Below are 72089 nucleotides of genomic sequence, written 5' to 3' on the forward strand. Positions count from 1 at the left end.
CACTAACGTGCCTAAGATGAATATGCGGTTCTGGTCGTGCAACCAGTATTTCGATGCTAAAAATTTTACCACAGAATTTTGCACTAAAAGTTTAGGAAGAAGCTTGGGTTTAAGAAGGGGGAAATGTTTTCATTTCATAAAAAAAAATAATTTTGAACAATTTCTACTTAGTGCATGCATTAACAGTGGCCAAGAATTCTAGACGAAACTTCTGCAGTAGTTCCTTAAGTGTAATTCCTTTACTCTTATTTTATTAAATTAAATTGGAATGCGACTGTATTACTTGTTGCCAAATTTTTGCCATTCACTAACGTTAACCCGAATAACAGCCTCTGGCGTGCCACAGGTCCACCATTCCTGAATTACACGATATTACGTTAAATAATTTAATATTGATGCTTTAACATCGCCTCCGATAGAGGGAGGGCCGGTTTTAGACTTGCTGAGACCCTAAGCTATACAAAACCCAGAGGTCCCCCACTGTTTTAAATTACATCAGCTGGTCTCAGAAAAATTTTAAATATATACGCCTTTTTAATATATGAAAATATATTGTCTTTTAATTTTTATTAAAAAAAATAAATAAAAGTATGCGTTTACAAAATCACAGAAATAATTATATAATTAAGGGTTTTAAAAACGACAAATAAGGCTCGTAAAACAAAAAGTTTTAAATTAAAATAGGAAAATAAAAAGTAAAAATTAAATTAATATAACAACATAATTGGTAGTATATAACAAATTAATCTTTTATTCTGGTGAAAATTTGACAGCAGACATCACATAAAATTGGGTACCCCACATAAAATAATACAGGTACATATAAATTAATATTGAAAATATGGAGTGGATAAATTATAATACAATATTAATAGAAATAATTATATTATATAATCCTCTAAAAGGCTCTAAGATGTAACTTAAAACAATTTCTTTTTTGATTTCCCAAAAGCAAATTCATTATGTCATCAAAAGATGTGCTACGTAACTTATCGCTTTCTATACACATGATGCTAAGTGCAGACATAGTTGCTCTCAGTTCATTTTTGTATTCTCTTTAGCTCTGAAAATGATCTTTCTCCTGAACAATTTGTTACCATTAAACACAGGAATAATAGTAATATTGCTTCCACATTAGGGAAAACTAACTCAATCTTGAAAGATGATTTGATACAAATCTTTGTGTTGAAAATGTTCTTTTTCAGGATAATTCTGCTTGACATACTCATGGAAGTGCCTCAGTTCACTCGTGAGATTAATATCAACATCGTGTGGATACTCTTTTATTAACGTATCTACTGCTTTTCGTAATACCTCTGAAACTTCTAAATGAACTAAAAATGAAAATTTATTTGCAACATAATTGTAGACTGTTGCTTTTCTCGTTAAATTTGCCTCAAGGATGTCTATGATATGAATGAAGGATTTCACTCGAAATTTGTCTCTTGGAGCAAACTGTTCATTAGCATCAGGTGCAGCTCCATCATTGGCTTGTTTGTTTCTCATCCGCTTTCTTTTTACTGTAGACTTATATTCTACACCAGGCAATCTAGATTTAACTTCTTCAAAATCTTCTCGAATGTTTTTAACATAGAAAGTGATTTGCACATGTGGTAAGTGCATTCTTTGGATCCTGGAGAGCCATACTGGTTTAGTGAAACTCTGGCAGCAAATTATTCCATAAATATATATATATATATATATATATATATAGCATAAAAACAAACTCTAGTTCCTCCATTTTTTCCAGAAGAGTACCAGCTTCTAGTCTTGTAGCTCCCTTTTCATTCTTATCATAAATGTGAGTTATAAGCCCATCATAGATGCTCTAACTCACATTTATGGCAGACACTGCTTTGACATTTGCTTCCCACCTAGTATCAGACAGTCTTTTTAGTACTCTGTTATCCGAGTCTGTTTTCAAGAAAGATAACATCACAGATCACCTCTTTGTAGAAGATGAAAAGAAAGTGTATATTTCTTGAACAACAGCAAAAAAGTTTACTGCATCTAAACAGCAAGCTACATTTATATCTCCTCCTGAGATTTTTATTTAATAAGGTTAAAACACCTTATGGTAACTTGTTCTGGTAAAATACTTATAAGCTCTGTATTACTAAAATCTTGGTATTTCTAGCCTGGCTCCCACTGCTGAGACCTCAATAAAGGTCGAAACCGGTCTGGGTTATTAAACCCCCTGCCTTTAATACGAAGAATCATACATCTCCTCCAGGAGATGCTTTGCATTATGGGTAAATATTAAGATTAGCGATCAGAGCTTATTCTACTTTTACCAGTAGTTGCCTTGGTCTTGCACTACGTGCAGGGTCAGCTAGACTTCCAACACTTGCAGGCGCAAACTTGACTTTTTTGTCTGTTTGCTTACTTGGGAAATGGAGTAAAACCAACTTTAAAATAGCTTGGTATCTTAACATTTATTATATTATACGCAAGGTAAAATACTTTCTACGCACACACATATATATATATATAGCATGCTTGTTTAACTCATGCTTGTTTAACTTAAAGTTTAAACAAGCATGCTATTTAACAAGGATTTTTTGTTGCATTCCCTTCTATTTGCCAGCCATATTTGCTGCATTATCATATGACCTCGGCATTTGCTGAAATCAACGTTGCAGTCCTTACTTAGATAATCCACCACCATATCTTCACCACTGTGATTTTCCAACTCTAGGAAAGTCAGAAAACGTTCAACAGGTAAACCATCACCAGGTGATATATACCTTACTATATAACAGTTAGTTGATCCACATGGGAAAGATCTGGCATAGCGTCCACAGACAAACTGAAGTAACCTGCCTTTCTCAGATCAACCAACATTGATTTTCTTACTTGATTAGACATAAGCTGGATCAATTCATCACATACTGTCTTTGACAAGTATGAAGGAGATCCAGATCCTCTGTTTCCATGTTGTTTTATGTGATTGCTAAGTTTGATCCATTTCTTTCCAATCAATTCTAACAAACCAAAGTAGTTGCCATTATTTCGGGCTTCAAAAGTTTCATTGTCTCCCCTAAAAGCCAGACCACGTTCTGCTAATGTGCATATCACTGCAACAACACGTTCAAGCACATTCCCCCAATAAAGCTGTTCTTTTATTTGTTTTGCTAGTCCCGACTCTAAGGTTTGACAACGCTTTCTTGTCAAGTATGTAAGCAAAGCTCTTCTATGATCTTCAGAGTGTTCATGACTTTGAATTGCAATGGGATTTTGCCAGTCAGAAAATCCATCAGAAGCTAGTGCTGCAGTTGATGTTGAAAACAGTTTGCAGACAAAGCAATAAATACAACCTGTTGTTGGTGAGTACACAAGCCATTCCCGATCGTGTACTTCACCATTAACCTTCCTATTCTGAAAAAGATCTTATGAACAATATCTAATCTAACCTGATTTTTGAATGAACGCTTAGAGTTTTCAAATGGACCGTTCCAGTGCTGACACTTTGATGGACCTTTTAAGATCCAGTATGAGAGTTCATCCTGTGTGAGGACACCCCATTGAAATTCACCGAGTTTCGTGAATTTTTTTGTTTCAACTGTAGATGTCGGTTCTCCAACAGCAGCAATGCTCACACTGGAATCAGTTACAATATTTCCATCAGCTGAGATTCCAGACTCTATGATCTCAGAGACAATAGGCTGTTGTTTTAGAATTGGCTGCTTTCCATGAGTCTGTGGATGATCTTTCGTTGCTACGGTGAAATATATCAAGTTTATTGCTTTTTTGAATTCGTTTTCAAGCTGCTGCTTTCTTTTCTGGTATCTGCTTACAAATGTTCGCTTCATTGTATGGTTGGAAATGGAATAGCCGAAGTAAATGCTAGAAAATAAAATATTACAAACATTTTCTAAATAATGATTTTAAAAATTAATTAGGTATTAAAGATAAAAATTTTAATGTTTTTGAGGGATAAAACTTATTTTCTATATTTAAAATTATCGTGATATGTCTGACTTCATTTGAGTGATTTTTCTACGAATATTTTATTTTTATCAATTTATATTATATATATTTTTTATTTGAGGTCCCGGCAGATTGCGGGCCCTAAGCTGTAGCTTTTTTTAGCTTATACGTAAATCCGGTACTGGATAGAGGGCTTGCATTTTAAGTTATGTGCGCTTTAGATAATAACCTTTATGGTGAGATGCTGATTGTCGGCAGAAATTATGCAAAATTGTGATAACGGTTAGAGTAACGACTGTCCCGCAGTATTTTTTTTTGTTTCCAAGCTTGTAATAAGTCCAAGTAAGTGGCATTAGGATTGAATATTCCTAATAGGGTCAAGCTTCATTGTTAGAACTTAACTAATCCTGAGTAGCAGGAAAGAGTAGGCAATAAGCTAGTGGCTACTGATAAAAGTACATAATGACTCAGTTATCGAGTGGTTTCCTGCGTGAAAAACGAACAATCAAATGTGCAAACTGTCTCACACAGTACTTGGCTATATATGGTTACGACTACGCTGCCATATACTGGCTGAAGTGTTTGGCCTAGATTTATCGATGATCAAAAGAATTACTGATAATGATCAGGTCACGACTTAACCAAAGAAAAAAATTTTATAAAGTTACAGCGCTAAAGATTAGGATCTTTATCTATATAGATATTATCCCACTTTTAGTGATCAACAAAATTTTCAAAACATGTCTCAGGATCCCGTCTCTCTCGTGGATTATTGAGCTTAGAAAGCGCCTGATTATGATCGGATTCTTTAAATTATTTGATCTTGGCCATGTTAAGCCTCGTAATTCACCTTTCACATGGGAATTAAATCCGCGATGCGGGAAGAGAAATAAAAATCGTGTTAATGATCACTAGTTATGGTTGCTGCACAAATTTACACCAGTGCTCGATTTGGAGCGGAACGACTGGTACCTGCGAATAATTAGCTATTCTTATATATACTATACTAAAATACTGTTGGTTTTAGCGGTGTATTAGCAGTTGATACGTTCAAGCTGTGTGGGAGCAGCTTCGTGCAACTCAGCGTTGGCACCCCTTCCTCTTAAATTATCAACGTCTCAATTTTTACATCGAGTGATTTTTTGAACACCACCTGAATATTAACGTGCCCCATACATTATATGCATCCATCTGAGGTGCTATAATTCTGCGATTCCTTGTAGATAAAAGTGCAACCCTAAAAAGATAAATAAAAGTGGAAAATAAATATGTTAAGCTTATTTTCCCATTCAGGATACTATAATACTTAAGTATTCATAACGTCCTGGTTGAATATCTCCGTATTATGTGTAAAAAAAAAATGATAAAGCTGTTTACAATATGCGGCAATTGCTTTGTCACTGCCTGTCTTATGCAACATAGCAAATATTTGAAGATTGAATATTCAAGTGTTACTGCATTCTTTACTTCAAAGCCGTTATAAAAATATACCGGTTTTATGACAGTAATACCGTTACCTAACACCTAGCTACGTGTGTTGGAATGGAGAAAATTCAACGCCAAGAAATTTGATAATCCTTTAATAATAAAATGCATTTTGTTTTCCCCAATCTGCACATTAAATATTTCAAAAGAAGAAACTGAAAATCCTACATGCTGGGAATTTCATGCATTTTAGAATTAGCTGATTAAAGGTGGAAACAGCAAGATTCCCCCCATAGAAATGAGAAATCTTTCCTGGAAAAGAAAAAACAAGACATTGATAGCCTCAACTAGCAAAGAAAGTGATCTTGAACAATAAGTGTAACGAAATTCATTATTATTAGTGAAGTGCTTTGTTGAAAGGATTGAATTTTACCTGCACTAATCTCAGTACCCAAAAACATTCTGAAGGAATGTTTTTGGGTCCCAAGGTTATTAGTTTCATTTGTAGAATGAATTAGAGGGATAATCATTTTACAGAAGCAACTCCAGATTTTAGAGTCATCTTCAACAGGATGTATAAATGGGATATTGTGGGTATAAAAAAGTTAACATTTGCTGGTTAGTAAGTGATCATGAGGTACTGGTGTGGGAGGTGGCCAAACAGGAAATGGTTGTCAAAAGTCATGCAGAATTAAGGTCAGCAACAATGAGAGGCTCCATAGTTGGAGCTTCTCAAAAATTAAATTGAATGTGAGAATTGATTAGGAAGCATCTGACTGTTCATATATACAGTTATGCTTTGCCTAATTAAATTAAGAGGACTGAAATGGATGAACAGCAAGATGAACATGCAGTGTTGAAGATGTTATGGAGGTACAAGACAGATCAGATGCACGAGTAATATAAAGTGTAGGCTAGAACACAGGCATATAATAAAGAAAGCAGTATGAGAAGAGATTTTGCTAGTCAGACTAAAGATAGAGGAATTTGTCTGCTATGTGACAAACAAGAGGAATTGGTAGATAATTTTAGGGTAGCAGAGTGACTCTGCAAGGGATGTTATTTAATGACATTTTATTTTTATGTCAGTGATGTATATGTTGAAGGGAGGCAAATATTATATTAGGGGAATCAGGTGGATTGAGTGTCTGAGCCAAAAGGAATATGCATCTCCTTCAGTTGGTTATTTGATGTCGTATAGGAAAGTTTCCAGTTATATAACTGTAGTTGTACTGAAGGTTGGTTAAGAATAGAATACAAGAGTAGGTCAAATCATGGGATTCCTTATTAACATAGATTTGTTAGGATAGATTGCTAAAATGTGACCAAACATTGAATAAAAGATCGCACACAAAATCTAAGAATACCACTGTATATACAGTGGTATTCTTAGACTTTGCAAAGGCATTTAATAAGATTATCTCATAATAGTTTGGTGTATAAGCTATAGAAGATGGGGTTAGAATTGGTTGTTCAGAGCAGACCTGGTTACCAGAAGGTAACCAAAGGCATGCCCTTTCTGTCAGTCATTTTTCATATCAATTTAATAACTGGGAATTTTCAGTTGTTTGCTAATGTAAAGTTATTGAGAATAAGCACTGATATTAATTCCCTTCAGGAAGATTTGCAGACTGAGACAAAAGAGTAAGGCTATGGTTTTACTATGTGGAAGGTGTTGTGCCACTGCTTAGTGTTGTCATCCATTAACTTGGGCTCAGATGTGGTCACTTAGTTTATTATGTTCAAACAGTATAGGTCTATAGATCAAGACTAAGTAATGGAATGTTTATTATGGAGAGGTTAAAAGGAATGTAAATTGCCAAGTTGAGTGGCATTTTTTTAAAAATCTGATTACTACACAAGAGGCCATCCCTGGAAGTTGAGTTACAATGTGTGGTAAAGGGTGCAAATAGATTTGTTACATAGAGAACTAGATGAATAGAACAAAATACATTGTGAATGCTAGTGAAATAAAAATGGAATTGGCACTGACAAAGGGAGATAGTAAAAGATACTTTAGATCAGCCAGACTATTAAACTGAGAGCCTCTGTAGCTCAAGTTAGTATATATACAGGGTGTTCGGGATAAATTTGACATATTTATAATTAATTATATTTTTCCGTAAGTTACATGTATTAACACACACTTCTCTTCATTTAAAAGTTTGGACCCTTCTTCATTCATATACAAGATGTCAGCAAGGATGGATAGCTGGAACCCACCTGAATCATGGAAGAGAATAACTTGTATCATGATGATTCGTGCCCGCCATCAAAATAAGGATATTACGACTGCTGCCCAATGCTCCCTGAATACAGTAAAAACAATCAGGCATGAACTAGAGACTTGCAATGGTGACTACGAGGATGTAGCAAGAAGAAAGATCCCTAGCAGACGATCTGATTGCGTTCGTACAGCAGAATTCCTCGCAAATCTGCAGGAACAGGTGTTGAAGAACCCTGGCATTGGAATTCGGGCTTTGTTCGTGGAGTTGCTAACTGTAGTCAAGCCCTGGATAACAAGGGTAGCCAATGGTAGGCCGTATGTATGGCAGCAGGATTCGGCCCCTTGCCACACCTCTGGGAAAAGTCAAAAATGGTTGTCTGAAAATTTCTACGACTTCACCAGTCCAAATGTTTGGCCTCCAAACTCCCCAGACCTTAACCCCATGGATTATTTTGTATGGGGCGCAGTTGAAAAAGACACCAATCGCACTTCCAGTAATACAAAAGCCCAGTTAATGGATAAAATTAAAACAGTTTTTGCGGCCCTTCCCAGGGAGACTGTAGCATCAGCTTGTTCGAGGTTCCGAAGCAGAATTGAAGCTGTGATCGATGCTAACGGTGGTTATTTTGAGTAAATCTTGTTGATAGTATTGTAATTAACTCTGCCTGTAATGTTTTTTTGTCAATTCATTAAATTTAATAGATACAAAGATTTTCTTTTTCCTTACGAAACTGTCAAATTTATCCCGAACACCCTGTGTGTGTGTATATATATATATATAGACTAGGCCCTTTGGTTGGAAAGACCTGGGTTCAATTCCCATCAGTGACATGAGGAACCTTTATCTGGTCTCTTTTGACTAAAAGGTGAGTTAGCCAGTCTCATAAGGAGGTTGAGGGTTTTTCTCCCAGAAACTTAGTCAAAAATACAGTCCCCTTCCAAGCAGCAGACAAGTTGAGGGGGGGGACAGGAAAGTACTAATAAAAAGTCACATCAAGTGTAACACGTGGACCTTGCATTGGAAGTCGGATAAACACAGAGGAAGACTATTAAATAGTTGATGACAAAAGATTTATCCAGACTGCCAAGACCTGGAACTGCTTAGTACCCAAGCAATAACAGAAAAGCTTAAGTACTGGAAAATGTAGATATTATTCCTGATACCGCCAAGGAGTCCAAAGACTCATCGCGGGAGGGCACCTACAACTGTCTCAACCACTACACCAAACCATCTAGCGCCCACCACCACATCTAGTATTTTTTGTCTGTAAATTGCTTATGTTCTGAAGGTAAATATGTAAATCTATTTCTCTGATTCAAGATCTGAGTTTAGCTAAGTGCAACCATTTTTATTGTTAATGTCATTAGAGGTCATGACAAATCTTGGTTCAGTGTGATAGCCTACACAAGCCCTGCCTAAGAATGGAAGCCTAGGGCATACTTCCTTAATTTAGAAAGGAATGCTGTTTAAAAACTTGAGCTATTTTGTTAATATAGCTATTCTATATATTCAGAATTCTGCAAAATAATTTTTTTTTTTTTGATAAAAAAGTACTTACAGATGTTATAACTAAGATATTCAGGCTTTACAAAAGGAAATTGACACCGAGTAGTTAAAATATTGCCAACGAAGCATCTACTTTCAAATTGCAACCACCCTCCCGTCATTTTTAGGTGTGTGTTATGTTTTTGAAGTGTTACCTTTACAGTTGCCCTCCATTTTGATCAGTGTATGAAATTGTCTAATTAGGTTGAATTTAGCAAAGAAATTTTTCCATTGCTCAAGCTACAAGTGCAACTTTTATGAAGAAAAAGTTGTTCCTGTCTACAGTAGACAAATTTTGTACATTCAGTTTTTTCTTTAATTGGATTTAATGCTTCAAAATTTGGCAGGTTATTAAACTAGTTTCAATAGGTTGAATTTTGTGCTTATGATTCTTGTAATAAGCAATTCAAGAATGCATAGCTTTAAGTCATTACTCTTGTTAAAGGCTTAATTATGGACTTGCCTTTTTAAAGCTGAAATTTGAACTGTTAACAAAAACATTCCACGCATATAAGAGCTTGAAAGAAAACAGAAGTTTTGGATTTAGTTGTTTTATTTATGCAATGCTGATTTTGTTCCATGTCAGTTTTTTTTGTGACCTGTCAACATAATATATATATATATCACAGCAATAATTAGTGCATTTCTTACTTAATGATAAATCATACAGAATTTAGCTGTAAATAGTAGATGTTAAAACTTGGAAAGCTGATCAAGTATTTTCCCAAAATAAATTAGCATCGGCCATGTTAATGTGTCAGCCAATCAAAATTCAGAAATGCACTAATCTAGTTGTGTAGCAGTTTTATTTTTGTTGAGTTTATGATTCTGAATGTTTCCAATTATGTAAGCAGTAAAAAAACTTTTTTTTTTCCCCATAAGTGATATGGGGTTGTTGGATGCAAGGTGTTGGATGCAAAAATATTAATAAAAATAGTCTTTCACTTATGAATTTCCTTTACTGACTAAAAACACATCTGACAAGCAAGATATTTGCTTGACTGGTGAGCCTGCAATTTTTAAGCCTTGTATAACTTTCAATACGAGCTAAAAGGTATTTGTGGTTTCTACATCTTAGATGCTAAGTGTTCAAAATCACTTCCAAATGCAGATTGAGCTGTGAGGACAAGCCAATGTTTCACAGTGAAACACTGAGGCTAGATATATTAATAAGAAACATGATCTGTGAATCACCATTCCCAAACAAGTTCTAATTTCTGGGTTAGGCCAGTGAAATTTAAAAGGAAAAGGTTTTTAGATGGTCTTTATAATGCAATAAATGCAGTCCAGTCTCGTGCTTTTTTTTATATTGCACTAAAAAAAGGATTTCTTTGGTCAAGATATTTTACATAGCTGTATGTTGCATGGTCACTGTTTAAAAACAGTTGCATCTTCCTTTCTCTTAAAGAGAATTTGAGAAAGACCATCTTTGCATTACAAATTTAGCCCACTCATGTTTTCAAATACCTGAAGACTGACATTTACATCTGCTAGTACTGCAGTATCTACATCTAAACTAAATGAAATCATGTTACACAATTCAACCCAAGTTTTTCTGATTTTAGATCATCTTTTGAAGAGGAAAAGATGTGAAACTAGAAAGTTAAGATGTTCATAATCATGCGAACAAAAGTCTGAAGGCAAGTAATTATGCCTACAGCAAACGATGTTTTTAAAGTTTAAAAAAAATGAGGTTTTTCTACTTTTCATAGGTGTTTATATGAACTTACAAAAGCATATCTAATGTAAGACAGTTTTATCTTAAGTGTTTATAGATGTTATGTAATTATTAATGGACATTCATACAAATGCAAAAGGAAGAAGGATACAGAAAACATGCTTAGCATTCATGAGATAATTCAGAATACAAATTGCAAATTCTTCTCATCTAGAAATTGATATCTGCCATATTATTTCAAGGTATAATTTCCTCCCTATTTATTTATATTTTCTTATTAGAATGCTTATTGGTATAAGCTATTATACATTACTTTTTTTCAAAATTATTTAAATCAAGCTGACTTTTAGTTTAAAAAATTCACTTTTATTAAATAAGATCTATTGCACACGCAAGTACATTTTGCAATAAAAACCCATTATAGTTTTGCCAGTTTTTGAAACTGCCAAGTTCTTTCTATTTAATTTAAATCAACCTCGACTTCCTTGCATGGCAAAATATTAATTAGAATAAATACCACCTATAGACCATATAGGTGGTATTTATTCTAATTAATGCATTCGTTATCCCAACATTTCATCTGTTGGGATAATGAATGCAAGTCGTTGGTTTTGGATTTTTGATATACAGAATTCCCCGAAATTGACGGATCTTTTAGAGGTTCTGAAGATTCAGATAAACAATGAAATTGGACAAAGTGGATAGGGAGCATGCTTGCTCCCTAATAGGCTATAGGATTAAATCCCATAATGGTATGAATGCTTGTGAAAGTCTTCAGATGGCAAACTATTCTTGTCACTTGATGCAAGACCATTTATCCAAGACATGAAGTGATTGAATACATGCTTAGAAACCAAGCCCAGACCACACTATGACAGCCTTTAATGGACAGGATTTTCAAACTAATTAGGAACTGAATATACCAGTGATAAACTAATGTTCATACACATTTTTTTTTTAATCATTATGAAGGGTTACCACATAAGATATGTTAATGTTCAGTTTCAAAAAATAGATAATTTATTGGACTTCTGTATGAGCATCTAATTAATGCAATTCAAAAGAAAATGCAAGACTCCACATAGTAATTTTTAGTAGCAAAATGCCTCTCATTTAACTTAATAAACCAGGTTATAAAGTGTTTATTAACAGAAGTTTCAAAATCCATAAAAAAGACCATGTAAGCAATACTGAAAACAAAAATGGAACACAGCACATATCCTCAAAGAATGTCTCATGGTAAAATTGGCAAGCATTCTTCGCCTTACTTAGAAGAGAATTATTTCAGATTATTCAAGGGATCTTCCAAGGTTATTCGCTCAAAAAGACACTTAAATAGAAACCAAGGACTGATCCACATTTGGAAATTAACATAACATTCAGTGATACCTCTATACCAGCAATCAGTTTACAACAATGTAGACTGCACATAACATGCCTAATGATACATGATTGAACTATCATTCTAGTTGTTTTTAATTTATAGAAGGGCTGTTAGAAAAAAAAAAAAAATTTGTCATTTTCTACTTGTTAAAAGTTCCTGAAAATGTTAGTTTAAAGATGACATAAATCTACTCAGTGTTACCTAAAATTGCCTCTCATTTATCTTTGATTAATTTTAGAATTCTATAGATAAAATACTTCTAATAATGAAATTAGCTAGTCTGACTTTCTTAGAAGCATTTATAAGAAAAGAATGCTTCTATGTTAGTCAAAACATCTGGTTTTTATGAAGACCCAATTTCCCTACAAACAGAAAACCAATTGGTTTTCATAACTGAAGTTTTAAAGACCAAGAACCCCATTCACATACCAATTTCATTACACATGTAAAGCTAGCAGTGCTAATAATGTTGAAAGTAGTACTAACCTCAAAAGAAAGAATTATAAAATGGTGGTCAGTATAGCATAATACTCCTAAGCAGTTTTCTAAATGTAAAAACTCAAGGAAAGTGTTGGAGATTTACATGGGGATGTCATTGTTATAGGAAGTGCATAATGGTAATATATATTCAGTCTGCAAAGGCCAGCATATGTTGCATGCAGTGAGAAGGTTCCACCCTAAAATGGATGGTAGACATGCTATGGCACTGCCTTTGTCAAAACTGAGCTCTACCCCTCTGACAGCTAAGTAATCCTGAAAGGATTGCTCCAAAATAGGTTCTGACTTGAAAACAATTCTGACTGCCTTATGAATTATATATATACCGGGAAAAGTAGAAAAATTGCTTTCACTGGCCTTGCCACTGATGTGGCAACAAAAATCAAGTGTGATTAGTGATTAAAATTTAAATGAGAAATTTCTAAAATGGATGATTTTTTAAATGTATGCACAAGCACATATATTTAGAAAATACTTAAACATTTAAGTGCTGCATGCAAAAGGTAACAGCATTCAAAAAATCTAAAACTCGTTAAATTATTTAAAAAATGAAAATTTAGTTGAAGTTCAAGTGTTTTATCAATTAAAATGAAGCATTTTTATACAGAAAAGTTAATTTATAAATTGACTTCAGATTTTAAATTTAAGGAAATAGTTGCAGCATAGCTACAAAGAATAAATAGGAGCTTTTATTTAACATTTTTTGCAGTTTTTTTTTAAAAAAGCATTCAGTTCATGTGCAAAATGAAATAAGATAAAAAGAAGTCACTCCAACTTTATTGGGACATTTTTGCCCAATCTTGCCCATCTTAAAGTTCACAATTATATTATCCAATAATTTACCTACATTCCACAGACCAGATAAGAGAAATTTGGCCTCCTCAAACTCCAGTCACATGGGTAAAAGGTAATAACTTAAAAGCCTGTACAGACTTTAGTATCAAAGTAAAAACTGTACAAAAGAGGTACAAAAATCTTTCAGCAACATTTAAAATGTCCAATTGGCCACATAGTGGCCTGTCACTGTCCAGACTAACTTCCCGGTAGAACGCTGAACCCTTCCAATGAGAAAAGGGAGATGCTCTCTCTTCATTTATCACTAAGTTCAATATAATTCCATCTGGGAACCTATTGGTGGCACCATATATCCATAAGAATATGGTGAGAATGCATTCTGTCCTATATAATGTAGTGAAGGCATTAATGTCACTGGACTGCCCACTAGAGGTCTCTGATCAGCAGATAAAGATGACAGTACTTTTTTCTTAGGAGAGGGGATAGATACAGGAACAGATATGGGTGCTATAGAATTCTCCCTAGATTGCAGCAATTTCTGATCAGCTTGCAATTTCCAAAGCATCAGTTCTACACAGGCTCTGGCATCTTCAGCACTATCATGACCACAAGGGCCATCTTGAATTGTCTTGTGAAGAAATGCACTAATTAGCGATTTGAGTGAACGTCGGAAAGGTAGCCCATAATGATGAGGAAAGACCACAGATGTGTCTATAATGGTCTCGTGAATTAGGCGCAAAGATTTGAGATCATTGTTGAGAGAATGGCCTATTAAGATTGTCTTCGAGTTAAAAAGACGCATCAAATTTGCTCGTACATCCTCCAATGTTGTTGTAACATTTTTAAGATCACCTGGGCTTATGCCACTATATTGGGTATTATAATCAACAATGGGACTTTCTGGAAGGACGTACGTGTCATAGATGGCTAGTCCATTAGGCCCAACAACAGTTACTTTGGTAACCTCTAATCCTTTCACAGTATAACACATTTCACAGTCTAGGCCATATATGCCATATGACCCTGAACGTGTGTTATTCTTTTTTGCTCTGGTTTTGATGAAGTCTCCACCATTAGACACAAACCTTGAACTCACATGAACTCTGTGCCAACAGCATCCATTTTCCTTAGACTCTTGGCCACAACATGCATATACAGCTGTTCCCATCACTCCACCTTGCTTTTTACCCCAATGATAAGAGCACCCTTCATTGCCAATGTATTGACCATCTTCTGTTACAACAAACTTTGCTCCACAACGACAGCAGGACCGATGAACTGGATCTTCAGGTTCATTGCTGTCATCAGTGAAAAATGGATGAAAATACACACCTCCAGGAACATTGGGACACTGTAGAGGGAAACCGTACGTTTTAAGTTCTTCTTTAGAAAGAATATACTGAAGGAGGCGACGATATAACTCTACATCTTCTAATCCAATGCTGTCATAAATTGATAAAGGTGAATATATCTTGATTCGTTGATGCACAGTTGATTCTACAATGGCACTGTTGAGATCAATACTGTTCCTTGAAAGACGACCCTTCCTCCCACGTGTACGTTCTCCTTTGGACTGCTTCTCTGCAAAAAGGAAAAGCAATTTGTAAATAATCTATTTCCTAAATCACTACAAGTCAGTACTAGAGCAGAGTTGTAATTAATCAAATACAGATTTAAATGACCTGCATTAATTTGGTTCAAGAGAAAATTTCACAAAAATAGCAAATTCTGAAAATGGCTACAATTTTTTTTTTTTTTTTTTGCTTGGTGACTTTCCAGTCACCAAGCAAAACTGTCCTTTACAAAGGACAGTAAAAAAAAAAAAAAAAAAATTTTAGAGGTCATGACATTGGCCAGTTTTGTAAACTGATAGGGTATTAAAATTTTCCCACTTTGAATTTTAAGACTTGCTATACTCTAACTTAACGCATGATTTTTCTGTCATATGAATAGTAAATCTCATGTAATTTGTTAGTAACCACCACCTTTAAATACTCTTGGTGAGATTGGCTTTAAGTGAATTAGCTGACTACAGAGGCAAATTCTCTAACAAACTATTAGATTTAATGATACTAAGTGTTCTTTGACTAAAACTGGTCAAAAGAACATAACTGACAGGTGATTGACAAATTCTAGTGAAATCAGGTTCACAAAAAAAAAAGTCCACCTTCATTTGAAGTCTATCTTGCATGGGATTCAAAACCCAAGTGGAAAAATCTCTCTTTGCATTTATCAGTTTTAAAATGAACACTGACAATTTAAAGTAGATTCAAGTTAAAAAATTTTAGCATGACTTTCAGCATTTAATTTTCAAAGCTGAATATCTTAATTTTTATATTAAAAATTAAGATACTCAGATGTGAAAGATGTTTGTCAAAGTATCAATTTATGATCTTGACAAGTATTCAGTATTTAAAAAATTCAAACTCAAAATTATGTCAAAGATTATTCTGCATAATTTCACATGAAAATTAAGTTTCAGATTTAATGTCCAAAAGTAAGATGACCCCCATAATAGACTCATTAACACAGATACAAGATATGAAGTACTTAGGATAATAGTCACTACAAAATGTATGATTAAGTTTATTGCAGACTTCCCCTGATATTAACACCACTTGAGAATAAATTACATTGGAAATTTGCATCCAAAGATTCCTCTCAGTAATTTCTGCTTGCACTACTTATCACTGATTGCTCCTGAATTAAAAACTTAACAGGTGTGCACTATAATGAATCCTTACTGTATGGCTTCCTATAGTAATTTACCCCCTGGTGATAGTGATATTAATATCAAGGAATACTGACACTGCACTTATGGAAGCAGCAAGTGTGCTGTCAAAGAATCATGAATATGAACAGTTAAAAGCTATAAATTAAACAAAATTTATAAATTGGTCCAATTAGCACAAACTGGCTGCTTTATTTATAAACACTAGCCTCAAGCTTTTACATATCTCCAAAGAATGTCTAAAGAGGTTGATATAACAACTATCAGATTCATAAGCTTTTTTAAAAGCTTACGAATCTGACAACTTATATCACCCTATCAAAAACTTAAATCTGGCCTGTCAGTTAAATGGAAAGGCCAAGGATTAAACTGCTTCATGTCATGTTAAAACATCCCTTGGCCAAATTTGTTTTGCTTAGTTTTTAAGAGAAAAACTGCTTCTATAAAAATGGTTAATTCACCCTTCATTAAGTTTTTAGCCTATACAGGATTCAATTTTTTATTTATTTATTTATTTTTTTTTTCCAATCATTGATACCAGCTAAGCTTAAGAGACTCAAAGATTGTCTACCTCAGATCATCTTTCACATGTGTGAAAACTAAGATATTAGAAAATACTGAGAAACAGTACTTAGGTTAAGTTAGAAGCAATGAGAAAAGGTTCTGTTATAGAGAATTTGGGAAGATATTCATTTAACACTTTAGATTTACTGATATATGCAAAAATAGGAATAAATTGATATACTAAATATAAAATAAGTTAATACCAGTTTATTTGTACAACAGATAGTTCAGAAAGGTTTGCCATACCTGGATTTGGAAAATGCTTAAGAATCTCTGAAGATTTATTTTCATAAATAAATCAATTCCAGCAATGGTTTTTGACACTATTTGAACAAGCAAAAGAGGTAACTATTTGCACATTTCATGCTGTAGTGATGGATAAAATTTAAACATGATTACAAAATCCTGGGTTAATGATTAAAAGATTTGAAATCTGAATGCTATATTTAAACCAGTAATTTTACTTATGACTTGAGAATAATTGATAACTATGATTTGTTATGTACATTGATTTTTATTCAATACTACATGCATCCTAACATGTAGAAAATTCAAGAATGAAACAGTGTAGATGAAAAGTAAAACCAAACGTTTATATAAAAAAAAAAAAAAAAAATCAATGATTGAATCTTGTTTTTTGCTCAAAATAGGCAGTACTGCACTAGTCAAAAAATACAGATGATGTTTACTATCTTAATTGTGCATTTTCCAGGTAAGGTCCAAAAACTATATTGCTAACTCATTTCTAGTTTCTTTAAATGGAAATTTCACTCTTGAAAGATCAAAAGAATAGAATATCTTAGTACAGTAGATGGACTTGTCATTCAGCAATCCTGTCTTAGAAACCAAAAATGGTACTTGACAACTTTTCAGACGGATATTACAAAATTACAAGTACCACACACTACCATTTTCTGACAAAAATAAAGTCCATCCAATAGATGAATTTTCCTCTTTCTATTATTGAAGAATGTCTCCATGTTTTTCTAACAGTGTAACACCTTTGTACTCCAATGAGATGAATCCCTTATGTGATGTCCAAGTACCATCTTGGACATCACATAAGGGATAAATAATTAATGGGAAAATCCAAGTGCTTCATATTGCCCAACTAGCATCAGTGAAGTTTGTAGTTAGTTACCTCAGAACACAACCCAATTATACCCTTTGCAGACAAATAAAAAAATGATCCAAAATTGGTATCAAATTCAAACTGTAAATTTCAATTTTCTTGGAAACTTACTCTAGGTTGAACCACCTAAATGGTTGGAATTACCACAAAAAAGTATCAAAGTAAGAGTAAGCTAAGGAACTGCATGTGCATTTTTAAAGTGCTCATGGTGCTTTCTAGTTAAAAGTAAAAATCAATTCAGCATTAAGCACATGTGAAGACTCCCTATATCACACAGTAAGTGTACTAACTTTTCTTTTGGTACTGCACTCCTCACTTCTTGGCTTAATATAAATTTAAAATTGTACATGCCATATACTGAACATAATTTGAGGTGGGGATCCCTGGTAAAACCAATTTTACCGTAGTTGAAAGACCAAGCAAAAGCGCATTTAAATCACTCGACAGAGGAGAAAGAAACATTCAACAGATTGAATGTTAAATAATGAAAGATAATTACTTTTGTCATCTTTATTTGAAAAATTCATTTGGGAATGACAGATGTCAATTCAGATTCAGGACAAGTTACCATTTTCAATGAAATAGTGGCACTCAATATTTGGAAATTGCAATCGCAGCCACATTTAAAGACTTCAGGCAAGAAATACTGCCCAAATTTGCTCAGTTAAATTAGATGTAAAAATAAGATTAGTAGAAAATGCCAGAAATTCGAGAAGGTTGTGTAAGAGTGGCTGAACAAAGTCACAGAAAGAAGAGTTCAGTAAATTTATAGTAGATAAATATCCGAAATATCAAATGTACTTCCCTTGGCTTTGAAAAAAGCCTAGAACTGAAAAGGAATATTGTAAAATCTGATAGTTGACAAAAAAGTTTAGAGTAGCTGCTTTGAAAGATCATTAAATTTTTTGAATAGTGGAATAGAAAACACTCAAATATAGAGTATGTTTTCTATGAATTTTGTCACCCCCATCAATAGCATATTCTGCCATCCCTTCTCCCCAAAAGAACTCTTAATGAAGTTGTGTAAAAATTTAACTAACGACATCAGAAAGTCTGGTTTCAACAGAGGAATAAATGACCGATTTATTTTTCGTATAGTGTAGGCCAATTTTGCCACCCCCGTGCTGCACCATCGGTAGAGTGCAACACGGGGGTGGCAATACTGTAAAACTTTTCATTCATACACCCTGTGTATGAATGGAAAGTTTTAAAGCATAATTCAGCAGGTCTGATCTGAAGGTTGAGCTCCAGATAAATGGAACAAAGTTTAATGCTCAGCTAAAAAAGAAATAAAATTGAACATGATTAGAGTAATTTTCCTACTGTTCTAGGTGAAGAACCAGATAAGTTATAAATTAATAACTAAACTCAGCAAATTCAATTTACCTTCACGTGGGGAAGTGCTATGTACTTCACTACGTGTCATATCCAAATCGTCTTTTCCGTTGACCAAAGCGTTCTGCAACCAAGTGTGACTACGGTGGTTTTTGTTTCGTTTCTTTTTCCCACTTCCAGCTGCCTGTTTCTTCTGGGGTTGAATGGTAGTTGCGATTTCTGCTGGTTCCGGCGTTCGGTTTTCTAAACGGAAAAAAAAAAAAATAGTAATAAATGCTCACTTGAAAGAGATGTCCATGTTATTTTTCTTAAAAAGTTCCCAACACTAACAACGCAATAATCGCAGGCTGTCATTGCGGCATAAACAAACCACACGTAATCTCGGCAAGCAGTTGCATCATTGCATTCCGAACGACCCGGCAATTTTAGTTGCACAATGATAACCAGAGACTTTCGTGGCTGAAATCATTACAGTAGGTACAATAACAAGTCGTGGAATTCGGAATATTTTTACATTCTTTATAGATACGTTTCTAATACATTAGGATTTTTAGTGCTTCCACAGTTTCATTCCAAAATTTCTCTAAATTAACAAATAAAAGTGCAATTTTAGCTCGAGAACATTCCTTTTGATTTTTTCCATAAGATTTTTAGTATTAAAATATAAAATAGCTGATTCGTATGTTCATACAGGACAGCCAGTTATTCTCGTATAGTGAGAATTGATAAATGTATTTTGCTCATGAGCTGTCATGCAACTGTTGACTAACGAGGCGGAAAAAGCAAACAGCAAGGAAATTTCATAGATTAGAAACAAGCAGATGATTAAACTGCATTTCCAATTATGCAGACGATACTGCACTACCGTAATGTTAAAAATGCACACTTCCCTAAACAAGAATGTGTTTTTAAAGAAAGCGTTCGTTTATTTCTGCAAAATAAATGAATAAAGACTGGTATATAGCAAACTCCAGAAACAAAGCCATATACGGCTATTACGACAAGACAGTCACTCAAGACGAAACGCGTCCATAATGGAAGAAACGAGATGTAGGACTCGACAGCGCCTATTACTTAACCTAAGACAGAAGAAGCATTCCCCCAAGGAAAACAAGACACTGATAGAAGCCGCAATAACAGTAAATTTCGACGCATCCTAGCTGAAGACAAAAATATTTGGTTGACGCGTGGAGCTACTATTCCCCCTCCCTCATTCTCCCCCACACACCTCCCATCACAGACTGGCTGCAACTGATAACATGTGGGTTTGTGGGTCACTAACGATTACGGTTAATCCTTAAACAGCACGGGAAGGTCAGGCTTCCAGTAGACAGCCTATGAAGACCTATTTTCTTCGGAAATCTGTTACGAGCTGAATTATGGACGGGTTTACAGATAAAACACCTAACTTACGCCGTTCAGCATAAATACTATGGTCATAAATACAAAGAGTTGTTTCACTAAGTGAAACAAGTTTTTTTTTTTTTTTTTTTTTAACAAAAGTTTCACTTAAAAGTATTAGTCCGTATCTAAATTTGTCTACTGGTATGAACAGGGGAACTATTCAATTAATTTTTTTTTAAAGGAAAAGATGCAGTGTTATTTTGCTGTCATCAAGCTCGAGTTTATCACAGTACATGTAATATCATGCAGATATTTCAAACAATGTCGGTTGGTTAGAAATAATGCATATAATTAAAAAGTATCAAGCATTGACCTTTCGAAACTATTTCGAATGTATAGAAGCATTTGCTGTTCAAAACGAGATCGTTGAAGGACTAGACGCGGGCATCACTTGTTTTAGGTCAATGCAGAACCATGATGTGATGCATGAATGTTACCGAGTCTAGGACGTCCGGTAGCTTCGTTACCAAGGTAACGAGTCTATTCGGTTTATAATCAGTGAAAATGTTCAAGTCTGATATTCCTACGTTAACCGGGAATGGCAAGTAGCATTAGCAAACTGATTTGAATAAGTTCTAAATGACAGCTCTACGATAAAATCATGAGTTTCACATAGCAGGTGATATTATGTAACGCTTTCCAGAGCAAAAGTTATGTTTGGGACAAATTGATTCACTCGTATGATTAGCTCCATTCAAGGAAACAGCTTGCATTAAAAAAAAAAAAAAACTTATGTACGCGCCATTTTCATGTGTTTACATTTGAGGGAATCAAATTGTTCCAGATGTTATCGTAAACAAAAACAAGGAATGGGGAGAAACTGCGTATTAAGTAAACTAGCCCCTGATGATCAAACATTGCCTATTCTGTCCTTCAATGATTTAAGAAGTAGTTGAATCAACCCCCGTCCCCTTTTGCCACTAGAAGTGGAGGGATGTCATTGAAAATCTGCAGTACATTTTAGTAGCATGGATGGGCTAATAAGATTATTCGACAACCCTAAAGACTAAAATGATACTTTAACATTTCGTGCCTCTACAAACAGGTGGTATCACACCGGACAATGAAAATCGTAATATCTTATTTCAGGATTTAAATGTGTATATTTAGATAGCAACATACGCACACATTAAATTTTCAGATAAATCAGTGTTTGAGGTCTGTATAAGATTTGTATACTGTTGGTATTTCGCTGAAATGCTTTGTCATATCCGCCAATTCACAAACAGGTAGAAAATTTCCGGAAGTTTTACTGAAGGACATTCGTACAATGAACAATACAACGCCACTTACTGCAGTGGTTGCAAGTATTAAAAACATTGAATACAACAGAAGATGCCCACCTACTTCTGAAGAGAAAAAGCGGGGGGCTGTGGCTAAAGCAATCAAAGAAAAAAAAAAGTCAGAACTATACCATATGCGTGCTAGTAAAGTAAGCTTGGCGGTACACGACTGCACCCGAGCGTGTACCGCACGAAAACTGCATTGGAGCAAACAATGTCGATCTTTTTGACAAGTAAACGTTCCTAGTAGCAGAATACACAAGCGAACCGAACGTTCGTATTCCGTGTATACAACTACCTACACTAACAATTATTTTTTCACTTTACAAGGCAGTGATGCATTCATTTAGACTACAGTGCACCTCGATAGGTCGTGTTTTGAATAATAATCATGCGGAAGTATATGCAAAAGGAAAAAAAAAGCTGGATACCGAACAGAACAGGGTACGATAATTTAAGACGGAAGTAAACTCAATACATTCATCATTCCTGGAGTAAATACTAGAGACGAAATTAAGAGAATTTTATGCGTGACAAACAGTGCCATTTTGAACAAAACGAAGGCTAAATACAGCCGATTTCGTAGCGCCATTCTTTCAGTTATGCCCGTCTATTTCTGCCACAATATTGATTATTCGCTGTTCGCCTCTCACCGAGGTTACATACGAGTACAGTTGTTTAACGAAGGCGGAATGGCAAGATTTAGCGTATATTTAGAACTTAACAAATGTTGTAATTGCGTTTTATATTTAATACGAAAATTCTTTCGTTTGCCAAACGACTGTTTACATAGTTCATTTAAGACACTGCACAACTTGTTTGTTCACATTGCTCAGTAAATCTCAAATTATTACATTTTGTAGAAAGGGGGTAGAATAGAGAATATGAAATTTGACTTATAAATATAAAGGCAGGTTTTTACCCATAAGTTGATCATAACTTGAAATTTTTTTTTTTTGTACATAGGCGAGCCTATTCTGAATAACTAGTCAGAATGAGGCTCGATATACAACTAGTAAAACGAGGTTGCTCCTCAAAGCACTGTTCCGGTGGTTTTGCAGAACATGCAAGTTAATATAAGAATGCTAAATCATTGACAGCACACCTTTAAGAAGGTGTTTGACAAGCATGCGTTCCCTTCACCTTCCAAAATTTTAAAGAATTGCTCATGTCTGACTTGGATCAGGAAGATAAGTGCACGGTGAAACCATTCCTCATTTTAAACCTAAGTTTTAACATTCCGATTCCATAAAAATCACTTCAAAAACATGTGCCAATCTTAAATCTATGAAATGATTTCAACAAAAGGAAGGCCACTGAGAAAAAAATACCCATTGGAAGGCAACCAATGTAATTGACGCGTAGTTGAGCATGATGAACCTTGGCCTAATATTGCGTTGAAAGCACTAAACCTTCGATATTAATAGCGAAAGGGAGGTCATCGTTCTTTTAAATAATTTACTTTTCACATAGAAAGACGTAGTGGAAAAAATAAATCATTCTTTCTGTAGACGAACTGCAAGGCTAGGCGTGTATTCGTTGAGCCGAAGTTTTCCCTTTCAATTCCAAGTACACGATACTTCCTGCAGTGGCTGTGCGAGTGAGATTTTAGTTGTTTGAATCTGTAAACGGTATATTTTAACAAAATTTCTTGAATGCATACTTCAATCGCTTTTTATTATCGAAAAAATGAATTCAAGTTAAAGAATTTAACGTTTTACGTATTCCAAGGCTGCACACAATTGCGGTATAGGTTTATTCTTTAAAATATTAGTAAGTAAACATGACATGTTAGTGTAAACTTGAGAACATGCTGATAATAAATACAGCCTTGAACCTTCAAAGCAAGTTAGTTCTGATAAGTATGGCATTTATCTAGTCACCATGACAGAAACTAACGCTAAACTACCGCTACATATTTATGCAGAGTCAAATAATTCCAGGTCTTAAGGCCAAGAATGAAAACTTAATTTTTTTTTTAATACTGAAAATATTAAATCTATGCATTGCATATTCAAGTATGCAATAACTTAACTTATTTCCTTTTGTGGGTTTCCTTAATATGTTAAATGTCCAGAAAGGAAAAATGATTTCCTTTCAATATTATGACGGAACTACAATAAGGAAACTAAAGTAGTTGCAAAAGACCTACGTCTGCTACTATGAGAATATAAGTACCACCCAAGGCGAAGTAACACCAATAATCCATACAGAAAATGGCTACCAGCTAGTATCATGCACAGAGTATAATTTAGTCCGAACTTCCTAGTTATAAACAAAACGATGGATATAAATTAGTGGCTCTCGCCACTCATTGTTTCATTTTTAAGGAAAAAATCGTACGTAGGTCTAGTTTCTTAAAGACTATTTTCATTTTTAACTAGGCGCGATGATTGCCAGTGTGTGTAATGATTTCTGCACACAAAATACTAATGAGATATCTAAATGTACGATAAGATAGTGCTATCACATACTGGTGTGTTAGGGTGCTGACAAAATGGCAGTCTTCTGTGTAACTGGTAGAAAGAATTTAAAACTGAATGCGATGTAAAATGGGCTGAGAAATAAGCTCATACTTCAAACGTACGATCGACGCCCAAAGCAACATACACCTTTCAGCCATATCGATTCCGTGCAGAGAATGCAGACAAACAGTCAAGTAAAGACATTGAGTGGATCACACAATAGCTATACCTCTACCAGTTCGATTTCTGCACCATTGTTCCGCTTTCTGGGGAGAGAAAATGTCTGATATGAAAGCATGTAAACCACTCGATACTGTAGTGTAAAAGCCGAGTTTAAATCTTACTGCTAATCACACCTGGTATTTAAATAATTTGATGCCATCCCTTCGTTCCAATTTACCGCTCGAGGCAAGTAGTGAATGAGTTTTGGCAGTTCCACAGGTTTTGAGGTTTTACTCAAACAGCCTTAAACCGAAGAATTGATCTGTTTAACTGCCAATGATCATTCATAGCATTAAATATGAGTGGAAGGCTGATTGCAAAATAAATTGTGGTTCAAAAAAAATTTTCTAGGGATTTGATAGGATACCACAGGATAGGTTGTTGCATAAACTGGAGAATATGGGATCGGAATATAATCTATTGACTTGGATCAGGGAATGGTTGACAGACATATCAAAAAGTGGTATACAGTGGGTGTGAATCTGCCAGATTCAAAGTAACCAGTGGTGTACCTCAGGGTTGTCTTTGGGCCATTATTGTTCAATCTATACATTAATGACTTCAAACAGGGTCTATCATCTGATTTGTAATTGTTTGCTGATGATGCAAAGATAGGCAGGGCAATCAATCAGGGATGCTACTGATATTCAGCAATTACAAAATTATTTCAATAGATTGGAAATCTGGACAAAAGAAAATGGCTATCAATTTAATGTTAGTGTAAAGTTGTGCACTTTGGCATGATTCGAGTTCCAGTGGCATATATTAGCAGGGTTATGTTACAAGAAACTGAAGAGCAAGGGATCTTTGTGTATTGGTGGATAAGAATTTAAAGTTCAAAAGGTCACATAGCAAAAGTTGCAAATACAACTGAGGATAATTGCTAAGTTGAAGCAAACCTTGACATGCAAGGATAAGGAAGCAATTTTTCCTCTTTATAAGACCACACCTGAATTATTGTGTCTGGATTTGGTCTCCTGGGTTCCAAGGAGATAAAGAAGCTATGGAAAGGGTGCAAAAAGTTTATAGAAAAAAAATCATATTACCCCTTAATTCTGGTTAACAGGATTAAGAGGTGATGTGATATAGATCTATTAAACTTTTGAATGGTGTTATCATCTGATGAAATTTTTGCTTATATGGAAAATGGAGAGCACTCCATGAAGTTAAGTTTGTTCAATCAAGAAAGGGGTAAGAGCAGTGAGTGCATCTAATGGGAATGAATTTAAGAGAAGGTATGACAGCTGGTTTGGATGATTTATAGCCTCCCTCACTGAGCCCTTGACTACCTGAAGGTCTCAAGTTGCTTTTTCTAAAATTTTCACTCTTGATTTACTGAATAAATGGTCATTAAGCCTAAATTTCAAAGGAATAATTTTAAAAATAACTCTTGTCTGTTAAAGTTTGAATATTCTTTCCACCATTAGTGCTTTACTGAGAGTTTGTACTTGCACTTTCAACACCTGATTCTCTACATGCTTAAATAAAAATTGGTTCATTTAAATTTCCTTATGACAAGTTATCTTGTTTCCCTTTTGAACATGTACAATTAAATATCAGTTCAGTAACCAGCATTTTATAAGCTACATTTTAAAAAAACAGCTTAAAAATATACTCTAGGAAGCAGTGCCTTTCGCTTGAGCAGAAACTAATTACAGACCTAATCTTGTTTACTCAAAGTAGAAGTTGTGAAATTACTGTATGTAGTAATACAAAGCATTATTTGATAATCATGGTCAAGGACTCAAATCAGACCAAGGGCATGCGACTAGCTATGTTAGTCAGTTTGACAATGAAGTCTCCCTAAAATAATGAATAAATAATAATGAACTGTGGAAAGTTAAGTTAGAAGTAAACAGTAATCATGGGAAATACTTGCAAAAATATTTCAATAAGTGTGCATTTAATTCATAAGACTTCCACACATTAAATTAACATTTTAAAATTTCACAGCAAGAAAAATAAGTTCTAGAAAGTGGTAGTGGTGCAAGTCACTTATCTCCACAAGGGTTAATTTCACTGCTTTGTAACAAGAATCAGCTATCACACTAGAAGGATCATGCTACATCACATTATAGTAGTGCCTAATAAATGCTATTGTTTGTAAAACAATGTTTGTTACATATCAAACCAACCTTGTAATTTGGGAAACCTACATAAGACCTTCAGCCCAATCGCCCAAGAATACCAACATTGCCCACTAGGGGGCACCATTAGGACTTTAGGAGAAATAACAGCTTCCTGCTTCTTCCTCACTTACCGTTTGTTGTGCCTGCATGCACGTGTCTTGTTCTTAAGTTTCTTGAAAATGGCAACGTCATGTTGCCGAAATATTGAAGTATATTAAAATTTATTTTAATGTATATCCTAGTTGACATTGTAATTTCCTTAAATCATTTAGTAAAAACACTTCAATGTTAATAAATGTTATGCGCTTTGGCATATGAGATTTCCAGAAACATATCTGCAGGGTTATACTACAAGAAACTGATGAGGCTACAGTTCTTTGCATAATGATGGATAGGAATTTGAAGTTCAAAGATCATGAAGCAAAAGTTTCAAATACAACTCAAGGGGATAACTGCAATGTTCAAGTGAACTTTGACATGTAAAGATTGTCTCTCATTGTCCCTTTATGAGACCACCTGATTATTGTGGGCAGATTTGGTCTCCCACAGTCCAAGGAGATAAAGAAGCTGCAGAAAGAGAGCAAAGAAGAGTCACAAAGATCATATCCAGATTATGAGGACAGATTGCAAGTATGTGGAATACAGACTGGTTAACAGGAGTGATGATAGTGGTCTATAAACTTGAATGGATGTTATTATAGCTTCTCTCAATGAATCCTTGACTCTAGGTCTCAAAATCTAGAGGCTATCACATGCTCAGATTGGGAAACATGGAAGAAATGAGATTTCAATCTCATTTCTTCCATTATTAAATAAATCATTAATACAGGTACACAACCGATTTTCTGGCACTGCCTTTAATCTGGAAAAAATTAGGAAAATGTACTTAATCTCTAACCAACAAACAATGCATTTGCAGATAAGTAGTTAATTATTTACACCTGCGCTTGACAGATTCTTTGTCCACATGGTTAGCCTAGTGGTTACACGCTTTGCAACCATATGCCTGGGAAAGGAGTGTCCTGGGTTCGATTCTCATCAGCAATGTGAGAAACTTAAGGATCTTTCTTCCCAGTTTATCTGGGGTTTTTCCTCCCGGGAAAAAGCAGACAAACCGGCGCCATGAACACACGAATTACAGCCAGGAATACTTAAGCCCCTGGATAAAGAAAAAATTTGAGGGGAAGGGGGGGGAAGGAACTGAGATGGTGCCATACTTCCCCATTAAAGGGGCCTCAGTAATTATATCATCATACAAATAAAGTAGCGATTCTTCACTTATTTTGCTTATGTTTAACCCTGCCGAAGGCTTCGATGCAGTGGTGGTAGTGCCAAAACAAAACATACATTCGCTTGCACTTATTTAAACTAATGCAATTCACATTTAATATTTATGCTTTTAGTAGGTCTATGGAGCTTTAATTTGTGGGTCAGAAGTGTACTGATAAATTGTCACCTTGAGGCTAATCCAGCAAAGCTCTGGAACCTAGGGTTCAGAAAATTTGGTGGTGTACCTGTAGTATAGAATTCACTATTTTGGTAGTATTTCCATCATGAGGAAACTGTCCACCTGCTATTATAATACCCCTCACATTGACCTACTGCTACTGGTAATGCAATTTCAGTACGTTATACCTGAATCTAAATCATATTCATTCTAATAGGAGGTTATTTACCTAATTAAAAAATGAGTTCATGTAAGTAAAAGAAAGATTAAGAAAAAGTAATCATTTGGATGGTAACAAGTCAAATTTAGGTTGCATAACTTCTTAAAGTTTGAAGGTCAAATAACAGAACAAAATCTGAATAGCTTACACATTTCAACATAAAAAGCATGAAAGACAGCAAGCCTCTAAATTCAGTCCCCACTTGAAGCTCACCAGATCTAATCCCCTTCATTTTCTTCCTTATTTTGGAACACTATACCTCATTTTTTAAAAAACTGCAACTTCTCACATGTCTGTGTTTGGAATTAAAAGAGGCTCACCAGCTTGATCCAACAAAAGCACTGAACTAAGGCCAGATTTAGTTCACATGGTGTAAAACATGAAATTAATTGTTTATCCAGAATTAAGTGAAAGTATTGCTACCCAAAAATGAGATCTATATACAAAGGCTCAAATCATAAATACTTATCCAAGTTGCATAATAGACAAAACTTTGTAATTTAACTGGTAGTTCATTTGTCATAGCAAATGGCTTAGAATGAGTAGAGTTCAAGAACAATGCTTTATGCACATAGCATACAGAATGATAAATTCTTCATTACTAATGAAAATGTGACACATACAGGCATATTTACTACAATAAATATTTGGTTAATGGATGCTTTGCTCTAAATGGCTTGCTGAGCAATCTCTGTACAATTCCATCTTTTTACATAAAGACAAAAAAAATTTACAATCTCATTATCAATACAATATAAGAACAGCATTTTCAACCACCTGTTTTGTGCACACACCCAGAACAAATTTAGGCACTTGAGAAAAGGTTCCATAAAACCACGACTGTTCTACTATTGGAGTAGGTACAATGTTTTGTGCCATGATGTGCCACTAATAGTTGTTTAACAGCTGTTGAAGATTACTGTTCAAATATGCCAGTTATGTATTGCATGCCATACTGACCTGAAAATAAGTTGACTAACATTATCAACTATGCCAACTTGTTATGCAAGATTCATGTAAACATGAATCTTATATAGCAATTTTTAGTCCAAAATATATAAATGTTGCCTATTAACCCTATACTAGATTACAGATGCTTAATGACTTGGCATGATTTTAGTGATTTCTTCTGAAATTAATAGGTCATTTCTAATTTAATTATTTGACATTATATTTGATTGTATAAAATTTAAACCTTAAGGTAATCACAGTGGTGTAGCTAGAGCTTTTGCCACCGCTCTCAATACACACCAAAAATACTACATTTTTGTTGTGTAGCGAGTCAAATACAGTCAAAATTGTATAGGGAAATAAATTAAAACACTGTTTATGGCTATTTTGTCTGCTTTTGTTTAGGAGTACCCTTATTTTAATGTCATTGACATTTTACTCAAGAATTCTTAGGGCATTGCAGATGTATTTTAGAGACAAATATACGTAGCATAATAGAATATATTTTTTCTTCTATTATGCTACATATATGGCTCTAAAATAGATCTACAATGACCTAAGAATTCTTGAGTAAAAAGCCAATGACATTAAAATAGGGGCACTCCTAAACAAAAGCAGGCAAAATAGCCATAAAAATATTATTTTTAAGAGTAACATGGGAGTTTTCCCAGAAATAATACCTAAATTAAAACACTATTTTTTGAAGTAAAACTTTAATTTCGACATTCTAAAATGTTATTTTTCTTGCTTTTCTGTTAGCAAAACAATGACATTGGCAAAGTCTATTTCATAGTAATGTAGGTAATTCTTAATCAATTTTAATTTAGAAAAAATTCCTCTCACAACTAGCCACTCTTACAGCAATTGAGGAAAATTCTCAGTAGTGTTAGAATATTTGGAAATTATTTCGTGACTGTATTTTAGAATTACCTACAAAAGTTCAAAAAGGTTCAAAGTACCACTCAGGGCAGACCACCCCCACTAGCTACATCTTTGCAATCACATGCTTAATTGGAAAGATCTGGATTCAAAAATCTTGTTTATACCATCTATTACCTACAGTAACAAAGTTTATGTAGTTTGTCAAAAATCAAAATCATTTCAGTGCACTGGGAAACAGCAAATAAAGGATTTAGGGAGCAATTTTTATTATGATTAGTAGTAATGCATGCTGCCAAAGTGGCAACATACATTAATACTTTGCATCAACGTGAGTCAAACTGACTGTAAAGTGTAGATCCATATTTCAAATTCTATTTCTTAATAATTGTTTTAAATAACATCACCTTTATCTTCTAATATGGTATCATCTATCTTCAGGTCAAGTGCATATCTGCTTCAAAGCAGGCAAGTTAACCAGTCTCATATAGAAGTGGCTGAAATTGGCTTCTCATCCTACAAAACAGGCAATTGACAGCCATAACACAACTATGCCAATAGGGTGGTTAATCCTATCAGAGTAATTAAGTTTTAAACAAGGCCAAGTTTCTTAGCTGTGACAGGCTACTGGGCTTAATGTGCAAAGTAAAGCAAAATTTCACTGAATATAAATATTAGTATTGAATTTTGAAAGTAATGCAAAAATACTACTGGTTTAGGTCATGCACAATAAACATACAGAACTAGGCCACTCGTTTAAGTTACCTGCTATTAATACAAAATTCTCAGTACACTAAGCATTGCTGTACTAATGATGCCAGTATATAAAACCAAGATTTGCAACTAACTTTCCATTCTCAAGTATTAATTTGCAATGCAGTTAAGAAAACTTGTCATGCAGCTTAAAGCTTGACAACACTAGAATGAAATAACATTTCACTTTTTCAAGAATAAAATTTGAATTTTGCAAACATCTTTTGAAATCAGAAGGAACAGTTTGTCTACTACTAGTTAAAAAAAAAACGGATGTTTTCTTCCATTTAATTTCAAGATATCCAAATGAAATCAAAGCAATTTCATTTGGATATCTTGTCAATGACTGCCACATGCAGATCTTTCAACACTATGCAAGATTCAATTTTCTTAAAATCAAGTTCAGTTTTTAATTTGTTAAGCAAAATTTAAAACAACTTGCCAAATGAGACCATTATACATCTGAATTCATTTTTAAGACAGATGGAAGGAGAGTGCGAATGGAATGGTAGAAAGTGTTATGTACTGACTATGGTGAAAGATGTAAAAATGGAGGTGTCAAGTGTCTGAGAGGAGCAACAATAGGTTGACAGTCTGGAAAGAGGAAATGCAGAGCAGACTGCGCCGATAGAAAATGATTTCCGAGATACGAACGCTAGAGACAAGCAGAACAACAAGTACAGGGTATGATAGTAAGTCGAGGAAGAAAATCACGAATGGCATGATAACTAGAACGTGCAGGAAGAGGACTTGAGTATGTGGATGTATGGAATAAATATGAAGGTACAAGAGCAGTTTGCTACAGATGGTCTGCATTTGAGTGAGATCAGTAGTGTGAAACTGGGTAGATTGTTGATGAAAGGAGTATGTAGCCAGTCAACAGAATGAAAACTAAACAGCAAGACAATGTAAGATACCAGAAGTGATGTGTGGTAGGGAATTATGGGAAAAAAGCGAGATAAAGGGAAAGCTATACCAATGCAAGAAATATTAGGAATAAGGGTGCAGTTTATGGCATTGATACAATTAGTCCAAACCAGTGAAGACATGGTTAATGGAGTACTCAGAGGAATAGAATGCAATGGTTACAGCATTTTTTTGAAAATCCAGAAAAGATAAGGTGGGATATTTATTACTGATGATTTCAGAAGACTTGTCCTCTTAATGCAGAACTTGAAGCAGTAATGATAATGGCTTTCCAGCCATTTGACAAGATTGAGAAGCACAAATTTTAAAAATTTAGTGGAACATTGCTATAGGCAAGACAATGATTCAGAACGTTGAGATAGTTAATCACTCTCCAGATTCATCTATGGCAGCTATCTTATGCAGAATGTAGTTTAAAACTAAACTACATTCTCATACAGTGACAATGCTGATACTGCCAATTAGGGAGTGTGATTTTTGACATGAGTGGCTAGGCAGCTACACTAAGATTTTTTGTTTGTTCCCACCCACGAAAGATTGGCCAACCTATAGTACTTTATGTGGGCAGGATAAACCTTAGCCCACCCACATTATAAGCTAATCCAGGCCTGCAATAACCAGGGTGTGGTCTCACACCAGACAATGAAATTCATCTCCCAATTAAGATGTGTGGAATTGAGCAAAAGACTGATAAATTAAAGAAACAGACTGGTGATGTGCAGTGGCTTAATCAGTTAAGGAGAAGAGAAAGCAGCAATGCCTAGATTTAGTTCAGAATCAATTACTTGTTGTATTCCTAAAGTCCAGAGGATAAACAATAAAATGGATGGATCATTAAATTATGAAGGAGTTTCTGAGAAAGGACATGAGATATGAAGAACAGGTTTTACTCCCTCAGCAGCATGAGAAGTAAAAGCTGCAAGTTAAGAAGGTAACAGGTATAGAAATCAACTAAAGCAATAAAGCAGAGCTCAAGAGAATAGTTGCGATGCCAGAGATGGAACACAGATTATCTGAAGTCAGAAATGTTCAATAAGTATTTCATTAGCATATTTCATGCAGGAGGAGATTAAGAGTTACGTTAAATAGCAGTAGGAAGGACAACAAAGACTGACAGTTCAAGAATAGGAAATATTTAGGATATTAAATAATCCTTAATGTTAAGGAGGCTGTGAGACTGGATGGGATATCACCATATAGTACAGAAATGGTCAAAAGAGCCAGCAGTCCCACACAATGAACTCAAATGCCCTTGACTTCATGTGGAAGTCAAGGGCACTTGACAGGGTTTCAGCACCTCAAAGTCAACTTTGAGGTGCTGAAACTGGAACAATTCTGGAAGAGTGGAAAGAAAAGTAGTGCCACTGTATAAGGGAGAATCCAAGCCAGTAGTATTAAGTTATAGTTATATATCAAGTGCAATGGTGATGGTGTTTGAAAGGCTGTTTAGAGACAATACAAATCTGGATTGATGAGAATGGGGATCTTTCAAGAGCAGAATAGATTTGTTAAAAAGGGAGGTCATGGTTTAATATAAAATGGTTACGTTTTAGAAGAATATCTTTGAATTTGTGAAATGGCTAAGTTCAGGGGAATCATACAAATCACTTGACATTTCTATTGAATGAAATCCTACTAGACCTGGCATTAGATTTTCTTCAAATGGAGTTTTATTCTAACCTTAACTAGGCAGCATCTCCTTTAGAGCCTCTTAGTTTTTATTCTTTTCAGTTTGAGATCAGGGACAAAAAGCCTTTCAGGACTCATCTGAAGACTAGTTCAAATTCTAGTCACTCCTATATTATACTGGCAACAGATTTGGTGTAATCATCCTATTCTGCAGATCTGCTGAGAATAGTAATCAGTTCTCAGCAAAAGTTGTCTTATGAACGTAGTCAGTGAGGCTTGCATTTCATTGAAGGCCATGACACTAAGTACCAAGCAAAACAACTGTATGGTGTTGTGAAATACCCCTATTATGCACTAGTCCATAATTGATACAACAGGACCTTGTCAAAATATTCCTTATATCATGAACAAGTACCATTTGGCAATGTTATATTAAATTTTGAATACTGGTCTTTCCTTTCATAACTGATTATCTCATATCCAACCCGATATTCCTAATGTAATAATTTTCTTTCACCTCTACCCCACCAACTCTTGAGCTTTATCCCCAAGTTTCCTCTTCCACCTGCATTTCTCCTTATATTCAATTTACTTTTTAAAAGATTTTTTTTTTTTTTTAAATTCATTACACTAGCATGTGTAAAAAAAAAAAAAAAGTAAAATGTAGGTTATGATCTGCCTGTTGGTTCTTAAGTGAATGTTATGATTTAATACTATCATCAGGTAGCAATTCCTAATTTAATGAAGTAACTATACTTTTGAAAATCATTATGCATAATAAACCACAGGCTCAAGAATTCAGTGCATAATCATTCCACAGATTACACATCCTTTTATCCAATACATTAATACATAAAAGAATAGTAACATTTCTATAAACAACTGAGTCAGATACGAAAAACTTCACGAAATTCAGAACTGCTTACAATCACTTCACGTAAAGTCAAAGTAGGTTTGTTGCTTACGTAGCATGGACAGCTTAGATTAGCATTGCAAATGCTGTATTTAAAGGAAATGTTAAATACTGCTAGCATGTGGCCTTATAATGGGTGGCTTGGTATAATATGAAGCAATTGTTAGTATTTATAGCCTACATAATCAGGTAAAGCACATGTGCATATTTTATGTAACAAATCAAACCAAATAAGACACTTTAGATGGCTGACATTTATGATGTCCAATAGATAAACTATTTTATCTAATTCTTTGAGCTATACTAGGTTGAACATTTTATGTGATTACAAAAAATTAACAAATTATGTTTATAATTCACAAACAAATGAACATATCGTGAATATGTAAGAATATACAATTTTATGATCGAATTTCACCTTAAAACATAGTCAAAGATTGCTTATGAGCATCCAATGAAAATTCACTGTTTTTAATCTGTCCAATTTATGTGTACACATTTTAAAAAACAGATTCGCCGTTAATCTCTTCAACTAGTTAAAATACATTAAAAACTGATGGTTGGCAACATTAATTGAAAATACGCCATGTGATCAAGGCAATCCAACTGAGCACTCAAGCACTGTCATAGGATCAAAGTTTCAAGTGTCCTTTAACTTTTGTAAACAGTACGTATCAAAAGTCACCGTCTTCATTTGGCTACTCTGAAAACTTCCTAGTTACTACAGTAAAGTCGATTTTCGCACTATCCCGCAGCTCACCAGTTAAAATCAGGCAGTTTAAAAACTTAAATGGTGAAGTCATTTAAATCAACAGTAATTACCTTCAGAAATGAAAAAGAACATTTAAAGAATACGAAATAAAGTAGCTTAGAAACATGTAACGAATCATGAATTAATTTGTATTCTTGTCAGGTATAGATTACAAAACACGTAGATGCAGAAATGACTCATGAAGTACGATTGCAAAAATCTAAAACACCAAGAGAGCATTTACTTTCAAACAATTACAAAGCTATCACGTGCTTTAAAATATTCTCCTTGATGTTATAATATGGCAATACTACATATTCCGATATGGAAAAGAAACTGTATACAACTAAGATCAGCAACTAACTATTGCTTTGTTTCGTCAATCTTGAATGATGCTATATTTCGTCAGCATAAAATTCTTACACAATATTCTTATGACAGGCTGTTAGTAACATACCTCTACAATTCAGTAATTAATTCAAAATAAAAATTCCTATTACCTTATACGAAGAATAAAAAGATGAAGTTCTCGAAATGTATACACGATTTCCTAATGTTATTAGGACTATTTTGAATATGTATAGAAACTACTACAACAATGGACGATCTTCATAAATCGCACGTGACAATGTTTTCTTTTGTATCCAGTCACGTAACCTTTTGGTCTTCAGGCAAAGCCGACTTTCCGAATTGCACCCTGCTACCTCCGTTGGGAATAGTTAATAGGCTTACCAGTAAGCTTTGTTATATTCGTTGTTACAAGTTTCGACACGATCTCAGAGTGAAAAGGGAACTAGTAAAATTCTGTAGACAGATCGGAAAACAGTAACTGTTTGTGCAGTAGCAATGGCATTTTGAACTACTTTGGGGAGCAAGTAATCGAAGTTAATGCACTTATGAAATCATTTCAGAGAAAGGATATAAATCTGGAATTATTTAGAATCACTGAGTTATAGTATGACTAACAGTTATAATGTCAAGTATCAATGAAGTGTCTAAAACAAAGGAAAAGCAAAGCGACTTCACATAGTGGCTGACATTTTGTATTTAACTGTGTTAAATACAAAATGTCAAGTTAGAAAAGCAGTTTACATTTCAGTCGTATAGGCGAAGTTTCACACGAGATCATGAATCACTGCTCAATTACCACTTTAGTAAGCATCGATTGATTCTAAATACATTACAACGTACCTAATATAGTAAGGACGCATCTGCTGCCGACAAAAAAGAGAAACAAAGAAAAAATAGATAACAGCAGTCGCAATCGCTTGCTCTACTCTACACTAAATAACATCACAGTGAGATCACTTCCAATTTACCACAAAATGCGGATGGATATTGCACCTTTCTACGCAGTTATTACAATGACCTCATGTTTGCGTCATCTACGTTCCCAGTGCATCAACTAGCAATGCTGATGACGGAATTGATAAAGCGTGGCACACAAGATTCGGTCATTCACACAGTGGTTAGGCCTAGCCGCCACTAACAATGAATTCGCGCCTTGGGTCAGCATTTGTTTGTTTCACGTAAAAAAACAAGAAATACGTTTCCACCGATGCTACAAAAAGGAAAGAAAGGCTGGTAGTGAATAGCCAATTCTCTAATGAAGAAAATACATTAAAATAAACACTTGATTTTGCAGAACGTGCTTTAAAGTTCTTTAAAAGTTACTACTGAAGTTCACGAACAAATATTTACATACCACTTAACACTGGAATATCATCTTCTCGCCCACGGCGGGTCAAAAACACAATGAATGTTGAAAGTAAGGTAGCTAAAACGGTTGTAACGCAAACAAACTCCACATTGGCGGCAATAAACAGCGGCAAGACTTCCATACTGCTCCATCAGTGCGTACACACAAAACTAACGTGGCTACTGCAATACCGGGAGAATACATATCTTCTTGTGCTTGGTTAACCAATCATAGCGTGCGTCTCTGGCGCATGCGCATATTTGCTTCCACGAATGCGTAATTTACAAAGCAGTAGTAGCCGAATTAATTTCTGGAGTGTGCGCTCTGAATACCATGCTACGAAATCCCTTGCTTAGTCATGGCCTTTACGTCCTCTGCTTCCACGTAATAGAAAGCAACTTACCTTTTAAAAAATATATTATTCCAAGAATTTCAACACGTATTTCGTAGTTCCTTTGCCTAAAGGAAATGGGGGAAAAATTTTAGGAAAATATAGTACTGCTCATATTTACTAAATTTAAGATATTTTAAATTATATTAAATTATAGATAAGCATAAAAATGTGTATGGCGTAAGTTAAAAAAAATGATCTGAATTTAAAAAGAAATAGTACTACCAGACAAAGCTTTGAGTATTAGCATAGCGATTATGTCTGAATGCGAATTATTAGAAAGCTTTTAGCTCCTAATATTATAAGCTTTAAGTAGAAAAGCTAAATAACGTTCAGGTGCTAAAGTTTCTATTGCCCAAGGCAAATCATTTAAAAATTAATTTGTTAATGGACACCAGTTGATAAATTGGCGCTTTAGGCAGATGTTCCAGTAGCTCCTACTCTACAAGTACTATGGTTTCTACTCCTTAAGGTCTGAAAACTGCAAATGCGTGGCTACATAAATCGTGCTTCCAGTTTGGATTTGTGCAATCCTTGATAAACATTCCCTCTTCTCTAAATCTCTCTGCAATATTATCCAAACCAGTTTGTAGTGTCAGACTTAATATTTTCGTCTTTCAAGCCATATAGCGCGTGAAGTACCCGCTGTGCCACTGAAGATATTTAATATCCTGAATATTTTACGTTTGTGTGCCACGGTAGAAAATAACCCGCTTATTCAACCTAAATAGAATTTTGTAAGTTATATTTAATAAAAAAATACTCGATTTTGATACAAAATTAGCTTCTAGTGTAACATAAATGTTTTCCATGTAAATAGCGTTATATAAATTATTACAAGATGCTTAATTTAAAAGCAAGCAAAACAAACAGCCGAAAACTCGTTTTTGTGTTTGATATAGTACTGTACTTCGAACAGTTTCATATTTTTGTAGCTTTGTTTACGTTTTTTTTTTTTAGCATTCGTTAACAAACAACCCAAACATTCTGGAAAATAATTTTTCTTGAATATATATTGTATATCGTAATTTAAAAAGAATTCCGAAAGTAAATATATAGCTGGATTACATTTGTTATGTTTCTTTCCTGCTTTAAAATGTACTTAGTTTGCAATTTTGACCACACCTCGTCTTTAAAGTATCTTGGATCGATTTTATACTTTTTTTTAAAACACTGGTCCTATTTAAAGCGAAATAATGGGATCAACAATTTTCGCTCCTAAAAACAATGAAGTAAAAATAATTAAAATGTATTTTAATGTTATTTACTTAACTATGAAAAAACCGGCACACACAGATTCGCTATATATTTTCACGCTTTGAGCACGCCATGTCTGGGTCTTATTAAGACGTCTTAGTGTAGTGTTTTTCAACCTTTTATGGATCGTGCCCCACCTCAACGTCTCAAAGATTTTGATTTCCCCCTCTAGCATAATAGTCAATCAAGTTCTGAAGAAGTATAATGTAAATATGTGCATGTACATTTTCTAATTGCCCCCAAAATATTCAAATTGCTCAATTTGAATATTTTGGGGGCAATTAGAAAATATTCAATTTGTACTAACAATTTGTAAAAAATCTTGTACACATCTTAATATTGGTTATAATTTTCCCATTTTGATTGAAAAAAAAAAAAAAAAAAAAACAGACAAACTTATTTTTATGCGAATTCCACTCAAAATTGTAAAACTGTAGTATTATGGATTAACTACGGATTATCCGTTTCCCCTACGTTCGCAAGCCACCTCAGGCCTTTACGAATGACACAGCGCCTACAGCACCTAGTTTCGTTCGAATTTCAAGAAAAATGAAATGCTAAAGTTCAGTCTAAATCTTAAATCAAAGTTTCATTTAACCAGAATGAAATTACTATAATTTCGATTGTGAAATTTACTCTTTTGTAAACTGAATTTTTTAAAATGATTCGTTTGAATGCATTATTTTTCCCGTAAGGATTCTACACAAAAATTCAGCGAAATTCGTCCAACCAGGGGGGGGGGGACAGCACCAACTTAATAGGCGCTTACATATTTTGAGAATCACAAGGGGGAAATAAAATCACTTATATTAACAAGTGGAAATAGACGGAGCAAAACACGTGCGTTTCGCAATAGTATTGTTGTATACTAATACTATTCAATATCGTAGCAGACGGGATTCGAACTCGGGTCTTTCCAACCAAAAGGCATTGTCGATACAGCTAAAGACAACATGCGTTTACAACAAAATGTATTTCAAGCTCGGTTTTACAAATTCGGTTATGCTAAGCGTCAAAAATTTATGTACCCTTGCTTCAATTGAATTATAAGAATCAAAGTTTGGCTTTGAGATTTGATATCAAGACAATTTTGTTGAAGGAACAGCGTCATTTGAACAAAGTGGAATAGAATTCTGTATACAAAATTCAAGCAAGACCCTTGTATTTAATTCCATTTGTAAGGGTCTTGCTTGAATTTTGTTTGAAATTTATTTCATTAGTACTGCAGCCGTTATTTCTGCAATACTGTAATACTCCCCCCCCCCGCGCAGATATGAAGTCCTAGAAAAAGACATCCAACACTTGCCATTGCAAAAGGAAGTCACACTGAAACAGTTTAGAATCGCATCCAGGCAATTATTTGTTTGGATAATTCATGTTTTATATGGCTATCGATTGCGTGGGCGCGCTGTGGAAGTAGAGAACATCTTACAATACGTAATCAAGTGTTTCCTTTGAATCAAAAGAAAAAAAACTGATTCAAACTAACTCGCATTTTAAGTAAAAAAAATTGAATAACCTAAAGATTGTCTCTGACATTATTATATCCACTAATGTTCCATTATTTAGCACGAATTGACAGGGAATTAAGCTATTGTTTAAAGAACGGACAAAATTAAAAACAAGATACAAAGCAATACTGTCGTGAGGTCTTTTACCGAGATCATTCTGGATACCGCACCGAGTACAAAGAACCACAGTTGATTGGTGTCAACAATGACTGACCTTATTCCGTAATAGGTAACAGAGTCGAGCGTCAACTGCAAATATAAAAAACACTAAGTTGTCGTGATAGTTTAAAACGCAATCGTTTTAATTATTACCATTGGGGAAACCTTTTTTTCGGAGAAATTAGGCCATTTCAGAATTTAAAACAAATGTCTCAAACACGAGTCCATGGAACAAACAAAAGGGCACTCTCTCTCTCTCGCGCGCGCGCACGCACGCACGCACACACACACACACACAACCCTACCTGGTGCTAGATCTGCCATTCACTGGGTAGCATATTTTATTATACATTGAGAAAAAGTTGGACACAATACTGGCGAGTAGGGTTTTTTTTTTTTTTTTTTTTTTTTTTTTTTTTGCTGTTGTGTTATAATACTTTTAATTCTACAATACTTTGTACTTTATATTAATTCCATCTAAGAAAAGCTGCAGATGGATCTATAGTACATTAATAGTACTAGTTCAGCTAGGTAGCTGAACCAGTTTTCAATGATCATGTGAATAGCATCCCTATTATCCAACCCACACAAATATACTACGGGTTAAGCCCTGCTAGAAGTTCTCATCCTGGACAGGACACCTACCCAGCTCTTTTAAGATTGAGGGAATGCTCTTGCTGTGTTAATATTCCTCTTTAGAAGATCTCAAGTGCTCAGTAAGATTACCGTCATCGAACTGAATAGGTAGTTTTGTAAGTCGCTGTTGTGTCCTTCAAAAACCATTCTTAAAACTTCTTGGCTACGTCGGTGTCATTCTAGAAAAACCTATGCCATCAGACTGTACATGATTGAATAGAAGCATCTGAGACACTTCTCTCAACAAAAGATTGTTCAGATGACACCTGCATGAATGGTGGAGGCAAATTTCAGTCCGAAATCTGTACTTCTACACCACTAGTTGCGTTTCTGAATAGACACACAGCTGAAAATACCTTGTTCACACAGCTCTTGAAACTTTCTTCGAGTTGAACATAGAATTTTGTTGAACTATGCAATAACTTCTGTCGAAATTCATATTTAAAAAGTTGATTCTCCCGAGACATCAATAATGTCAGTTTTTCAATCAGAATCATTCTTGTTGGTTTTTCGCTTCCATTTGATGTGCAGCGATGTACATTTGGTTTCCTCTCAATGGAAACCAAAAGTACCTCATACTATCCCACTCAATAGTGATAATAAATACTGTATATAGAAGTAAAGTGAAAAACGGATCATTTACTGCCAAGATTAACAATTTGATTAAAAAATTAAGCATTAAATTTTAAATCATAATCAGAAAATGTGACTTATTACAATCCAGTTAATATGCTTACGAGTAAGATTCGTATTTATATATTTCTCGTCTCAGCGCAAAATACATATCTACCAATATTTCGGGTTTATGATTTGTGCATAAAGCAGTTCGTTTTTATTTATTTATTTTTAAGTAAATAGTGAATTTGAGTCGCTTTGCACCTTCGTTTGTCGTTCCCTAGGTTGTTCATTACGCTGTCTCAATAACGCGCTGAATTCGCTGGTGACTCGCAAAGGACATGTCGCAATATGAGTTCTTTGAAGAGATCCTTCTAGGTTTCTCTTCGGTGTTCATAATTTTATATTGCGTGAACTTTTCTTAAAAATTTCAAAAAGCTTTTATGAGTGTTACCCATATATGAAAACAGAATATTTAAGATTCACAGATTGTTCAGAGCGATGAGCCTTGGGAGAAGAGGTGTTCTTGAATGGCAACGTGGTTTAAACATTTCGGTGTCGCCTTAAGAAAATGGGGAAGGCTTCTCAAGTCTCTTTAAGAAATATTTTTATATAATGTAGGATAGACAACAGCTTTTTTACTCCAGATGTTAAGAACATCTTAACATTTCGAAGGAAAAAAGAAATGGTCACTGTACACAAGGATCTGAAAACTCGTATGGCAAAAGAATAAATGACGTTTAATGACCCAAAGCACCCCGAAACAGGCTGCTAAATAGATCCAGCTGTGCTCCCAAGGTTGTGAAGGGCTAGAAAATGAAACCCTCTGCAAAGATATTGAAGAAACGAGGCAAATTAGGGCCCATTATTACAGGAGCAGAATGATGAATAAGAGAAGACGGGTACTGGATCGCAAACATTAATGTAAAATACGCACAGAAATCGAAAGCAGCATTAATTGAAAGAACGTATAGGACGTGTGTGCTGCCAATAGTTTAAAAACAAGTAAAAAAAAATGCTGTAGACAATCATAACATAGTTGTTTATATTTCGGAACAGCGTGATTGTATAGTGGCACCATTCATTGACATTGTGTGTAGATGGGCATTTGTTTCTAAATGTTGACATCCATTCGGTCTTATCAACTCGGATTTCAAGCAATAGAATTCTAATTAACTGAACATCTTATTTTTGGTGGAACGAAGAATTAAGTTTTATGGTCACTAGAATGGATTTCACAGCCGGATGTCGAAGTAATCTTAACCCACTGGTTACCCAATGTTACTCAAAATTTTCTTTTGTCAAACAATCTGAGAATTTCATGATGAAAAGGGGGGGGTAGAAGTCCATAATTCTTGATAGTAGGCTAATGCTTCTTCGGCACTACAGCCCCATGTAGGGCCTTGGCCTCTCATTTTTGGGTTTCACAACTCACTACGCGGTGGGGTCGTTACCCCCACGCCCAACCACGTGTAATTGTCTGAAGCGTTGTGTTCTTAAGATCGGTTTGCCTGCTTTGCGGGAGGAAAAACCCCAGATAAACTGAGGAGAAGAACTCTGCAGTCCATGCCCAAGACCGGCTAAGTCTGAGAAAGATCATTAGCTGCTCACGTCAGCGACGAGAATCGAATGCAGGACACTCCTTTCCCAGGCATACACTATAGTTGCAGAGCGCGTAACTACTCGGACATTAGGCTAAACTATGAAAAACCAGCGAAGGTAAAATTAATAACTAATTGCATATTACAGTTATGCGTAATTTCCTTGTTTTTTTTTTTTTTTTTTTTACATTACAAAAGCTTCCATATACTCTTAGGTTGTGGGTTGCAAATTCACGTGACAATTACAATAAAAACACTTTAGGTGGCATGTTGTGGATCACTACTTAAGGAAATTTTTCCTTCTGCCAATTTACACTGAAACTATCATGCAGCTTTTCCGCCCCGACTATTACTTCACTTTCCTTATGTCTTTGTGTATTTACATCTCGCTGGTTGGTTCCTTCATGGTTATGCAACTTAAATGACGATTTAGTGTTTTTTTTTTTTTCCTGCACTCACTAAACGGGCTTTCTTTTAATGTCATTAATAAGCCATGATGTAGTTTGTGTAGTTCACTACATTAATGCAGTTTAACTCACTTCGAACTGAGACCACGCTAGCAGTCTTGTGCAATTTTCAGGGGCTTGTCTCAGATGTTTAACTTTTTTTTTCTTTTTTTTTAATGCTGCTCCTACCTATGAAAGGTTGGGAACTTCTGGTATTAGCATCAAGGGAAGAGACTTTTTTTTTTTTTTTACGTATCCAAAAATCTTGCTCCGGAGACCAAGCATGTAACTTTACCAAGCCACACTTGAGGTCTCTAGTATGTAGGGTGGTATTCTCCCGCTGGAGGACGTTCACAGACCATTCATGTCCATAGAGGGGTTAGACTTGGGATAACTCGGTAGTGCACCTCACCTTCAAACCCTAAAGCGGAATGAATTGAGATTTGGGTCGCATTGTGTGTGGACGACAAGTAGCGTCTTGAAGGCTAAGAAATGTTTTTATTAGGATAGGGCTAAATGCGCAAGTTCAATCCAAAATAGGGAATAAGGATTACGAAAACATACGGGAAAGTGAAATCTCTGCCAGGAAATAAGACTCGACTAAGTTTACTTGATTGTAATCTATACATGAGGTACAGAACCGGCTCCAGATTTTTATCACCCAAGTAAAATTTTGGTACTTTTTTTTTTTTTTTGGACGTTCCAAATTTTTTAACCTTCAAGATTAAAAAAAAAAAAAATGAACAGAAAAATTCGTATTTCACAAAAACCTTTCTCACTAATGTATTTTAATATAATTACAGTTACAAAATTACAATAATGAAGATTTTTAAAAAAAATTATTTTAGATTGATGAAATGTCGACCCCCCAGCATGCGTCTCTAGACACCAGTTCTAGAGACTAGCTTTCTAGAGCCTGCCCTGATGAGGCACAGTCTGTACTTAAAGGGCATCTTATTTGCAGTTCAGATAAACTCCATCTGCTAAACAATTTGCCGCTACAGAAATCCCGAAAATGAAGACTTCCTTCATCAATGTGCTAGGCTCAAGAGTCTCATAGCTAAGTCAATATTTTAATCTAACTTGGAAGCAGGGATCAGGAGGTATCGATTCCTCAAACTATGCACGTTTATATTAAAAAAAAAAAATAAAAAATAGGGAAGACCCTAGTTGTGGACTCGACTATCAGAGCTAAAAGATTACACACTTAAGTTTTGAATTAAAGTTCATAGAAATAACCAGGGCTCGACAAATTATACAAATCCTACTCACCACGCAACAAGATGTACTGACACCCCCCCCTCCCTCCCATTTTTGTCAAACATCTATGTCCCAATAAGTGAATAGGAGTTCGATAAAGTGCTTAGAGCTGCTGTTGCAACTGTTTTCTAAACAAGATCTTTTCATTATTTTAAAATATTCTACTTGCTCCGGTCTGCATTTACTCGCCAACTGGCAAGCGTATTTGTCGAGTCCAGGAAATATTAAAAATGTTAGTTATTAATAGGAAGCGAGTGGCGCAAACACATTCTGCAATTCTGGAGCAGATAATTTCAGCCTGCGAAATCCAGGCTTGTGCAGCTAACATGGAAAACCCAGCTGCATATCGCGCAATACACACGATCATGTTTCCTCGATGATACCGGGGCTTGCATTGACACATGTTTCTACTGAATGCACAGTGGATGTAACTGAAGAAGGCTAACTCGCACAGTACCTGTCATATCTTACCTCAAATTGAATTGCCATCATCTGCTCACTGAGCAAATCCTCTTTCGAGAATGCATCTCCCCCCCCCCCAATGTATGCTTGACTCATTCACCACACCTTTGAAAAACATCTCTTCTCGTCCACATTCTAACTTTCCACGGACTCAATATTACCTTTGTTACCTGCTTCCGAACCCTTTTTATGGCTTTCATCTGTTCGGCATCCAGGCGAACGATATTCTAGACGCAGCGAATTATACAGTAGAATGACTACATCTTGTCAATATTCTTACTGTAGTAGCACTTTATGCTGGTTTCGTCATTTTTGCAATATATGTTCTTTGAATTTATTGCAAACGTCCCTGTCCACGAAGCATTACGTTTTCTAGTTCCAAAATGCAAAGCTTATGTTTAGCTATGCCGAACTAACATCCGGTCAATTTGCAAATGATATGCAAATCCGTTCAGATATATTAGCATATCATATATAGCTTTACTCAACTTTGCATCTGCAAAGAATTGAAATCCCCCCCCCCCCAATAATGTAGCAAGATGGATGATTTTGTCATCCTCAAACTGATTAGTTGGAATTCTAGTTGAAAGTAGAACTCGCACTAAGCCTAAACGTTTACATGTTGCATTGGTAGCTTTTCAGTAACTAAAATTTCAGCACATGGAAGGGGCTTCTCTTTTTACGAAGGGTTTACCCACGCCTAACTAGTAATTATCATTGCAGTTGTACTAACCCAAAAGAAAGGGAGGAATATCGTCCATTATTTGGAATAAATAATGATTTTGAATATGAATTATATTATGATGCTAGGATATTTTAAAGTGACATGTACGAGTCTAGACATTCTACGCCGACATAATAACCAACGGTACAGCCAATCAGAATTTTTGCACACGTTACTATTTTACGAATACGATCGGTTAAGTGTTCCCATTGACAGATAAAAATATAATAAATAACAGTATTATTCCAGAAGCTATTATTCAACAATTTTGATGACAGAAGATTAGTGGTAATCTTAAAAAAAGTTGCCTGCACACAATTGTCAAATGGTAGGCGAGTCAAAATTTGTAGGAAATTAAGTAGCCCTCTTTGTGCTACTTTTACCAGATACGTTGCTTTAACGTTGTGATTATTCTTTTTTAATAGTATCTTATCTTCCATAAAAACGTATCCTAGTCCTATGTTGTTCGTAATTTCTGCTCTTCTAACTAGGTCTAAGTCGTTATAGTTTAGAATCATTTTGAAGAAAGAGTGGGGGCATTTTCGCTACTTTATCCGCATAAAAAAAAAAAAAATCGTAATGTATTTCTACTATTATTCTTCAACGATAAAAAAAAATAATAATAATTTGGAATTTGGCATTCTAGAAAGGCGTGCAAGTTATTCACAACTTCCTTCTACTCTTCATATGTCTTGGATATTAAACGTTCCTGCGCATTGCGGTGTTCCGATAAACAACTTCACCCCCTTTTTTGTCACTTGGCTGTTTACGCATAACGTATTTCCTGATATAAACGTAAATTGTATTATTGTAGGAAATAATGAAGGTGTTTGCGGTAATTAACAGAAAAATATTAGCTTGTATTATAATGCATACATATTTCTGACATTGAGGAATAAATAAAACTTAAAACCAAATGAAAATTATTGCAGTTAAAGTAAATATTGTACTTACGACTAAATATCGTATGAAATTCTCATCGTCGATTTATCCATGTTTCGGTAATCTTGAATAGGTTTCTTGCATTAAAATCAAAAGCGGATCGTTCGCAAGTAAGATTATATTTACACGCTCTTAAAAAATGTCTTTTAACAAAAGAAAAAAATAACATCGTGGATGAACCAACACCAAATACACAACTCCATTTTACCATAGTCACTCACTCAACACAGACCGACTTTGGACAAAAAATATTTAAAAAAAAAGCCAATATCAAAGTAAAAGCGTTAGGCGTGACACCTTCCGGACCATAACAAAACTTCCGCGTTGAAGTAAATTTTGCTTTCGAAATTAGTCATGCATAAAATTAGAATAAAGTAATAAGTTTGACTACGAAGGTTGCTTTAACAAACACAACTAAAATCTTACAAATGGAAGTACGGTATTATCTATATTAGTATAGGACTCCACGTCAAATGTTTCTGTGCTTTGTATTTCATGAAGTGTATTTTAAAGATTCACTGAGATGAATCTCGTGTCTACGAAGTCTATCATGTATTCATTAAGATTAGTTTTAAAAGATATTGGTATTTTTCGTAGATGACGCTAAGCAGATGCATTTTTTCATTTCCTTATGGCTAACAATTTACAGACTGTACCATCGCAAACATGCTGTGCAACTTGCTATGTACTATTTTCATAAAGGCCATGGCTCCAGTTTAATGGGGAAACTAGGTCAGAGTTATGCCATTGACACGACTGATTTTCTTGACCACTGTTTTAAATGTTCTCGTTCTCACATAACTTTGGAGAATGGACATTATCAGAAGAGGTTATCGCTAGCATACATTATCTGGTTTTAACTCCAGGAAGTGGACATCAAACCATTCAAGTGGTTTTACATAATGGTCTCACATATTATTTGTATTTATTTAAATGGTTTGTTCAAACATATTTTCATTCACTAAATACATATAAGGAGACATGCTTACTATAATGAATATGATAGCTATTGGAATCATTGTTAACTAGTAAAAAAAAAAAAAAAGGTATACACTTAATCAGAAGCATGTCGGTAATTTAAGTATACAGAATAGCGTATTATATAATTTCTTTTGTAAATACCGTTGTCCATTTACTGTTTATGTATGTTGAAAAAATATTTGAATACCTCGATTTTTCTGAAATGACAAGTCGAACGATCTCATTGAAAGGACACGGCTTTAAACACTGACCCTTACAAACCATATTGCGAACAGCTACATGCAGCTCTTGTTTGCTACAGTTTCCAGTAGCAAGTAAGGAAAAATAATAATAATAAATCTAAATTTATTATATATTTTGTGCCACGGCGAAAACAGGCATGAACTATTACCGTACGTAATTAGAATCTACTGTTGCCACAGAAACATGACGTCACGTCCATCTCAGTCAACAACAAACGAAAAAGCAAAGCTCACCAAAAGATTGTAGTGCAGCTTGTTTCTCTGTATATATTGTGTATGCACCTTGATATGAAGGTCGGAACGTGGAGCGTTGATTTTGGTTTATATTAAATTAAAGTTTTACTCTATAACACGTAGTTGTCTCCAGTGCCTTAACAAGGGCGTGGGGAAAAACGCGCCCGTGACGGGCGCAACTAGATTTGGGGCGCAAAACGTAAAAAATAAAAATAAAAAAATAAATATAAAAGTCCGCTATTTTATATTGTATTTTTAAATTTCGGTAATACGCCGCTTTAGACACACAAATTCTGCAACTCATTTTGATGGGGTTAATAGTAAGTATTTAACATATTGCATTTAGTAAAATTTAACTTTTTACATTTAAATTTTAAAAACTTTTCGCCAATTTTGGGTTGGGGGCGTAAGTTGGACACTTGCCACAGGCGCTTCATACCTTCGTTACTGTATCGGTTGTCTCCATAATTTTTCAAAATGTATTCTGATCACCGTGTAAGCATGAAAGAAAGGAAAAAGCAAAGCTATTTTATTTTATAGAGAGATGTGCACAGCAATATTCTTTTATTTGGAATAAAAGTGTTGTTTCAAAGTGGAAAAAAAAATTTTCTTAACTGTCTACTGCAAGATTGTTTCAAGATCAGGCAAAATGATGGTAAAAAATAAGGAAAGAAATATCACAGTTTATTTATTAGTTTCAGAGATACGTTTCTCCCATCTTACATAACCATTCTATCTTGACTGATATTTCTCCTATTGCCCCCATTATATAAATATTTATATAGTCGAATACTACTTTTAATATACATGAGGCCATTTTCATATCCTTTCCGTAACTCATGTCAATAGCACTAATCAAAATCTTTAGCAGGGGAGAAGTATTGCATATACAGTGGCATAAAATATACTTGTAGATAGACCTACCGAACGAACAGTCATTCTTGTAAGCTTCTAAAGGCAGAATGTAGAACATCAAAAATATTATCATGTAAACCATCTTACACCGTTAAATATTTATCTCAGCTTAAGCTCCGATTGCTTCAGTGCGAATTTTGAATCCTAGTATAATCATACTAGCCAAATGGAAGTTGCAACATGCGCGAATAATAATAATAATAATAAATGTCTTTCCATTTGCTAGAAGCGATGATTGTTAATAACAGAAATAACAAAACTAAGGACGTCAGACCAATGTTTTTTTGTCTGTTAATTGCGTATGTTCTCCGGCTGGTTTAAAGTGTTTTTTTTTTTTTTTTTTTTTTTAATCTTTGGAAAATCATGGGGACTCGAGATTACGCTGAATAATATGGCATTAAATGTTTGTATTTTATCTTTCTAGATTAAATAAAAGCAAATTGCCTTTTGTTTGTCCTTATTATCACAAAGGTTGGTTTATATCTTAAGACATAAATACGTGAATAGCATTTTTTTTACCCTCTGCAAATAGATTGTCTATCGATCTCTAAGCAATCGCACATTATTATGTAAATGAACAGAATTACACCGGTTCAGTTTAGTTCGTAGTTTTTCATTTTCATTGAGGACATAGAAGTTACGTCAAAAAGGTTTCCAGGTCTTTCGATAAAGAATATGTTTGTGTGTTTGTAGTTTTGGGGTACTCTTATTATTGTCTTCACTGAAAAATGGGACATCTTTATTTATTTTATTTTTTTAATGTTCTTCCCTTGCTTAACCGTGACCCTAAAAAAATTTGAAAAGTTGTGCTCCCTACTTATGGATAATAACATCTTTACCTATCTTCTCTCTATTCATAAGAGACAAAAGAAATGTTGCGTTTGTACTCCACTTCGACGAATTAAAATGTGTGTAAAACATACGAACATTGTTGGATTTCCAGTTTTCATAATCTCCTTGTTTTGAATTATATTTTGTAATTTTTTTATTGTTAGTTTTGTGTCCGAGAGTGTTATTAATATTCTGTCTGCCGTCGCTTTATGGATTCCATGGGCCTATATTTTTACTAGTTGAACACGGAGTCTCAAAAAAAAAAAAACTGTTGTCGGGATCAAAATGGCGGTAGTTCAGCAGAAGCTGAGTGTGTCGTGTAATTGGAAAATTTCAGTTGATTTTCCTTGTAGAATTTATAAGGGTCTCTCAGGCGGGTTCACGCAGTAGCAATATTGAGAAACGTAAGTCTACTTGATGCTTAATAACTTCTAAAAACTATTAAGGACTTTTTCGCCAGTCAAGCCACATATGGAGCTCACAGTAAACATGTTCATTCCAAACAACACTTTAATTGTGTCTTAATTTTTTTTTCTTCCAATAACTGCTGCTTTTAAAATACGTTCTACATTAAATATGAATTAACTCAATTAATTACTTTAATTAGAAACAATTTTATTGTAATTAAAAGAAATTTTTGTAGTCTTAAATAGGTATTAGTTGGTTTCATAAAAACCTGACCAATCAAATACTTATCGTGTAGAAAATTACTCTATGGACAGTGAACAATAAAATACTATTTTCCCAGAAACATGTGCAAGTGACGAGTACTCAGTAACACGGCAAATGGTCAGTCTACCTGCATTCAAACCTCTGTAATGGCCCATGTCAAATATCCACATTTACTAATGCGATGTTTTTGTAAATGTGTTCTTTCCATTATGTATTCTTGGTTGGAGACAAACCTAAGCGAACTGAGACCAAGAAGACAACTAAAACTTAGGATATATTATGTATTTTAATTATGTGTTCTCCGGTCTGTTTTGCATGATTAGAGGCCGAGTTTCCAGGAGGGAAAAAAAATCTACCGTCCTGTGAGGATGGCTGTCTCAGAAACGAACTGTTTTGCTTGTGCATGGCGTTTGATTTGTTTCTACTTCTAAAGTATCATTGGATATAATAGTATTTGTAATGGATCGCATCTTCATGAAACACTGTGTATTATGCTTTGCAAATGGTGTCATATTTTGAGGCGCATAAAAAAGATATTTTTTTTATTCCAGTTGTAGATATTCATGGGAGCCTCTTCCACTTTAGTATTATATGAAACGAATTTTGGAATCCAGTAGCTACTAACGTATGCTTCGCGTTGGAATTCGAACCCAGGTCTTTTTTTTATTTATTTTTTATTTTTTAAAAAGGACTTCTTTTATACCAACTGACCTGCATTTATAAGTAATGTGTTAAAAATTTGAGAAAAATTTTTTTTTCTGAAATTGTTAACATATTACTTATAACATATTAAATCAAATTTTTATTATATATATATATATATATATATATATATAATAAAAATATAATATATATTATATATATATATATATATATATATATATATATATATATATATATATATATATATATATATATATATATATATATATATATATATATATATAATAAAAATATAATATATATTATATATATATATATATATATATTATATATATACATGTTCAATACACACACACAGGGACTATTTTTAATGAAAACAGAACCTGAATTCAGAAGAAAATAAAAAGTCTGATATGTATTCATAGGAGGCGCTGATTCTTAAGTCATGAACAACTTCGTGACCTGAAATATCCACGAAATGTACTTCACATTCTTTTGTTTGATCGTAGATATATTTAACACTCGATATTCGCTTTGTCATGTTCCTTTTTATAGCAAGCGACGGAAGTCATGTAGCTGATGAGAATAAAAACATTTTCCGACGAATTTATTTAAATTACTTTGATCTGTAAAGTGAAAGATTTATTGGCTTAACGATGAGGAAACAAAAAATGTTACAAACCCCTGGGAACAGAGATATACGAGGTTGCGAAACTATTTTATTGCTTCTAATACAGATTTCCCATTTTTTGTCTCCTCCTAGATCACGTTTCTGATATTCTAACCTCGAACACAGACTTAGATTTATCACTTCGTCTGCGTGTATTAGTTTTTGGAAAAATAAATAATAAATTAAATCGCGCAGACGACAACATTGTCATCCATCGAATAACATAGGATTCTACCGTCTTTAAGTAGTTATATATTAAATATTAAAGTAAAATATATATAATATTTGTGAATAATAAACGCACAATATTGTTATATCAACTCTATTTTTAATTACTATTATTTCTTCTTAAAAATAGTGTCAATTCATATATATCCGCAATGTTAACTGAAGTTATTTGTCTTGTCATTTTTAATATAATTAACGAATGTGGAAAGTAGAAATTATCATAAATTAGAATGTAGCTTACGGTATTATTTTGTGATGTATGAGCTATTTTATCAATTTGATCTCCATGATCAGATGTTGTCTCAGTAGGATGAACAACAAAACATGGCTCCATGGGTGGGTAACAGCTAAGTTTCAATTTCGTCATGATAAAGGCAATAAATATAAGTTACGAAAATTGTGTTTAGGTTTGAAGACTCAGCTAGTCATTTGGATGTGCCTGTGCATATTTAATTTTATCAATTTACATCCATTTTATAGTAGTGAACAACAATTTATCATTTTTAAAAAACAAGAAAGTTAAACTGAATACCTTAGTCGTCTGCGTTGGTAACAGACGACGAAATTGACTTCCTGCGAATTATTTTGATGTAAAAGCGGGACGCAGTTCTAATTGTATTTCGTTTGAACATCGCGATTGGTGTTCACAGTTTATTTATGATGCAAAATTTAACGGCAAAACTGAAACAAAGATTGCATTAATTGTTTTAACGAGATACTTTCAGCGATTATAGGTCATGATATTTGCGATTGAATGTAGTGACGTGTTAAAAAGGAACATTGATCTTTAGATATGCCAAGTAATCCAAATAAATTAGTTAACTACGTCATGTATTTAATAAGTGCTTGGGAATAGTCATAAGAATTTTAATTGAAATTATACTAGAGATATTAGGCTTATACATCATTTACAAAGTAGCTATTTATATATCGATAATTAGTAAAGCTATAATGTGTTATCAGTATGAGCGGTGATGTTAACACAGTTTATTTTTATACATTAGTTGTATTTCTTTCTTTTTTTTTTTATGATCGAAACAATGAACCCATTACAGTATCTAGTGAATCAGTATCCAAACTCAAACAGCCATAACCATAAAAAATTATTTGATGAATGAGCTTTGTCGTAATAGATATATCTGAGGATACTCCTTTCAATTTAACTGCCTTCTGTCGGCATAAATCTTAATGTTTTCTTTCTCATATTTCCTTTTGCAATCTCATCTCATGACTTGGTTGCATTCACCTTCAGTCCGAGTCCTGTTATGGAACGTGCTAACGAGCTTATTCAGTGTCCTCTGTTTCTGTTTGGGTTTTATCCTTGACCGAGTTGTTTATTCCAGCATAAGTTGACTTAACTATCATTACAGAAAATCTCTTCTCTCTGTGTGTGTTTGTCCCTTTCCGCTCTTGTGTAATTAGTAACCTCAAATTACACAGTATTAGTATAAAATAGCATAAACAAACATTTATGGAGATTAACAATGTGTAGCGTTTCAAATCCGAATTATGAGCCTGAAAATTTTGTATTCACAGTGTTGTATAGTGAGTTCTCGAATGGTCAATGACCTTTTTCAATGCTGTAAATTATTTAGAATGATTCAAGGAATATAATATCAGATATAAAGCTATGATATTCTTTCTTGCTGGAAAAATATGCGCTTTTTCTGCCAGGTTTGGATTAACATTGTATAATTATTTAGCAACCTCACTAACCTGAACTTCTTTTGGCAAGCCAGTTTGAATTTTGTACTCGGCTCTCATGACTGTCGCTGCCATCTTTAATTTAGTTTTAAGGCACGTATCGATCAGTACATGGACTATAAGTTCTTAATTCGGGGTCCTATGGGGTTCATCTTGGAGTGACACCCTTTATTTTTTTTTATTGATTTTTCGCGTGTAAGCCGTACTACACATACCGCTGATTCAGAAACCTTTTATGCAGATGTACGAAAACTTACGCAGCGTATACGCAAAATACTTGGGACGTGCGTCACCACGTCCTAGTTCTAGGCAAGTATTTAAGAATGCTGTTGTCGTTATTGTTGGTGCCCGTCTGGATGGAACCACGATTTTGACAACAGCAGAGCTGACTGGTTTTTCAAAGGGTGAGATATCCCGGGTGTTTAATCAGTGGAAAAATAACCCTCACATTTCTTGTCTAAGAGTAACTGTGGTCCTAAGAAAGTCTGTTAGGATACGAGATCGCCGTCATTTGAGAAAGCTTTATGGACAAACAGAACTTCCCGTGTGCAGCAATTGACCGAAGCAATTAACTAAGGACCTGTACTGGCAGTCACTCAGTTATAGCTGTGGGCCAAACAACCAAATCTATTCGGCCAGTGTATTATGTCTGTTAACTACGTGTGTTCTTCTGTCCATTTTGCCTGTTTTGCGACCTGGAAACCAGAGTTTCTGAAAGGAAGAAACCCACCACCGCCACACGAGACTGGTTAACTCACCTTCAGTTGAAAAGTCCTTATAAAGATTCCTCACATTGCTGTCAGAGAGATATTGAGGCAGATAACTAAACGGACATCACACTGATCGTGTTTACGCGAAACCTCAGGTTCGTAAATCAAAGACAAAAATTCGCTGTTCAATAAATAGAACAGTGAATTAGTCTAAAGAAAGACTGGTTTAAAAAATTGACTATTTTTTTGAATAGTCCATTTTGAATTTTTTTTTTTTTTTTTGTATTTATGTATATTTTTATTTATTTATTTATTCATTTGATAAATCAAAAAAAGAAATAAATCCCTTTCTTCATTATATTTTTCTACGATTGACTAAGGTTATATTATTAATCCCTCTAGTATAACTGAAATCAATGAAAACATTAATATAAACATTTTGAAAAAGTATTAAATATATTTTGAATTTTACACTGACATAGATATATACCTGTTACTTGTTATTTAAACATGTGAAATTACAAAGGAAAATGCAAGAAAATACAAAAGAAAAAAAAATGAATGATGCTTTGAATGATAATACTACAGATGTAGTACTCAATAAAACAAGAATAACTCAACGTTAAAAGAAGTCGTGGAGAAAAGAAGCAACTACAAACGATAGAAAACCATTATTATTATTATTATTATTATTATTATTATTATTATTATTATTATTATTATTATTATTATTATTATTATTATTATTATTATTATTATTATTATTATTATTATTATTATTAAAGTCATTAATTATAAATGAAAAGTATATACTGTATCCATCATGGAATGCATGTCTACTAATTCTGCTGTTCACACACACCACAACACGTCAAATATGACGTGATATGAATAGACGTTTCCTGCATCTGGCGGGAATGGTAATCCACCGTGAGATGCGGTGATTAATCCCTTGGAGGGTAATGGATGGCAAAGCTGTAGCCAATGAAGTACTAACCTGAGGCTCGGCTATTGCTGTTACCCTCCTGCCATGATCAGAGCTTTGATAGCTCAATAACACCTTATCCTTACACTGTCCTCTACAGACAACGGGGAATATGAAAAGCAATCTTGCTTCGCCCCTTTAAACCAGTCCTTATAAAGGATAAGGACTCTTTAAGGAAATTGTTCTAACATAGCAATCCATAATATTACTACGAGGCTGCCTTACATCTAGAGTTGTAGCAATATCTTCTTTGATACACAGTGTCATTAGCAAGATACGCTTCATATGTGAAGCCCATTTTGCCAAACTCTCTAAGTCCAGTATTGTAAAATATTCTTCAAATTTATGTAGGTTTTATCAATGTCTACATTTATTTAACTGGAAACTTGAATTATTATAAAGAGGTAATAAAAACTACCGTTGAAGGTCACTATCATCGCATAGAAAACAGAAACCAAATATATGGGAATTCAACTTGATAAAAGACTGCGCTTTGAACCCATATATCTTACATTTACTCCAAATCAAATAAAGCAATATTCCAAATTTACTCATTAATCAATTTAAGCTGCTGTTTAAGTACAGAAAATAAATTACTTATTTAAAAATTAATAATCAGACCAATAACGACACATGGATCATCGGCCATACATCACCTTCTAACATCAAGAAACTTCAAACTATCCAAGACAAATGTCTAAGAATGTCATTCGATGCTTTTTAGTTCGTTCGGAACTCACAACTTCATCATGAAGCCAATATGTCGGACATCCTTGCTTTTCATCAACAGACTGTCTTAAAATACTCTTCTCAAGCAGCTAGCCGTCCAAATCAATTAATAATGATCGCAGTTCGACTGCAAAGAACGTGATCCTATGAAGCACAAGCGTCCTAAAGCAATCCTACTGAATCAAAACTAATTATTAGCCCCACTGCCAATAAAGGGTGAGTTGTATGCTCAATAGCTGCTCCATCCGACTGACATACATGATAAAGAAAGTATAAACCAAGGGCTTCATCTCCAGCATATCAGTTTAGTCAATAATAGATTCTCATCCGATTAATATTTTTCGTAATATCTGTGTGTAAAATCCCAACTTAAAACTCAAGTACTATCGATTTCTTACATGCGCAAAAAGATTTCCTCCAACATACGCTAAAACAGCCAACATTTGTTTCTGGGATGCAAAATATCCATTTCTTGGATTTATTTTATATATATCTCGAATTTACGCAAATTTTAAGCAGATTCCTAAAAATAACATTTTTATAATAACAATAATAAAATTAAAACACACACACACACACATATGTGTGTGTGTGTATTTTTTTTCTTTCGACCATCTCAATCGCGACACAAAGCAAACCTGATTATCAGATATTTTTTGAATGAAAAAAACCTCTCACTGACTTTTAAATATAAGTTTTTATTTAAATAAAAAGTAAACGTAATATAAACTAAAAACATTAAATAGTCAACTAGTCAAAACTAAATTAACAACAAATATAAAGTAAAAATAAAATAAAAACATTAAAAAAAGACGCACACATTATACGCCCACGTAGCTGACCAGAGGCAACCAAAGAACATTCGTTGCTTTGTACCACGCTAATCCTATGTTATTATTATTATTAAAATTTATTTTTATCATACCTATAGGGAGTCAAGGACTCCTTAAGTGAGTTACACATTACTCATACCAGCTGTCTTACTTCTGATAAACTCATTCACACCATATGTACTCCCACTTCAATAGCCAAGTTACACATAAATTCAATTTCCACGGATGCCTCCTTGTCTTCTTCTCCTAATCTTCTATACAAAGAACAAATTCGTTCACTAATATCCTATAACACCCTTTCAGTAGTTTTTAGACTTCTATCACGTCACCCTTCTTTCTCCTGTGTACCAGTGCAATCCACATACTTTTAATTTGCTCTCATAATCTATTTTCCCGAAATCACCTTTGTTACTTTTCTTTGCATCCTTTCCACAGCTTCTTTATCCCCTCAGAACCCAGGAGACAATTGAGCACGGTAGTTCTGGTGTGGTAGTATCAAGGCCTTGTAAGGGAACAAAATGACCTCCTTATCCTTACACGTCAATGTTCGTTCCAGCATCACAATAGTCCTCTGAGTTGTATTTATAATCTTTGCTATGTGACCTTTGAACCGTAAGTTCTTATACACCACAACTTCGAGATCCCTAGCCTCATCAGTTTCTCCAAGCATAATCCCACCAGTATAATATGCGATTCGGAGCACACCAAAGTGCATAACTTTACACTTACTAACATTGAATTGCAAACCATTATCATTTGCTCACAGTTTTAGCCTGTTCAATAATTCTTTAAATTAGTATCGTCAGCAAACAGCTGAACATCTCCTCTGGTGTCCTTCCCAGAGGAGATACCATTAACACATGAATTAAATAATAGCGGTCAAAGGACTGATGTTTGAGGAACACCACTTATTGCCGTAAATCTGGCAGATTCACTATCCCCCCCCCCCCAGAGGCGAATCAAGCGGGTATCACGCGTGACGGCCGCCAGGGCCCCAAGCCTGATGTTATTATAAAGAAAAATTTATTGCAATGTTTTGGAATAAAAATATTAAATCTCATATTATGTGTGTTTGATTTTTTGTTATAGTGAAGCGTAGTTCTCTTTCTAGCATATACATGTATAAACCCTATTCAGGGGCCCCCGTAAATTTTACTGCCAGGGACCATAGACAGCTTAATCCACAAATGCCTTACCCTATAAGCCACTTTCTGATACCCATCCGTAACCACATGCATCCAAGTCAATAGTTTATACTCTAAATCCTACATCCTCTCAAAGTCCAATAGTATCCATAGTTGGAGCATTCCCTTGACAGTAGAATTATTGTAAAATGTGCTGTTCGCTGCAAAATATAGCTTGTCTGTCAACCCATTTCTGTATGTAGGTTGTTACCAAGTTATCTAAATTCTTCACCACCACTCCAGAGATGATGTTCTGGCACAAACCATATGATTCAAGCCTGAACATTACGTGCTAAGATCCATAATATCAGTTTCCACTGAATAGCTACAAGTCTCAAAAAGCGCTCAATGGAAGTTTGTGCTGTAATTGATGGAGTGAGAAATCACGGAGAATATTATTTACCAGAATCTGTTATGCACGGTGGAAGAAGTGTTATGATACAACTCCTGATATTAGAGGAGGCCTGAAAATGTCTTAAAAAGGTATGAAATTTGGTTTCTAGTTTTTGGCCTATCTACAGTATTAAATGTACGATAAGTTTCAACTTTTTTTTTTTTTTTATCTGAACGGGATTCACATAAAACAATGAATACTGAAAAAAAAATTGTCTGTGTCAGTTTATCTACAAGATAGCATCTCAGCATCTCTAATTGCAGCTAAAGATATGGTGACCGTATGCTCTAATTTGACTGGAACAATACTGGTCTCAGATCATTTTTCCCGGTGTACGGAAAGATACTAGTGTCCTTCCGGGTTTTGAATGTACAATAAAAATAAAACTAATAAATAAAGATAAAACTTCCTTAGAAGTCACAGAAATCGATTTATTTATTTTTAGTAAACAATGCCATTCATTTAACGCATGCGCGATACCTTAAGAACCAAACATTGAAATAATATTGTTAGCTTCAAAGTGAGTGTTATTGTGATAAATGATAATAATTCTGTGAAATTCATTATGCACAATATGGTTTATAAAAGAAAAAAAAAGTACACTTAATTAGGACAGAAGGAATTCATTTTTATGAAGAAAATAAAATCGGAAAATGAACGAAGTGACCTTAGCTAGATACCTCTAGGTAGGACAAATACAGTGAAGTTTTTCAAATTAAATAGTCTGTGAAACATTCATGTAGGTATACCCCCCCCCCCTTTTCAACATAGTATATGCTTTGCATTTTTATTATTACTGATTGATTAATATGTTTTTTTTTTCAATTAATTTTTTAAGTATTCTAATAGAGACCACTAAGTTAATATAATTGCATGGATTTAGTGGGTCGTAAAATGAAGTTTATGTTTTGCACAGTAAGAAAAGGGAAAATAACGACCTTAAGATTACTATCTTAAGTTTATACATGAAAAGTAATGTTTTCTTAGGCTTTTGTATACACCTTGATCACATTTAAACAACGATATCTGTCCTAGAGCATAGCTTCCATAAACATCTGTGACTGTGTAACGTTTGCGCTAGTTGTGTTGGCCTCCCTGTGAAAACGCATGACCCAACCGTTCTGACAAGATGGCACCATTCACCTGTTATTTATGGCCTTGTGTCGATGAAGCAATGAAGCACAACTGGGGAGATTAAGAACGATAATTCTCGTCTGCAAACAGGCTCTTTGTTGAAGAGTATTTGTTCCACATGACCATGACACACCTGTTGTAACCCACAGGATTCCCAAATGGGCCGAGAAAATCTGCGTACTGTATGTTTTGTAGAGATTACTAGCATCGTCATAAATATGTTCCGCTTACAAGGCTTCACCTGTAATCCAAAGAATGGCGAAGAACTGATAGTTACAGACTAACGACCTTTAACAACTGTTATCCAGAAATAAATGTTCAAAACATGTTTAATATATTTTAAAGATACTGATATCGTTATTATTACAAGCTAATACCCTTAATACTTTATATTATGTGGTTAGAGATCGAGAAGTAATGGGCTAATCCTGAAGTATCTGTTCTGTTGTTGTTCACGTCCCCTATATGTTCTTTTTTTCCGAATTTGCAGGCTTCTTCTTATTATTATTAGACACCTCCAGGGAGTCCAAAGACTCATCGAGGGAGGGCACCTGCTCTACAGCTCTCTCTCCACCAACTGACCACAACTACACCAACGCCATCTACCGCCGACGACTATCACTAGTATTTCCACAGACAATCACAAACATCCATGCCCACGGTGGGATTCGAACCCGCAGCCTTTTGGCTGGAGAGCGGATACGCTAACCACTTCTTGATGTTTGGCTTATGTAATTTAACTCACGGGAACATGGGATGTTATATACTCCTGTGTATTTGAAGAAGGCATTAATGTTCTTAGGAGACCATAAAATGTGGCGTATAGTTTTGACAGATTTGAGAGCAACTCTGACGTTGAATGATTTCAGGAGTTTGACTATTTTTGTTGAAACTGAGCGTGCATTAGGACGATGGACGATGTATGTTGCGTGACAGGAGGTTGTTGCTGTGGAGGGTTTCTATGAAGAATCTTTTTGATTATATTTTTTGGGTAACCATTGTTTACTAGAGTTTGAAATATGAGAGTGAGTTCTTCAAGGAGAGCTTTTTTTTCTGAGATGATATTGGTCGCTCTATTTTTAAGCATATGTATTATGCTGAGTTTTTGCACAATACGGTGAGACGATTTGAAGTGCAGGTAACGTCCAGTGTCTGTTGGTTTTCGATAGACTGTGAGTTGGATTTGTCTATTCTCTTGTTTCTTGATTAGTGTATCTGGAAAAGGCAATTGGTTATTCTTTTCAAGCTGTAACGTGAACTTTTTTTTTTTTTTTTTGGTGGAAGGAATTTATTTTTGTAAGGAAATCCAATAAGGTAGTTTCTGTGCCTTTCCAAATTATGAAAACATCATCTACGTATCTCCACCAAACCAACGGCTTTGGATTTACTTTGGAAAAGATGCCAGCTTCTAGTTTTTCCATGAACAGATCAGCGCGGGAAGGTGATAAGGGACTGCCCATGGCTAGGGCACTCATGAAGTTTCCATAATTGGTATCTTCAGTATATTACTTTTGCCACCAGGAACGCTGCTGCTGATTTTCTTTAAAAATGACTTTAAAAGTCCGATGTGTTCTGTGGCAGAAACAAAGTCTCTAGTTACGGTGCAGCGAATGTTTAGGGCACAGTATGAAAAGAACTCACCTGATGTCAAGCTCATGAAGTCATAGAAGACAAAGATTTTAGAAACAGGTTCAGTTCATAAGGGTACAAGCAGTGACAGACCATCGGTTTCCAAGGAGACAGTTGAGGCAGTTCAAACTGCCTTCACCCGGTCACCGCAGAAGTCAATCAGAAAAGCTTCACTAGAACTTCAAATGCCAAGGAGCATCCACAAAGCGGTATGCAAACGTTTGAAATTTTTTGAGGTACAGAGTCCAAATTGTCCAGAAGATAAAGTCAGATGTCGTCCAAGGCGTGAAGAATTTTCTAACCTCATTTTGAACCACATCGATGAGGATAATGATTTTTTTTTTGCAGCGTGTTTGTTTCTCTGATGAGGCAACATTTCACGTGAGTGGCATAGTCAACAGACACAATCTAAGGATCTGGGGATCTGAAAACCCACATGCTCAGAGAACACATTCGAGCTAGTCCAAAACTCAATGTGTGGTGTGGACTAATGCATGATCGAGTGATTGGCCCTTTCTTCTTTCTTGAAAAAGAAATGAATGGAACTGTGTACTTAAACATGCTCAATAATTATGCCATTCCCCAGTTACAGGAGATGCATCCAAATGTTATCTTTCAACAGGAACGGAACCCCTCCCCCTCATTGGTCTCGTGACTTTTTTCTATATGTTATGCATTGAAGTCTAACTTTGTGTTCCATTTCAAGTATCCACTGAAGAGTTATAATATATTATAATCAGGGGTAAACATTTGTAGACAGCCTGTAGAATGCAAACAGTCTATGTCTTCTTAGATATCTAAATATTAATTTTGAGGGACACAAATTTGCACTCAGTTAGTAATTAGAATAACAGTTAATAATTTAGTTTTCACATTGAAAAAATATTGAAAAAAAAATATATATATATATATCAGAGAAATTACATCTACACGGAAAGATGAACATGACACATAATCAAGTTTCATCTCCGAGTACTGCTTCTATTTTGCTACAATGAGTAATTAATACATATAAATGAATAATAATAATAATAATAATAATAATAATAATAATAATAATAATAATAATAATAATAATAATAATAATAATAATAATTTCTTTATAATTTTTCATATGTACTACTTTTATTACATATGTATATTTATACAATAATTTTTATTTATTTTTAATGCAGTCACAATACTGTAGTTACAATAAATGGATTCTTTTTTCTTTATAATGATCCCGGTTAAGGTGTAATATATCAACTTGTATCGTCGAAGGTTATGTTTAGCTTATCTGAGGATGGCATGGGACTGTTCAGTTATTGGTTTGTTGCTGTATTGGATAGATTCAATGTTTATCACACTACTGCAACAGGATGACACACACACACACGATGCCTAAGAATGCCATGATGCGATAAGTGAACCAGAGAGCCTGAGCCTAGTTATAGTGATTTCATTAAGTCTCTAAGGCATGTAGCAGGCATATTTCTTGTTCATTTACAGTATGCTCTTTGTGCTCTTTTTAAGGATACTATAGTTTATTGGATTTTTTATAGATTCATGTGGTTCTCTCTTTCTGTAGATCCCTACGTTTCTGTTTTCAAAAGGTAATTTGTTTAATATATCTGGAACATAGAAGCTCTGGGTGGGATTTCCATAACGATTATACTATTTATGTGTGATATAGTTAGTTGTCTGAACCCTTGTTATACGATAAGCGGTTGTTCTGGCTATTTTGTAGTTGATATCAAAGTAATATTATGGTATAGCTTAGTGACATAAGTGTTTTGCGCCTACAATTTTAAGTTTTGTCATTGCAGTGCTGATAACGTCTCTTTGCTACCAAAAGAGCAACTTAATGTTATACCTTAGCGATATTATTCGATTTAATTTGTAGTCTGCACATAAGGCGTACCTTGTTATAGCGTATCTTAACATGTTTTTGCACAATGGTTTGTATATTAGTATTTTTATGTATATACGAACTAAATCGTTTATTCTGTAGAGCTTGTCTGCTTTACGTCGTCGTTGCTAAACTTCGTATTAATATTTGCAAACATTGGTATATCCTTTAAGTCAAATTTCAACTAGCACTCCATTGCAGTATACCAATTCTAACTCCACTGCAGCATATCAACGCATTTGAGTATACCAATACTCAAAACAGTAGTCTAGACCTCATATTAGACGGATGTGAAGTCATTGAAACCAATAATGAAAGCCTTTGAATCGGATAATAAAAAATATATATTTATTTTATTTTATTTTATTTTTTAATTTGTAATTTAAAAAATTCTTTGCCTTGTTTTGCTCTTTGCCTTTGAGAAGAAACTGGGAGATCTATAAAAACTTTTGACTACATCATGTAATGACATCATACACCGCATATTGGCACACAAACATCACGTGTTGTACGTAATCGGCAGACCACTACTGGGTGCCTTTTATTAGGAACAATTTCTCGACCGAGCAAACACTTAAGATGCTTCCCTACTGCGTATTATCACCCAAATGGAACGGCAAATCAGTAGCATTGCGTCCCAGTGCCATGTCCAATGACGGATGAAATGCATGGTGGACCTATTTCGGAAGGGTCTGCTATCTATCCATATTGCACAAGCGAGTAAATAAGGTCAGTGGAATGCTGGCTGATCATTGGAAAATAAAGCTAAATTCATGTAGCCAATTATTGTACACAGCCGATGAAGAAATATCTGAATAGAAATGTCTAAATCTTGTTTTATCTCGTACCCATAAACTCACTGATGCACTGTTGTGTCGAAAAGGCCCTGTTTTCTTCGACTAAAAAGAGTCTATGCAATTTTATGATAATAATAAGATTTCAATAAATAATATAACATTCGAATTTCTTCAAAATACATTTCCATACTTAAATCCGTTAGCTTGTTGATATGGGTTGCTGTAATGGATCAGTGACGTATTTCCTTTGTTTAAACAACAAAAGATATAAATAATAAAAATGAGTTTTTATTAGTGAACATGTGCCATAAAATGTCTTTTGCCTTCAGTTGAAAGCGTATTTAATCTTTTCAGCCGAAGGTCAAAGCAATTTTATTAGTTTCGTTTCACAAAATGACTAAGCCCTATTTAGATTCGTTTTGACCATTCTTCCGTAAGCGTATAACAACTCTGACCTGACTAGACGGACTGTTATTAAACTGTGCAGTTTGGGATCTAGTGTAGAATTTGATTGAGATTCTTCAAGTTTGGTTTAAATCGGCTCATTTTTGGAGACAAAATTCGAATTGTATTAATAATTCTGAACTGCCTAAATCGAATGAAATTTGGATTTGTAAAAAAAAAAAAAAAAAAATTAAATGAATCCCGCTTACAAAAGACAGCCTACAATACGTTAGTATTACTACTGTGGAGGCTAGGGATTAGATCATCATAATCCGAAAGCCATGCTTTCAGAAATCAAACATGGAACTTTGACAAACCACTTCATGCCTCCAGCGAGCAGAATGACATTCTGATACCGGGCAGTGAAATTCATCTCTCACCTAAAGACAATCCGAGACATTTGTGTCCACGTGGAATTCAAACCCACAGGTTTGAATTCTTTACAGTACTACAGGGTGGTCCATAAGTAATGAAAGGGTTTAAATGTGAATACTTTTTTTATTATTCTTTTTATTTTTCATTTCATTTTTTTCAGATCTTCTAAAGAACATTTGGAAAATTAGCCATGGTCAAGTTCACAACTCAACAACAAACCCAACCGTGAAATTTTTATTTTGAAAATCAGCACATTTTTTGGCGAGCGAATTTTTGTGTAGATTACAATTAATTGGCCATCACGTTCTCTACATCTGATGGCTCCCGACTTCATCCTATGGGGTTACCTGAAGGAAAAGGGGTATGTGAACAAGCCCCACACAATCTAACATTCGGGTAGAAATCAGGGCGCTGGGCCACAAACATTAGCAGCTGTCATAGAACATGCCATAGACGGAGCTAATCTCTGTGAAGCCGAAAATGGAAGGCATTTACGTAGTGTGGATTTTCATAACTAATAAAAAAAATCTTCAGGTTCCGTATTTCATTATAACAAAAATAATAAATAAAAAAGTTATGAAATGTTTAAAATCCTTGTTTAAACATTTCCTCCAATTAGTATCATCTATCAGGACGCCAATATTTCGATCATCTAAGCAGCCCTTCCCAAACTGTGGGCCGCGCCCCCTTGGGAGCCGTAGGTTTTGTTGAGGGGGGGGGGCGTGAAATAATGAAAACAAATTTAAAATGTTTTTAAGACTAAGTAGATTTTTTTATCTTATAAGAAACGTATTTAATTATTATTATTTATTATTTATTTTTTGTTATTTTTTTATATTTTAATGGAAAAAAAATCACACATTGGTGCGGGTTCACAAATTTTGCTTCCTCCGTATTTCTGCGCTTAATGAATATTAGTAAATATATGCTTATTCATATAATTTTCATTTCAAAGCAGAAATCTAAGAATTGCAGTTTCAAGTATTTCACCTAATATTGATTTTCGTGTAGCAGTATTGAAACACATTAAATTGTTATTAAACTTCTTTTATGTTTTTAATTCTTTCTTTATTACTACTCGTTTTACGTGCTTGTACTGCAAATGTACAATAATATATCTATCTATATAAAAATATGAGATAATGTGCCATGTAAGATGCTAAAAATGTAATATTTGCATTTGATTTTTGCTATATTCACTGTGTATGTTCTGTATTGAATATAAATACAATAAATATTATAATAATATATCACTCCATTGCGATTTTTTTTTTTTTTTGGAGGGGGACCGTGAAATATTTTAATTTTTCAATTAAAATTAAAAGGAAGACCGACATCTTGGTCTTCCTTTTAATCTTTTACCTGTGATTCTGGCATCGAACACTTCTTTTTTTAATTTATGCTAATAATTCGCTTCCTATTTGGTTTTGGTTTAAATCAGGCTATGTGTGCAATACACAAATCTGTCATTAAAATTAAAAGACAGTTTTAATTTTAAAAAATGACCATACTCTATCACTAAGATCAATAAACTGTTTGCCTTCTAGATATGACTTCATTATTGCAATCTGTTCCACAGAAACAACCTCTTATGACTGCACTAGCAGTAATTTCATGCTTCCCTCGTTTTCTAAAAGTAGCCTTTTAGGGTTGGTGTATTTCTCTTTCTTCCTTCCTCTACCTGCAGGTGTTAACAGCAAACCAACAGGAAGGAAGAATCATCTCTGACGTTCAGCCACTAAAGAGATACTAAATAGCATATGAGAAGCTCTGGGAATAATTCTCTTCCTTTACAAGTATAAAAAGGAAGTTCTTCTCAAACACAACCATCCATGCGTCATAAAACATACCTTAAAAGATCGCTTTGTTGGTTATGATGTCATAAAGATAAAATCAAGCTTCCTCGTAAGATCGAAGTTTGTGCCGGGAAATCCTTTAGGAAAAAAAAAAAAAAACATAATTTTAAAGGATTTTGAAAAAGGAATGATTGACCGAAAGAATCTACACTGTATTTTGCTGCCAATTCAACAAAAGGGGGAAAAAATCACTTCATAAACAGTAGAATTCTCAGAGTTTTATATATATATAAATATATATATATATATATATATATTTTTTTTTTTTTTTAAATATATATATATATTTATAAACATAAATGGATAGAACACGTTGAAAGAATGAAAACAGAAAATTACCAAAACAAGTCTTAACTTACAAACCATTAGGAAAAAGAAAATCAGGACGTCCTCTTAAGAGATTCAACGATGACTTCTAAGGCCGGAACAGGCCACTCTAGGGCTAAATCCTTGACAAGCATGATGATGATATACAAATTGTATGTCAAATGAAAATTAATTTCAAGATTCTAATCTTTTCGCTTTCTTTTGTGATATCTGACCTTTAAGGTGGGAAAAACTGTTTATTATTATTATTATTTTTTTTTTTTTTTCATAGTCAGAAAATTGGAAAACTTAACTGCATTCTGAATGGAGAACCTATAGCAAAACATTTCAACTATTTAGGCACAATTTTTAGTGAAGATGGTAAATTAAATATGAAAATAGACAACAGAATTAACAAAGCTGGTATGATAGGAAGTCAACTGATTAAATTGATATGCAATAAGAGAGAAATTAGTCAAAAACACTAAACTAGCTGTATACAAGACAATGTTCAAGTCAGTTTTAACTTATGGATTTGAGGGCTGGGTTGATCAGAGACCACAGATATGGAGTTCTGAGAAAACTTAGGAGAGTGAACAAATGCAATCAATGGAAGAATCGTATTAAAAATGAAGATATTAGAAAGGAACTTAGCATTGCCAAGTTAATCATGTAGCGCCATCACATCGTATACGCATTTGAGGATACATATCAGTAATTTAATTATCATGATGAAAAATTCGGAGATTTTGATTTATACAGACATGTTCAATTATTTAAATGAAGTAAATGATATTAAAAACTCCACAATTTTAAATATAGAGAGGAAGAGGCGCCAACCATTTCCTTCTAAATTTAAATACATGTAAACATCTACGTCGATTTTAATTTATTACAATTAATTTTTGCGTAGTTAATTAGCACAAATTATTCTTGAATATTCTACTTTTGATAGTTAATATATAATTTGAAATTTTACCGTTCCAATACTTAACAAAGAGAAAATTATCTACATTACTAAAACTCTTTGCGTAATCTCCAGAACAACGTGTATGTATTATGATCATTATAAATTTATTCTTCTCAAAGGTGTGTATGTGTGTGATCAAATTCCTCTTATTATCTTTGTTGACATTCTTTGCTACACACATCCCTCCTTGTGAAACAATAGCCAGTACAACTACATCCGATAGGCTGACCTGAAACTATGGTTATAATGAGATAATAAATTTCATGTCAGATCTCATGGAGCAACCGGGTTTAATGTTTGTCTTCTCGGTTATCGGCGAAGAATTAAGGTGATTGATTTAACAGTGGATAAGTGCTAACATCTTGTCATCTATTCTTTGTTCTCAGTGAAAAAGTGATGAATGTTACGTACCCGAACTCCGAACTTTACCTCCGATGAGATTTTAAACAACACGTGACACTATTTGCATTCATATAATTGGAAAACTGTAATAAACTTAGAATCCATTTTTAAAGCAAAGTAAATCTGATTCTGTATTTTAATCAGGTGTTTTAACAAACTCAACCCCCTCCTCGGTGATAAGATCCCCCCCCCCACAACCAATAATATTTTGTTGTACTAATGACTGTATTTAGCAAGTAAAAATATATCACCCGAAATTGACACTCAGACAAAAACAATTTTTTATCTTATTTCGAGATTTATGTTTTGCTGCAGGCAATTATACGCAACATTACATGATTCATCTGCTGTTTATGAAGGTCAAACAACTGTTTTTAAAAAAAAGTATGACGCATTTTATCTTGCTTATAAACAAAGCCATGCCAGTTAAGCCACGTCATCTGTCTCGTGCAACGCGTAATTGAAATGAAATAATTCTGTACACACGCTATTTTATACTTGGTAAGCAACATCTGGTGAACGTGTTGCTGAGCCTCTTTTGTTAACAGTACAATCGTTTCTCTGCATGTGCACGTGCTGAGAATTAACTCCATCGAAAGGCAAAATACGAATTAAAACGTTTATAGATGTCTTTATATGTTCTGAAGAATTTTATTTGTTTCTATATACAGTATTGTCCATAGATTTTGTGCAAATACATACTTAAATATAGAGGGCGTTCGCATTTATCTTTGCATTTACAGGGAGTGGAAGAATATAGAATATATAACCATCCAGTTCACTGCGTGAGAGATATTATCTCTGTTATAAATATATTTTATAATTTTATAAATATATAAAACAGTTATAAATATATTTTATTTATAACTGTTTTTGTTCTCGGTATTCCAATTATATGTGACGTCATCTTTACTACAAATGTCAGAAAAATAAATAATAATCATAAAAAGCTGATTCCGATTTTTATCGCAAATAATCTCCATAACACAACAGTATGGTATATAATAATAATAATAATAATAATAATAATAATATTTTTTATTTTTTATTGATCTCTCAGATATTTACATACAGTATATACAATAATCATCTCGAGTAACATTCAGCATATTATTTTACGAAGTTCAGCACTAAGTGCTGCATATATTTTTCACAATGATGAGATTTCAATAATAATGATGATAACATAGTTTTTTGCTATTTTTTAAATTAATAATCACAGTAATAATTTACAATTATATAGTTCAGAGTTGCACAAGTTAAATAATATTACATGTTGTAGTTTAATTTTTTTTTTTTTTCAAAGTTTGAGAAAGTATGATTATACAGTATTTGCACTTATGCAATTAAAATATTATATTTTCTAATTCTCACAATCATACAATATAATTTGTATGATTATTTACATACTTTACATAGTTTTTTAATAATAATAATGTTTTATTACATTATTTTTTCATGTTACATAGTAATATTATATTAATGATATTATCACATAATTTTTTTTAATATCAGTATCTTCATTATTGTTATATACTTTACTGACTATTTTATTACATAATCTGCATTCTTTCATTGTAATTATTACACGTAGATGAGTGAGGCGAGTTAATCCCACCTACTTCGAAGCTTGGGTTAGCTTTTATGAAGAGAGCGGGATTTAGCCTTCACTATTTATATTGTTGCAACTGTTTATGTATGGGATGTAGACATTGGATGCTGGTGATTTGTGATGTGTATATTAGTGTTAATGTTTTCTTAACTTCGTTGGTATATTTTCCAGAGTTCGTTTTTTAATGTTCTGTAGTTATCTATGTACGTTGTTGAGTTGTGTGGGTATCTGATGTGGTCTCACAAAAGAGCCGTATGAGTTGTTGAAGGGTGTGGGGATGTAGAGAGTTGCTATAGGTCGTGTTATACGATATGTGTCTCTGTTGTTTCGATAGGTGATGTTGAAGTAATTCCTTGTTAATGTCATGTAGTGTCTCAGGTTTTTAATGCTCAGAATTCTGTGTATCGCCATGGGCTTGTCAGATATTGGTTGTTGCGTGTAAGGTGTCCAAATCACTGTTGACACAATTTTCCTATGTAATGTTTCTAATTTTGTTAGGTGGCTGTTTGATGTGTTTGCATAGACTGTTATTCCGTATCTGAGTAGGGATTCGCAGATACCTTGATATAGGAGTTTTTTTTATGTTAGATGGAATAATGTCTTTTACTTGGAAGAGTTTTGCTGCGATGATCCGGAGTTTGGTGTGTAGGTATTCTGTATGTTTTGTCCATTTAAGGTGGCAATCTATATAGAGAGCAAGGTATTTTGCATGTGTTACAGGTTTGATTTCGGGACATTGGCAGGTGTTTTTGTTGTTAATGCAGCGGTATGTGTGACAGTGTATCGATAGTGGTGCGGACGCATGATTCTTGGGTTGTGTATTATCAACATCTGTGTTTTGGTGCCGTTGATTACAATTGCGTTTTGGTGCCGTTGATTACAATTGCGTTTTGGTGGAAGTATGTCGTGATTTCATTTAGGTCTTGTTGTGCTTTGCAGAGAGCCGTGTTGATATGTGTGTGGATTGCTAGTAGTGCGGTGTCATCTGCGTACTGAAATATTTGACTTCTTATGGCCATGTTATGAACATCGTTAATGTTTATGTTGAATAGAGTGGGTGATAATATGCACCTTGAGGTACACCGTGTTTTATTTGTATACCCCGACTGTGACATGTACCTATTTTTGTTACTTGTGTTCTGTTTGAGAGGTAGCTGATTAATATCGTGCGTGTAAATGTTGAATAGAGTTGGGGAGAGTACAGCTCCCTGTGGCACTCCACAGGTTACTGGTAGCTCTCTGCTTCGGTTTGATCCGATACGTGTGATATGCTTTCTATTTTGGAGGTAGTTTGTAAACCACCTGTGAAGAGGCCCGTCTATTCCAACATGCCTCAGCTTTTCTAACAAGGTTTGATGTGTAAGTGTATCGAATGCTTTAGTTAGATCAATAAAGACTACCATGGCAATTTTGTTTTTGTCTAAGGCGGTATTAATTACGTCTGTAAAGTCTTCCAAGAGAGATGTTGTTCCCTTATTTTTCTGAAAACCGTATTATGTTTTGGGGATAATATGAAAGGTCTCTGTGTATGCTGTGAGTTTCTTCAGTATAATCCGCTCCATAATTTGATTGATAATCGGTAATGTTGCTATGGGTCTGTAATTGCTGATTAAATTTCTTTTTCCATGTCTGTATATGGGTGTGATTATGGCGGTCTTTAGCATACTTGGTATCTCTCTTGTTTTAAATATTTTATTTATTAATTTTAGTAGGATAGGACTTAAGCTAGTTGCATGTTACTTGATATCCTTAGGTCTTATACCATCAATGCGTGGGC

At 34.3% G+C, this 72089-nt stretch overlaps 1 protein-coding gene across 4 annotated transcripts; it reads right to left on the reverse strand.

Annotated features, from left to right (window-relative positions):
- Positions 1-13355: 13355 nt before the first annotated feature.
- LOC150101990 (exonuclease GOR-like) lies at positions 13356-37071 on the reverse strand. Of its 4 annotated transcripts, none has more exons than XM_090400353.1 (3): positions 36924-37071; positions 19297-19488; positions 13356-15064 (listed from the first exon to the last, which is right to left on the reverse strand). In XM_090400353.1, exons 1-3 carry the CDS (start codon positions 37057-37059, stop codon positions 13794-13796), a joined length of 1599 nt encoding a protein of 532 aa, XP_090256479.1. In that variant the 5' UTR covers positions 37060-37071; the 3' UTR covers positions 13356-13793. The 4 variants fall into 4 exon arrangements, with proteins under 4 accessions (XP_090256479.1, XP_090256481.1, XP_090256482.1 ...); XM_090400355.1 differs by lacking the exon at positions 36924-37071 and adding an exon at positions 36410-36806; XM_090400356.1 differs by lacking the exon at positions 36924-37071 and adding an exon at positions 35719-36389.
- Positions 37072-72089: the final 35018 nt, after the last annotated feature.

The sequence above is a fragment of the Typopeltis vanoorti genome, chromosome 11, assembly GCF_054136105.1.
Source record: "Typopeltis vanoorti isolate ZY-2024b chromosome 11, IOZ_Tvanoo_1.0, whole genome shotgun sequence".
Classification (NCBI taxonomy): domain Eukaryota; kingdom Metazoa; phylum Arthropoda; class Arachnida; order Uropygi; family Thelyphonidae; genus Typopeltis; species Typopeltis vanoorti.

Excerpts from the sequence above, each read along its gene's own strand:
- LOC150101990 (XM_090400353.1), bottom strand. The coding sequence starts at position 37,059 with ATGGAAGTCTTGCCGCTGTTTATTGCCGCCAATGTGGAGTTTGTTTGC. Across the intron at positions 19,489-36,923 it reads TGATATTCCAGTGTTAAGTG|AAAACCGAACGCCGGAACCA; the intron begins GTATGTAAATAT and ends TTTTCCGTTTAG. Across the intron at positions 15,065-19,296 it reads TAGCACTTCCCCACGTGAAG|AGAAGCAGTCCAAAGGAGAA; the intron begins GTAAATTGAATT and ends TCCTTTTTGCAG.